Source organism: Balaenoptera borealis (assembly GCF_965194805.1).
Source record: "Balaenoptera borealis genome assembly, chromosome: 13".
NCBI classification, from domain to species: Eukaryota; Metazoa; Chordata; class Mammalia; order Artiodactyla; family Balaenopteridae; genus Balaenoptera; species Balaenoptera borealis.
Window position 1 is genome coordinate 44158646 of NC_138870.1, and position 69129 is coordinate 44227774.

At 51.0% G+C, this 69129-nt stretch overlaps 2 protein-coding genes and 1 long non-coding RNA gene across 8 annotated transcripts in view; all 3 read left to right on the plus strand.

Annotated features, from left to right (window-relative positions):
- Positions 1–4951: 4951 nt before the first annotated feature.
- Positions 4952–39246, plus strand: ACVR1B (activin A receptor type 1B). Of its 4 annotated transcripts, XM_082350546.1 has the most exons (10): positions 4952–5145; positions 21912–22151; positions 22982–23230; positions 25933–26163; positions 27418–27540; positions 28739–28906; positions 29902–30058; positions 31389–31513; positions 34528–34658; positions 36143–39246. In XM_082350546.1, exons 1-10 carry the CDS (start codon positions 5055–5057, stop codon positions 36266–36268), a joined length of 1641 nt encoding a protein of 546 aa, XP_082206672.1. In that variant the 5' UTR covers positions 4952–5054; the 3' UTR covers positions 36269–39246. The 4 variants fall into 4 exon arrangements, with proteins under 4 accessions (XP_082206672.1, XP_082206669.1, XP_082206670.1 ...); XM_082350543.1 differs by lacking the exon at positions 27418–27540 and having other exon boundaries at positions 4966–5145; XM_082350544.1 differs by lacking the exons at positions 4952–5145; positions 27418–27540 and having other exon boundaries at positions 21912–22192; positions 23110–23230.
- An 8371-nt stretch (positions 39247–47617) lies between these two features.
- On the plus strand, positions 47618–55681 carry TAMALIN (trafficking regulator and scaffold protein tamalin). Of its 3 annotated transcripts, XM_082350557.1 has the most exons (9): positions 47887–47959; positions 50076–50125; positions 50829–50936; positions 51725–51779; positions 51885–51987; positions 53153–53246; positions 53352–53418; positions 53968–54034; positions 54491–55681. In XM_082350557.1, the coding sequence occupies exons 5-9, from the start codon at positions 51924–51926 to the stop codon at positions 54982–54984; spliced, it is 786 nt and encodes a 261-aa protein (XP_082206683.1). In that variant the 5' UTR covers positions 47887–47959; positions 50076–50125; positions 50829–50936; positions 51725–51779; positions 51885–51923; the 3' UTR covers positions 54985–55681. The 3 variants fall into 3 exon arrangements, with proteins under 3 accessions (XP_082206682.1, XP_082206684.1, XP_082206683.1); XM_082350556.1 differs by lacking the exon at positions 50829–50936 and having other exon boundaries at positions 47618–47959; XM_082350558.1 differs by lacking the exons at positions 50829–50936; positions 51725–51779 and having other exon boundaries at positions 47875–47959.
- A 6316-nt stretch (positions 55682–61997) lies between these two features.
- Positions 61998–69129, plus strand: part of LOC309609308 — a 7872-nt gene continuing 740 nt past the window's right edge. Inside the window, exons 1-2 of the long non-coding RNA XR_014233369.1 lie at positions 61998–62344; positions 68790–69129. The exon at positions 68790–69129 is cut by the window's right edge and continues 740 nt beyond it. This is a non-coding gene — a long non-coding RNA (uncharacterized lncRNA). The remainder of the gene's footprint in view (positions 62345–68789) is intronic.

Here is a 69129-nt window from a genome sequence, read left to right on the forward strand (position 1 = left end):
TTTAAAGAACAGATGACACTCGGTCTTTTTTTTTTTAATTCTTTCTTTTTCTTTCTTTCTTTCTTTCTTTCTTTCTTTCTTTCTTTCTTTCTTTCTTTCTCTCTTATTTTTGGCTGTGTTGGGTCTTCGTTGCTGCATGTGGGCTTTCTCTAGTTGTGGCGAGCGGTGGCTACTCTTTTGTTGCGGTTCTCAGGCCTCTCATTGTGGTGGCTTCTCTTGTTGCGAAGCACAGGCTCTAGGCATGCAGGCTTCAGTAGTTGTGGCACGTGGGCTCAGTAGTTGTGGCTCGCGGGCTCTAGAGCACAGGCTCAGTAGTTGTGGCCCACAGGCTTAGTTGCTCTGCGGCATGTGGGATCTTCCTGAACCAGGGCTCGAACCCGTGTCCTCTGCATTGGCAGGTGGATTCTTAACCACTGCGCCACCAGGGAAGTCTGACACTCAGTCTTTCTAAGCTTTCACCTCTCGTTTACTTGTAGTCCCCTGAAGTTAGGCCTCCATTCCACCTTCCACTGAACCTGCTCAAGTAAAAGTCACCACTGGGTTTCAAGTTATCAAATCCTAGACATTCTTTGTTTCCCAACTTAACTTGACTCCTTCTCAACATTAGAAACTACTGATCTCTTGAAACCCTCTCCTGCCTTGGTTTCCATGATTCTGTTTTTTTCCAGGTTCTTTTCCTATTTCTCTGACTGTTTCTTCTCTGTCTCCTCTTTCCTGTCTTTGTTGCTGCGCTTCCAGAACTACTGCACACCCCTGAGCTGTCTGCATAACTATGATATGCTGCTGATTTCCAATCAACAGCTCCATGGCTCCAGGTTCCTACAAGAGGCCCTTCAAACTCAGTATGTCCAATGGGGAGCCCATCATCTTTTTCCCAAACTTGCTCTTGCTAATCTGCTGAATTAGCCACCAAGCAGCCAGTCACCCACATCAGATTATACTGGAAACATAATGGGCTTCTCTGTTTCCTCCTCACTTCTCACATCCAATCAATCTTGTAGTTTCTACCTCTTTAAAATCTCTTGAATCTATTTTTCTTTCCCATCTCCATTGCTGCTGCCTAGGGTCAGGTCCTCCTCCTATTTTGTCTGAGCTACTGGCTCTTTGGTTTCCTTACCACCAAACCATCTGCACAAAGTTCAAGGTCATTTGGTTCAACAAAGTGGTCTTTCTAAAATACAAATATGATCACTTTACCCCCCTGCTTAGAACCCATCCAGGAATACTGGAGAAAAGGACACTTCCATGTGGACTTCCACATCTGTCTCTCTCTCCCACATTACCTTTCAGCTCCACCACCAGCCCCCTTCACCCTGCACCCTCTGCGCGTGCTGCCGTGCCTAAACATCGGGCAATTGCACCTTGGTATCTTGCTCATACTGCTCCCTCTGCCAGGAATAATCTCCCGCCTTCCCCTGCCCCACACAAGCCTGTCTATCTAAGGAACACTCTTAGATCTTCCAGGAGTCAGCTGGAGCATGGTCTCTTCGTGAAACCTTTCCCACCTCCTTAGCCTTCCAGAGTTGCACCATCCATGCCGTTCCTGAGTCTCCCTGCTGACCCTTTACAGGTGTGTTATAGCATATATAATATGTTGTGCTTTTTTTCACTCTCATCTCTATTAGATTGTAAATTTCACGGGGGGCAAGAACCATGACTTATCCACGTTTATAAGTTACGCCTGGTGTACTGCCAGTGCTCAATATGCACTTGCAGAATGGATGAAGATGAGCTATTGTCTTCTTGGAATTAATGACCCTGCTGCTTACCAAGGCAAACTGTGCTGAATCCCCCAGGAGGTGGAGTGTCTTGGTGTGTTGTAAACAAGATGGCAGCTGTAACACTGGGTGGTCTAGTCAGTGGAACTTGGGGAGTAAGACTTTTTCCTGGAGAAGTAAATCCTGGTAGCTCTGGGGAATCCCATGACAAAGGGACAGAGCAAGGCGGATGAGTAGTTCGTAGATGTGATGTGGGTCCAGTCCTAAGATTCAGGAGGCTTACAGAAATGGATGCTTTGCTGAGGTCTTCAGGGATGGGAGGAGAGCCAGGCTGTGGGAGGCAGCACAGGGAGATTGGGCGGTCTGTCTCCGTACTGCCTGGGACCTAAAAGGGAAGGTAGATGCATCATCTGGTAAAACTCTGACTTGAGGAGATGTTGCAAACTCTCAGGAATAGGGTATGAGGAGTATAACGCACCCCTCCCCGACCCCTTCAAGTCTAATTTCCCACCTTCAGCTGGCTCTTGAAAACCAGTCCCTGGAAAAGCATGAGATGCTGTGATGTTGAAGAAGCACAGGACCAGGAGGCTGTGGCTTCAACACTTAATTAGACGTGAGCTTGGGCGAGTGGCTTACCTTCCTTAGGTCTTAGTTGCCTCACCTGTAAATTGAGCACACCCTGACATGCCTCAACCACTTCATAGGATTATAGTAAAGATTAAATCATCATCATCACAATAGCTTTTCTTTTTATATCACTTCCTAGGTGTCAGAGACTGTGCCAAATGCTTTAAAGACAGTATCTTCATCCATCCCCACAATATCTCCGTGAGGTAGAACTAACATCAGTTCCAATTTACAGATGAGGGAATTGAGGTTTAGGGAGGTAAAATATCTTGTCCAAAGTCAAAGGCTATCAAGTGAGCTGGTATTTGGTCTGTGGACCCAGCGTTCTGATTCCCTGGGCTTTACCTTCAGCTATGTGACTGCCCTTGTAATTTAGGAGTAAAGCAACCACAGGTCCCCTCTGCGACTCTTGGTCTTGCAGCCACAGTGGCAGCACTTAGCAAGGTATAAGGAAGGACAGTTCCTCTCCCTTGGTCTCAGTAATGTGCTCCTGAGGGGTCAGCTTTCCCTTCCCAACTGCATGTGTTGGTGAATGTCCTGTGTTGAATAGTGTGCCCCCAGTATTCATGTCTACTCAGAACCTGTGAATGTGATTTTATTTGGAAATAGGATCTTCACAGATGCAATCAAGTTAAAATGATTTTAACTCATACTGGATTAGGGTGGGCTCTAATCCGATGACTGGTTGGGGTCTTTATAAGAAGAGAGAAATTTGGACACAGAGATACAGACACAGAGGGAAGACAGCCATGTGAAGACGGAGGCAGAGATTGAAGTTATGCTTCCACAAGCCAAGGAACACTAAGAATTCTGGGAACCACCAGAAACTAGAGACAAGAAAGTGTTCTTCCCTAGAGCCTTCAGAGAGAGGATGGGGCTTCTGACACCTTAGTTTCAGATTTCTAGCCTCCAGAACTGAGAGAATAAATTTCTGTTCTTTTAAGCCACCCAGTTCGTGGTACTCTGTTAAGGCAGCCCTAGGAAACTAACACAGTAAGCTTACACTGTGCCCACCACAGCTGGGAGCCCTTAAGGGTGGGTGGAACAGAGTTTGGGAGACCAGTTAGATAAAATGGAGGGGGAATGCCCATTTTGGGGGCGTGAGGCAGAGCAGTATAAAAGTAAGGTGTTTGCTCATCCAGCTACTGACCCTTGTGTACATGGTGCCTCTGTAAGACTTTGTACACGTGTGTTTGTGTGTGAGTTGTGTCTGGGGAGTGTCTCTACAGTCCAGTTTTTTTCTTTATATGAGGAGGGGTGTTCTTCAGGTTTGTGACAACTTCAAAGGTGGGGATTCCATTTGAGAAGCTCCCCTCTACCCCGACTCCCACCTTTGGTCATCCTCTCCACCCCTACATCTCGGATGATGAAACTGTGCTTAGAGAGGTTAAAAAGCTTGCCTAAGTTTTCATGTCACTTAGTAAGAAAAGGAGATTTCAGATCCAGAACTCTGGGTCCAAAACCCTGTCCTTTTTGTGATCTCAAGTGCTTTTTCAAGCTAAGGAAAGTGAACTCTTTTCAGAAAGTTATGGGTGATTCAGTTTACCTTTTATAAGCATTTTTTTCTAAATTTGAAAGTAACACTAGCTTATTTGTAAAATATTTAGAAAATACTGAAATGTTTACAGAAAAAGTAAAAAATTATTCTGGTGATAACTACTGATAATATTGGCAATTTCTTTTCAGTCTTTTTTCCATGCAGATATATAGTGTCAACAAAATTAGAACAGTACTGTAAATAGTTTTGTACTTTGCTTTTTCATTTAACATCTCATGGACATTTTCTCACTTCATTATTTTTACAAACATAATTTTTAATTACTAAATAATGCTCCATCATATGGATGGGCCATAATTTGTCTTCTATTATTGAGTACTTGTTTCCAGCTTTTTACAATGATGAACATGCAACAGTTAACATTTCTCACAAATATTTGTCCTCATCTCTGTTATTTCTTGAAGACAGGGGATAGGGGTATGAATATTCTAAGACATTTTATACATAATGCCAAATTGTTTACCAAAAGGGTTCTACCTACAGCAGAGTGGGAGTGCTTCACACGGCACCCTCACCAAGATTGAGTACTGTCATTAAAAAGCCCCGGTGTGTTCTGAAAAGGGGCATCCCATGATTCGATCACACAGGTGGCTGTGCGTCCCGCGGATCGCAGGGGGGCCACTTGGGGCTGGGAGACTAGTTAGGAGACGGTTGCGACGATCGCGATGGGACGTGACGGGAGCCTGAGGCTAAGCAGTAAGGATGAAGGGAACGGGAACACGCACGGCACTCGTAGAACATTCGATGCGGGGGATGGGGGTCGGTGCCGTTAAGATCACGCTGCGCTGCGGGCAGCGCAGGACAAGAGCAGAAGCCGCGTGTCCGGCTCGGCCTCCTCCGCGCCGCGCTCTGCACCCACGGATGAGGTTGGCCGAGGCGCGAACCCCTCCCACCCCTTTAACTGGGACACTCCCCTTTAAGGCGGGCGCCCGCGCGCACCCGGCCCCGCCCTTCGGGGGCGCGCGCGGCGGCCGCGGCGCCGGCTCCGCCGGGAGCGCACGTGCCGGCGCCGGGCGGAGAAGAGGGAGGCGGGAGTCGGGCAGCGGGAGGAGGGGAGGCGCCGGGGGCGCGCGCGCGCGCGCGCTGGGCGCTGCTGGGCTGCGGCGGCGGCGGCGGCGGCGGCGGCGGCGGCGGCGGCGGCGGCGGTTACTATGGCGGAGTCGGCCGGAGCCTCCTCCTTCTTCCCCCTTGTTGTTCTCCTGCTTGCCGGCAGCGGCGGGTCCGGGCCCCGGGGGATCCAGGGTGAGTCCCGGGGCGGGGGCCGGGATGGAGAGGGCCGGGCGAGGGCGAGGCCTCGCGCCGCGGCCCCTGGCTACAGCGCGCCCCCTCCCCACGCACTCAATATGGCCGGGCGGGGGGCGCGGGGGAGTCGCGGTGACCCCCAGTCGGATTTCCCCGACCCCCGAGGCGCGGCCGCCCAGCCGGGACCGAGCTCACGCCGGGCCCCTGGGGACCCGATCCCTCCTCCCGGCGAAACTGGATTCGGGGAGCTCTCGGGGGTCGCGCTCCCAGCACCCCCATGTTCCATAGAGAGGAGTGCGGGCTTCCTTCCCCAGGATTTGGAGGTCCACGTTTCTGCCCCTCAGCATGTCCAGGGGCGGTGGTCTTCATTCCCTCCCTCCAGATGCTCCTGGGGGGCGCCTTTTCTCCCGCCAAGATTGTGAGGCTCGGGCGATGGGGTCTTTGCCTCTCCGAGGTATCCTGATGTTGAGAGTCCTTGCGCACCGCAGATGAAAGGGGAGGGGGTCTCAAACCTTTCCTTGAGCTCCTGCGCTTGGGGTGCCTCTTCCCCTCCCTCTCCTTCCTCTCTAATGTTCTGGGAAAGCGAGTCACATTTCCCCTTCGCGCAGTCCCTTGAGTTCAGTGGGGCCAGCCCCCCCCCCCCCACCTCCAATACACATGCCCCGCGGAAGCTCTGTGGAGGCAATGGGACCAACAGGGCCCTAAACGTTTTGGGAGCTTGGCTTTGGAATCTCTCGAACCCTAGGAAACCTAGTTCCAGAACAGTTAATCTGCATCTAGGTGTATTTGCTTTTCACCTCGCCTCTGCCACCCTACCCCAGGGGGCCCATTCGCTTCGTCACTTTGTGGATGCCTTTCAGGTGACATCCTAGAACCTGCCTCCCACCCCCAAGATCATTTAAAGACCCCAGCACTGGAGCGGCTCCCGGCCCTTGGGCAGGATTTATTTACCTTCCTGCACAATCCCTCTCCCCAGCCCTCTCCCTGCACACTCCCCCACCTCACACACCCCTTACCTTCCAAACCCCACAGGCTTCTGCTCCCTGGGAGCACCCACACCCTTCCCGCTGCAGAGGTAGCCCCTTTCTGTGGGACACTCAGCTGGGTGTCTTGTTTGTGAGGCTTTGGGGGCTTGAGGAGAGCAGATGAAACCCTAAAATATTTAACTTAAGCGATTCGTCTCAAATGCGTGTTGGCATTGGGGTAGCAGATGAAGGTTATATTTGGCAGTTATATTGAAGTGATTATTGACCCACAGATAGATCTGGGAGAGCTGATCAGGTCTGTATTGGCTCCCGATGTACAAAGCCTGCTGCTTTGACTTCTCAGCAGCCCCTAACCTTCCAGCAGTGGGAGATCAAATGTGTGTTCTGGGGCTCTCTTCTCTCCACTAGAAAGAATGGTTCTCAGGTGGGTTCTGGCTTCCTTCGTAAACCAGACAATCAACAAAAGACCTCATCCCACTTTGGAGTCTAAAAAACAAGTTCATTACCTCCAGCCTTGATATTTGTTCCCAGTGGTGCAGCCTGTGCGGTGGGGTCTTTGTTCACAGGCTAATGCTTCTGCTAAGGCGCCTCATGCGTGTTCCTGGGTCTCGCTGCTCTGTGGCGTAGGTAATGCGCCGTGGGGTCTGATAGACATGGTGAAGGTGTATGAACACAGCCTGACATTGGTGGTAAATTAATGGTTTTCATGAATAATGTTTGCTGGGCCTTATTATGGGCCATGTTCTTGGAGTGTGTAACACGATGTTATTTCTCTAGTAGGGTAGTAAGTAAGGAGACTCAGCCTTCAGGTTTGTCATTTTACATGTGATGAATAAATCTTTAAATTCCTTCCATAGGAATTTTTATCCTGTTCCTAATATATCCAAGATTTTTAACAGCCGTGTCCCTGTAGGTTTGGTGTAGTGTCTGGTGGGATATTTCTTGTTGTGAGCCTTGAACGTTTAATTGATAATCCAGCTGGTTCTGAATGGGGCAGAGTTCATTTTCTGTAACCTTCCTGAAATGGATGTTGTTGGCGTGAGGATGGGTGGGCATAATAGGAAGTTGCTTTCTTTTTTTGGTAAATTGGAGATTAGGTTGTGTGTCCAGCAAACATTCTCGAAGGCCTTTAAACTTGGCCAGACACTACAGTTTTTTCCGGGACACATCTAGTTGCCAATAGTGCATGCTACAGAGACCACTGTTGCAAAAGGCTTCAAGTAAGACATCAGTTCTGGGAAAATAGAGGCTGTGGGATAACAAGAAGTTGATTGCTGTCCTCCCCTGCACTTCCTCTGCTGTGCTCCTCTAGGCGGGCTGGAGGAATGGCAGAACCAGCCAGCCCTGATGCCTGGTGCTTGGACAGGACATGAGGGCAGCAAGGGGTCGGTGTCTGCATTAAATAGTGAACTCATGTCGACTTAGTAAAAGGCCAGTGATAAGAAGCATGAGCTCCAGGTTATAAACAGCATCGTTTGATAGGTGGGCCATGTTTTAAGGCCTGCCTTTGGAATTTTCACATTAGTACTTGAAAATGTAAAATTGAATTAGTAGCAGGAGAGCATGATATTTATTTCTTAAGACAAAAGCAGCAAGGGAGACATTTGAGGTTCTGATAGGAATATTTTTAATTTCTGTGAGTAAACTAAAAATTTAATTTCAGGCCAAGTCTTGTAATTGTGTTGAGTGGACATGAATTCGAACTACAGTGAAAGTGAACTCTCATAGAGAAAAAGAGAATCTCAGATTAGTTTTGTTAAGATCATAGAGAAAAAGAGAATCTCAGATTAGTTTTGTTAAGATCATAGAGAAAAAGAGAATCTCAGATTAGTTTTGTTAAGAGCTCCGGGAACAGATGTGATTAAAACAATAAAATGGCTACTCTGGTTAAAGGTTAGAGCCAGATGGAGGGAGGAGGCTGCTTTCCAGTCCCTGAACTTTGCTCCCTTGCAGGTTGTCCTTGAATAAGGCACTTACTTAACCTTTCTGTGACTGCCTCAGTTTTGCCTCTGTAAAGTAAGGAACTAGTCTGTGTCGCTCTTATTGGGACATTTGTGAGACTGACTTACTGATAGCCAGTTGGCTGGGAGGTATTTTTAGACACAGTTTCTGACTTCAGGGACCAGGCAATGTTGGGTTACTTTTTATCTTATGGGGCAGAATAATTCTTGGGATTGATAGAAGCATCACATGTCACAGTGTGGTTAATTTCTTCTTTGTGCATTTTTGTGGACCCGTTTCAGATTTCCTCAAGTTAATTTCTGTCTCTTGACAGGCCCTTACATCTTAGGCCGGGCAGCATACCTTTGCTAATCAAAGGCAGTCTGGAGGGAGTGACCTGCTTTAGGCTTTATTGGTTTGGCAACGTTTTAATTCTTACGCAACTCCGGGTATGTTTATGGCACTATGTAAATGTTACATAAGAACGTGGAGGCTGAGAGGTGGCCAGAATGGTGCCTGTGAACACAGGAAGGTTAGACTGAGGACTTCATCTGAAAGGACCTTGGGAATCTGCAGTCAGTACAGGAAGAAGCTGCACTTCATTTTTGTCTAAAAACCTTTTTAGATGATTGTGTCTTTCAGGTGGACTACTGTGTTATAAATAGGTTTATTCTCCACCGGTGAGCTAATTGTAACCTTGCTACCAAAATATGAATCAGGAGATGATGATGAGGCGTGCTGCTTCTTCCAGCATGGCCTGTTGAGGCTGCTTGTTGCATTTTGGAACACGAGTTGAATTGCGTCGCAGTCTGTTCTCATAATAACTCAGGAGTACGGGGTGTTGAGGTGGAATGGAATTCTCAGTCCACGGTGCTTGAGATCGTCTTTATTTCTGAAGGTTAAATTAGAATACTGAAGTGGCTCTTTTGTTTTAATTTTGAAATCCTTATTGTTTACTGTTCAGTTTTTGCTCAGAGCAGCTGTGAACATTAATTCTGGAATCCCGCCTCTTTGTCTCGAGTTCTTGTGCTATTTGTCTGTTACAGTAGGGTTGATGTAAGAGGGTCTTATCTCATTTTCCTCTCTGTATTCATAAGAAGAAAATCCTGGAGTCCTCTTGCTCCTCAGTTCCCCCCGATGCTGGAAGTGCTGCGGGCCTCCGGAGCCCATCAGTTCCGCCTGGACTAGGAGTGTCCAAACCTTTGAAGGGAATCGGCTCCGGAGCCGCCAGTCCCCGGCCGTCTCGGCTACATTTCTGTCACTCTGCAGGGGCGGCATCACGGCCAGGTTCGAATCCCGCTCTCGGGTTTTGCTCTCCTCAGCTTCTCTCTCTCTCACACGTGGTTCAACCTGCGGCTGGGCCTGGAGGCAGCATCTCTGCTCTTGCCTGTTCTCTCTGCTTGCTGGCTTTTCCGTCGCAGATAAATACCGCTCCAGAGTGTAGCTTTCTTCTTCCTCTGTAGAGTCTCGGGAGCTTGGTGCAGCTGTGCGGCTGCCGTCCCCAGCAGTCTTACCTGCCCACGGGTGTCTGAGCCAGCGCCACTTCAGGCAGCTCTGGTGTTCTTTTTGGTTTTCTTCTCTCTCCACTTAGTCTGAAGCCTGAGTTTGTCTTGCTGAATATTTTGAATTTAACATAATGAAAGTAACTGCCTTTCCTTTTAAAGTATCAATCCCCCTAATATTTACACAATTACATATAGGAGATTTCTTTATTCATTCGGTTGGGTATGTGCCTGGAATGGTTCTTGGCATGAGGAGGTAACAGGGAACAAGATGGACAAAAATCCCTAACCCTCATGGAACTTACTATTGCAGTGGCTCAGACTGAAAATAAATGAGTAAACACAGTTATCAGTCATGAGGGCTGTGAAGGAAGTAAAACAGGATGGTGTGCTGGAGTGCGCTGGGGGCTGCCACTTCACATCCCTGTCCGCTTCATTGTTTCATCTGTAAAATGGGGCTAATCCAGTCAGGTCGTGTTATTTGCCGTAACTGTGTTCTGTGAGGCCCACTTGAACACAGGATTAGCAAATACTGGACCACTGCTCCCGGGGGAGCAGCTACAGGGTTAGGTCCCTGCAGCTGCTGGTCACACGTTTTCATCAGCTGATCGGTACATAACCTTGTGCTGTTCGTGTTTCGGTTTAAAGACACCTCATTTAATTTATATTGTTGATTCATTAACATTGAACTCAGGGCCAACAGCACTATAATGCATGCCTGAATGAAGCTTATTCAGTATATGTATTTTCTTTCTCGTAAGGCACGTCACTGTCTTCTCGAGCTTCAGAACACTAAGCTACTGCTCTTGGGGGCTGTTTTAAAACAGTGAAATCACCAAGAAAAAACACGAAAAGACAAAAAGCCTGGCACTGAACATACCATGAGAAGGACACGTATTAACAGTATGAGCTGAAACAAGAAGCCAGAGAGAGCATTGCCTTGTTCGACCTCAGTGGGAACATGTGCATTGGGTGACTCAAAGTTTCACCACTCTGCGCATGTCTGCAAATGACCATGAAAGCACTGAGAGTATTGATTTTGGGGTTATAAATAAATTTTAGCAAGTGGGCAGATTCACAAATACGAATCCATGAATAACGAGAATCAACTGTATTTTGTTAAAAGCCATACAATGATTGTGGCAGAGAGAAAATTATATCATGTGGAATTCCCAGGATTCCTGAATGGTTTCACTGAACCAAAAGTTTAATGTATACAGTTAGAAGTCCCGTTTCCAGCCTGTGAATAAACTAAACAGGTATATATACGTATATCGAGTACTGCTATGGTGATCTAAAGGTTCCTTTAACCCTTGAGCACCTACCATATACCTGGCACTGTTGTAGGTGCGGGGATACAACAGTAAACACAAGGAGACAAATGCTTTCCTTGGTGAAGTGTACCTTCTGGCTGGTGAAATAGACAATAAAGAAATAAAATACAAGGTGATTCTGTCTACCACAGCCCCCCCTCTGCTCTCCTCTCCCCAAGTTTCCTAGCCTTAGGTATATACACACCTTTTCCCAGTTACTCAGTCACACATGAATGCAGGTAGTACAGTTGACCCTTGAGCGACATGGGTATGAACTGCACGGGTCCACTTATACTTGGATTTCTTTCAGTAAATACAGACTAGAGTACCGTACGGTCCAAGGTTGGTTGAATCCGTGGATGCAGAACCACAGATCCAGAGGGATGATTGTTATGTTATACTTGGGTTTTTGACTCCATGGTGGTCAGTGCCCCTAACCCCTGAGTTGTTCAAGGGTCAACTGTATTGTGAAGAGGTTAAATCAGTGCACCTCCAGATAGGCAGGCTATCATGGTGGGCCTGACCTAATCAAGCTAGCCCTTTGAAAGCAGAGCATTTTCTCAGCTGATTGCAGAAGAGGAAGGCAGAGATGCTCCAACTGGCTTGGAAGAAAGTAAACATCCATGTATGAACTGCCCATGGGAGCCACATGAGCAGGAACTGCAGGCTGACTTCAGGAGCTGAGTGGTCCCTGGCCATCAGCGAGGAGGGAAATGGGGGCCTTAATCCTTCTTCCACAGGGCATTAGAGTTTGGCAGCAATGAGTGAGTTTGAGAGAGGTCCCAGCCCTAGATGAGAAAGCAGCCCCAGCTGACATCAGTCATGCTGTGCCTGGACTTCTGACCTATAGAAACTGTGAAATAGTAAATAGGTGTTGTTTTTAAAAATGTGTGTGTGGTGAGTCAGATGGTGATGTGAGGAGAAGGAAAACAGGAGAGGGAAATAAGAGCTCTCTCCCAAGATGGGCTTGAGGCTCCTTGAGACCTGGTACCCTGTCATCCCATGGATGGACCTTGCATGTAGAAAGAAGTCCTTTGACCACATGTGGCTTTCACCTACTGCCTGTTACCATTTCCTAGACATTTGTGAGTGTTTGGAGGAGAGAGGAGATTGTGGATGCTTTGGAGATAAGTCTTTTAGATGGTTTTGATGTTTTGAGTTGAGGAATCTGTGAATTGAAGGATATTTTTTTAAATAAGTATTTGTGTTGAACCTGCCTTACCCCAAATCTTTGCGTATTGTCTTGGTGTATGTTTGTATACATTACATTCTACACTTGTAGTAGATAAGCTTGAATCAAATTCAGTCAGTGTTCATTCCTAATACGCAGGGCCAAGCTTAATGTTGAGAGGGATACTGAGGAACGAATCTGTCCTTGCCATTGAGACGTTTACACACAAATTGATTTCTGCTTGTTAGAAGAACCATAAAACCACAAAGAGCTCTGACCCTTCTCATTCACTAGGATGACAGTAGTGATAAAAGCATCTGATTTACTGAATGTGTACTATCTACTCAAGTGTTACACTGAGCGATTGTGCTACATTGCTTACTCTGTACAACTATTCTCTGAGGCACTCTCATCCCCATTTTACAGATGAGAAAACTGGGACATAGAGAGGTTAAGCAGTGGGCCTAAAGTCTGTCTGACTCCAAAGCACATGCTCTAAATCCTGTACTCTACTATGTACTGTAATGACTATTAAAGTAGCTTTCTAACCAGTCCCTGCCTCCTGTCTCTCCCTTGTCATCCTTCCTACCACTGGATTTAACTTTGGAAAGTGCACCTTCTGTGTCACTTTTATGTGGCCTCCAGGATCAACTCCAGACCCCTTAGCCTGGCATCACAATCCATGCAGTCTGGCCTAGTCTCCCTTACTGCCCTTGTCTGTGACTGGAACCATGGCATTGTTGTCACATCTATTTACTTTGGACCTAACATGCCTTGTGCTTTTCTTGGTCTTGGCCTTCTCTTCTTAGCCAAATCCAAATCCAGCCATCCTCCAGTGTGGGACCCACTTTGTCTTCCTCCTATCCCCCAGCCAGTGACTCCATCCTCTCTGCTTTTCTCTTTGGTCCATATCAGTGGTATAGAGGTTCACACTGGTTTATAGTTTTCTGCTTCTCCCACTCTCCCTTCTCTACCCCCTAAAAATTGATGCTAGGAACTACCTTATTTTTCTTTATATGTCTTTGTCCTATCACAGAGCCTTGCGTATTTTAAGTACTTAATAATTTAATTGAATTCACTCATTTCTTTTCCATCCTCTCAGCAAAATCCTAGGTAAATAATTCTAGTTCTGTCCTGCTGTAATTTTATTATCTCCTGTATATACAGTTTTTATCCCAGTCTCTCAAAATGCTGCAAACATTTGTGAGTTACTTGGAACATCCTAATTACACTTCCTACCTCACCTCTTGCATCTCTGTTTATTCTACTCTGTTTATTCTACCACCTACCCATTTTATTCCAGCCAGATGAACTTGATCTCAACCTCATTAGTTTTATTCTCCGTCCTGGCTGATTTTGTTTTCTCCTTCATTGTCCCAGTTGCCTGAAACAACCATTCCTATCCCTCTTCTCCCTCAAAACTGTGATGTACACTGTGGCCTCTCCACACATCCATAGTATAGTAAGTAGGTCAGGAAGCAAATAGGACTACCACTGATAAATACCCTCCCCTGCTCTAATGAGCCACAAGTGTGTCTGCTTAAGTACAACAAAGAAAGAAAACAGAATGGTTGTACATGTCAATATAAACTTGTCAGTAAAGGAGAAATACCAAGTTACTACTAGGCAGTCTGAATGTGACGGCTGAGTCTGTACATTTAGGTCCCAGGAACACTGCACATGCTCTGTCATAGTGACGCCACTCCTTCCAGCTTTACCTTGACATTCTCCTGGGCAGCAGGTGGGCCCTTGCTAGATGTTCAGGCATTTACAGTCAGCCATAAATTAAGTCACAATGACAGGTCTCCTTAGCATAAACATCAAACGTCTTTTTTGAGTGAGAACAAAGCTTTTATTCTCTAGACCTGAGGCTTAAGGGTGAACTTGTTTAAACAGCTCTCTGGGGTTGGGTTTGTCTCCAAGTAGAATGTCAGAAAGGCAGTTTGTAGAATAGATATAGTGTGGAGCTGGCTTTTCAGACACCTTTCTCTTATGCAAAACCCACTCCGAGACCTTTTCCCAGATTGAAATTAAATACCAAGCTTATCAAATGTCTTATTGTTAAATCTGTGTGTTTTTTCCCCTCGTCATACAAATAGCTTCCTTTATTAAGTCAGTTACATTTTTTTCATAAGTGCTTTTTACCAGTATACTTTTTGGATGTTTTAGATACCACCAACTACACATGTAAAATTTGACTTTATTATGGCTCTTGGGTACTTAAGAGTTTTTGTTTTGTTTTATTTTAGTGTAGTTTTACAATCTAATTTTGATGATTGTGAAAGCTGGAAATGCAACTTGAGTCTTTGTTAGCAATAGCATCTGATTGCTGTGTTTTAATGCAGCAGGACTTTTCTGCCTGGTACTGTGTCAGTTCCGCAGCCTCACTGGCTGTCTTCCACCCCCACCCCGGAGAAACAAACATTACCTCTACTTTGTGATAGTTTAGTGCCAGACACCTCCATTTTTAAACCCAATTCAAGATTTTCATAAACATTTTGGCAGTTGTCTAAATCAGTAGTTACTGAACAACTTTTTTCTTTCTTTTTTTAGAAAAATTTATTTTATATTTAGCCGCGTTGGGTCTTCGTTGCTGCACGCGGGCTTTCTCTAGTTGCAACGAACGAGGGCTACTCTTCGTTGTGGTGCACGGGCTTCTCATCGCGGTGGCTTCTCTTGTTGCGGAGCACGGGCTCTAGGCACGCGGGCTTCAGTAGCTGTGGCTCGCGGGCTCTAGAGCGCAGGCTCAGTAGTTGTGGAGCATGGGCTTCGTTGCTCCGTGGCATGTGGGATCTTCCCGGACCAGGGCTTGAACCCGTGTCCCCTGCATTGGCAGGCGGATTCTTAACCACTGCGCCACCAGGGAAGCCCTTTCTTTTTTTCTTTCTGTCTTCTTAAAGCAGTAAAACTCTTTCAAAAATGAAAATGTAGACAGGTATATAAAACGGATAAAAGCATGTCAACTCTGGCAGAGCCCCTTCCCTCTCACATTGCTAGGCTGAGATCTACTGAATGAGATTTATTAAGCGTGGTGCTATTTGCTGATCACTGTGCTGGATACCAGTGAGAAAATGAAAAAGAGAAGGACACTGGTTCCCTCCTTTAGAAGTTTATAGGTTCCTGGGACATCTGAGAGCCTAGGGACTTGGGAAGGACACTGTACCTCCATTTTTTTTGGTATGCTCGTGTTAGGTTTTTGTTGTTACTGTTTTGTAATTGAGATTATATTATGCATACTATTTTACAGAGATTTATGGTATTTTAAAAATTGTGGTAAAACACATATAACCGTTTTTAACCATTTTAAAGTGTATAATTCAGTGGTGTTAAGTACCTTCATAATGTTACACAAACCACCACCACTCTCTAGTTCCAGAACTTTTTCTTTACCCTGAAGGAAACCCAGTAACCCATTAAGCCAGCATTCCCCATCTTCTCCCCCAAGCCCCTAACAACCACTAATAATGCTTTCTGGATATTTAATATAAATGGACTCATACAGTATGTGGCTTCTTTCAGTTAACATAATGTTTCAGAGTTCATCCACAGTGTAGTGAATATCAGTAGTTTATTCCTTTTTATAGCTGAATAATACTCCATCATATGAATATACCACATTTTGTTTATCCTTTCTATGTTTGGTGGACATTTGGGTTTCCACCTTTTGACGGTTGTGAATAGTGCTGTTATGAACATTCGAGTACAAGTTTTTGTTTAAACACTTGTTTTCAATCTTCTGGATATACACCTAGGAGTGGAATTGCTGGTTATATGGTAATTCAATGTTTAACTTACCGAGGAACCATCAAACTGTTTTCTGTAGTGGCTGCACCGGTTTATGATCCTACTGTCAGTGTGTAGGGTCCCAGTTTCCTCTGAGTCTGCACCAACACTTTCTTATGGCCTTCCTAGTGGGTGTGAAGTGGTTTTGATTTACATTTGAATTTGAAATTCATTTGCATTTGAGATGATGTTGAACATCTTTTCATGTACTTTTTGGTCATTTGTATATCTTTGGAGAAATGTCTGTTCAGGTCCTTTGCCCATTTTAAAATTATTTTTTGTCGTTGTTGAGTTTTTTTTTAATATAAATTTATTTATTTATTTATTTATTTTTGGCTGCATTGGGTCTTTGTTGCTGCACGTGGGCTTTCTCTAGTTGTGGCAAGTGGGGGCTACTCTTCCTTTCAGTGCACGGGCTTCTCATTGTGGTGGCTTCTCTTGTTGCGGAGCACAGGCTCTAGGTGTGCGGGCTTCAGTAGTTGTGGCACGAGGGCTCAGTAGTTGTGGCTCGCCAGCTCTAGAGTGCAGGCTCAGTAGTTGTGGCACACAGGCTTAGTTGCTCTGCCGCATGTGGGATCTTCCTGGACCAGGGCTCAAGCCCATGTCCCCTGCATTGGCAGGCGGATTCTTAACCACTGCGCCACCAGGGAAGCCCTGTTGTTGTTTAGTTTTAAGAGTTCTTTACATATTCTGGGTGCAAGACCATTACTAGATACGTGATTTGCAAATATTTTCTCCCATTCTGTAGGTTCTCTTTTCACTCTTTTGATATTGTCCTTTGAGACACAAACATTTTTTAATTTGGTGAAGGCCAATTCATCTGTTTTTCTTTTGTTGCTTGTGTTTTGGGTGTGGTATCTAGGAGACTGTTGCCAAATCCAAGGTCATGAAGATTTACCCCTATTTTCATTTTAAAAGTTTTAGAAGTTTTCGAATATAAATTTTAGCTCTTATATTTAGGTCTTTGACTTACTTTGAGTTAATTTTTGTATATGGTGTGAAGTAAGGGTCCAACTTTGTTCTTTTGCATGTGGATTTCTGGTTGTCCAGCACCGTTTGTTGAAGACTAGTCTTCCCACCCCCAAAATGTTGTAGACACTTTTGTGGAAAATCAGTTAATGATAGATGTATAGATTTGTTTCTGGACTCTCAATTCTATTCCATTGATTTATAGTCTGTACTTCGGGGAGTACCATACTGTTTTGATAACTGTAGCTTTGTAGTAAGTTTTAAATCAGGATGTGTGAGCCCTCCAACTTTGTTCTCTTTCTCTTTTTTTTTTCCTCCCAAGATCATCTTGGCTATTCAGGATCACAGAGTTGTGTAGAATTGTAGTCTTTGTTTTATCCCAAGTAAGCTATAGGGAGTTTGGATAGGGTCCACGGAAGAATAATTAAAATAATCATGGGTTGTAATAGGCTGTTCTTATCAGTTTGGCCTGCGTGATGGATGCTGTCATCTGGTAAGATGAGGGCTCAGAGGCAGCTTGTGATCAAGTTGTAAAATCATGAAGAGGAAGGGTGGCATGGGCTATTTGGGCACCACATTTTAGCTCCTGTAGAACTAGAAGGTTGCCCAGTGAAGCTTGGAAGAGGCAGGTTTAGTGTCCCTAAATGGGACACCGTTCCACGCTAAATTGATGAAACTTACCATCCCCAAGGAGCATATACATAAGCTAAAAATCATAGATACTGTAGCTTTAAAACGTTCGTGGACCTTCATCTCCCAGGACAAAGGTGGGTGTTTTGCAGCATGCCTCTTACCGTTTGAGGTCGGTGCCCCCACCCTGCTCCTCCCACGTCCTGTTCCCCGGTGATGTGGATTGAGTGGCTGTGAGTTTAGTCCTGGATGGTGGTTCTTGGGAATTTCCAGTGAGCAACAGCCTCACTGTATCCTCCTAGAGTATGCCGTGGGCAGGAGAGAGGGGCCTGCGGTGGGGTTGCCTTTGCTCAGGCCCAGTGTGTTAGTGCTTCCATAACATGCAGTGAGACAGAGTCTGCCCAGGTTGGGACTTGTCAGCCTTCCTCCAAACACAGCCTGTCTCACAAACCAAATTTGCTTTGACATCCTACCACAGACCGCCTTCTAATCATACTTTGGAACCACGTTCAAATCCTGCCAAAATGTCTTTAGTTCAGGTTTGACTAGCTTGTTAGTAACAAAATGCTGTGCTAGTGAGAATTTCACTCTTGACCACTTTTTAACTTGCTTTTCTGTAGATTGATTTTGTTACTCTTCTGCCATTGGCTTTCCTAATTGTGTTGTTTCTACTACGTAACTCTTTGGTGATGGAACACTGAGAGTTTTAGGTATGTGTTGTTTATGTACACATGTGTAGTAGGCGGATTTCACCTGATGAGTCACTGTGAAACAGATTATAAAGGGCTGTTATCATTAGTCCAGATTTAACTTTTCAAAGAAATCAAAATTAAGTTTGTGATTTAGTGTACTAGTAAAGTTTTAGTAAATTCAGATGTTTTTATAATTTTATTGTCACTTACTTTGTTTCAATGAAAAATGAATATCAACAGAAGACAATTTAAAGACTAGTCTGTCTTTAAAGTTCAGGAAAAGGTGTATGGAATTAAAGCAGAACTTCCCAGTGTTGAATCAGTGATCCAAACAATGTGAATTTAAAAACAAACTAGATTCAGATTTCAACTGGAGGATTTTAGAGGTCATCTGGTTCAGCCCCTTCTTTCTGGTTAATGGTGAGGAAAATGAGGTTCAGGAAGGTTAAATGAATTGCCCAAAACCACGCGACCAGTTACTGGCAGAGCTGAGACTCAAACAGAAGTTCCTTGCTGTGGTCTTGCTGTCACTTGGCACTTCCTAATTAGTGGTTAGAGAGACACATTGTACATGGATGTGTTTACTTGAGTTTTACATTGAAGTGAGGGATTAAAATTCATTGAGCATCCATTTGCTAAGCACTTTTTAAATCTCTTATTTCACGTAATTCTTACATAGTCCTGTGAAGTGATTAACAGTCCCACTTTACAGATTAGGCAGCTGGGGTGCAGGAAGGTTACTAACTTGCTCAAGGCCATGTGACTAACACTAGAGCTGGTATTTGAGCCCTGGGTCTGTGTGGCCTGTTCCTGCCGTGATGCTCTGCTGTGGCTCTAGTGAGAGTAACTGAAACCTCTGCAGGGGTGTGGGCAGTAGTGATGGTTATTGCAAAAATAGCTTTTTCAGACTTCTCACTCTGTAAAAGCAGAGGTGTACACAGATGTGAGCAGTCTTCTCAGAGTACCCACGGCACTTAGCAGATGTGGGCTGATCTTCATACCATCTCTGTAACATGAATGGTATTTTCTGGTTGGGCGGCCGAGGCCCAGATAGAGTCAGGGACTTGCCCAATCCCTTATCACGAAGCCGCATGGCCCCGCTCCCAGTTCCGTTCTTCGTCCCGTCTAGCATAGATTTCACCACTTTTGTTCTTTCCTGTCTTACACCAAGATTGTTTAAGTACTTCCCAAAAATAATGAGCCACGTGTGGGTGTGCTCGTTCTCCAGAATGAATCACTGTGAAAGAGGCCATGAACCAAGGAGAGGAGAGTGCGTGTCTGGGAGCAGAGGCTCTGCTTCCCTGCCTGCTAATTGACGGACTCTGAAGTGAGCTGCTTTTCCAAAGGCGGCTGCGGGTCTGGCCCGCGTGTCCCACTGTGCTCAGAATAGCCCTCTGGGAGTTGTTCGCTTTCCCTTCTTGCTTCCCAAAATAGACCTGAGGCTGTTCTCATCGCCGGACGTCGGGGCGCGTGTATTGAGAGGTGTGCGCGCCACGGGGACCCCTTTTGTGCCTGAATGTCCCCATTGACACAAAGAGGGATGGGCGTTTGCACTCGTGGATGAGTAGTCAGGACTCCAGGGTGAGTCAAAGAGGTTTGGGCTGAGTGTTCTGAGAGTCGCAGAAGTAAATTTCAGTTAGCAAGAAGAAGGAAATTCAGGAGGAATTTACTTTTAAAACTCCTTTTATGTTTGGGATCCTAGTCTAAAGAGTACCTGCTTTAAACTTCCTGCCTTTAAAATATAACACTACCCGAGCCCTTCAGCAGGTAGCTGCGTGTTTTGGAATTTCTCCCAGAAGAAAGGGTTCTGATCAGACACTGTGAGAAAAATCCCACAGGCCGTGCAGTGAAGATCCACACTGTCCTTTTACCTGTCTGTGCTCCCCCTCCTTTGTTTCCTTGGTGGGGATGGCAAGGATCGTGTCGCTTGCAGAAAGCCTGGGGAAGGAGGGGGTTGGACCCTGAGATATTTAGAATCTGTCTTTGGACTTGAAAAGCCAGGAGATGCCTTCCATTGTTTTAGAGGAAGAGACAAAGATAGACTGTTTACAGCCGAAAGGGGTGAGTTACGACAGGCTAGTTTTTCACGGGACTGGTCATAAATGTCTCTTCTCCAGGGGCCATAGTTTGAATATGTTCCCTCTTGGGATCCAGATAGTATTCGCTTAGTGTCCAGTCGGGGCCTCGGGTGGGCCCTGCCACCCGCATCCCCGCTGGGCGGATGCTTTGTTCAGCACTGTGAGTCCCAACCTCAGTATCCTAGTGGCTCAAGCCACCCTCCTGCCCATCCCAAGGGGTCAGGGCTGGGTTAGGCTCATGGGAGACAGTGCTGGGGAGAACCAGCGGCTGCTGTCTGTGCTATTCTTGTTAGACGGATAAATAAAGGATTTCAGATTCCAGGGCTGCCGAACTGGCTTTCAGAGGCACCAAATTCATTTACAGTAATTTCCTGTCAACAGTGCACACTTAGGGATAATACACACCCAGCCAAACTCATTAGTTCCAGAGATGATTGTGTGCACTACCTACTTGAAAGAAAAAAAAAAGAAAAATTACGTATGTATATATATATACATATATATATATATAGTACTTTTTAAAGTGCTATCTAGGGCTTCCCTGGTGGTGCAGTGGTTAAGAATCCGCCTGCCAATGCAGGGGACACGGGTTCAAGCCCTGGTGTGGGAAGATCCCACATACTGCAGGGCAACTAAACCCGTGCACCACAACTACTGAGCCTGTGCTCTAGAGCCCGTGAGCCACAACTACTGAGCCTGTGTGCCACAACTACTGAGCCTGCGCTCTAGAGCCCGTGCTCCTCAACAAGAGAAGCCACCGCAATGGTAAGCCTGCACACCGCAACGAAGAGTAGCCCCCGCTTGCTGCAACTAGAGAAAGCCCGCACACAGCAATGAAGACCCAATGCAGCCAAAAATAAATAAATAAGATAAATAAATTTTTTAAAAAATAATAAATAAAAAAATAAAGTGATATCCAGGGGCCTTTCAGAATGGGTTAGATTTATTGAGCACTTTCTATGCATTAGCTCATTTAATCCTCACAATGACTGTATGAGGTAGGCACTAATATTATCTTCTTTGGAGGGTGTTCTTTTTGCCCCCTCTTGAGAGGGGCACCTGCTGAGGACTAAAGGAAGGAGGAGGTTGTTGGACTAGTCGGGAAGCTTTTCAAAGGAAGTGACGTTTAAGCTGAATTTTAAAGAACTTGTAAGAATTAGCTAGGAAAAAAAGCATTGCAGCAAAAGCATGTGCGAGAGCACGCACACTGCATTCAGGAAACTGTGGGCGTTCCTGGTGCAGAGAAAGGAGATGGGGTTGATGATGGCTCCAGGGAATCTGGGTGGTGTCAGATGGAGTATGTGGGGAGAGGGGTCCTCTAGTCTCCGAAGGGAAGGTGCCTTCCTCCCACCCTCAGGCTTCTAAATTTAAAGGAAGACCTCTTTCCTAGCCACAAAACAATTTTTTTAAATAAGTTTAAGTCTAAAGCAAAGTTAAAAAGGCAGTTTCTCTGTTTCTTGTAGGCATAAACTAGAGCACTTAGAGGACAATGGTGGGACCCAGAAAGCCTTGTTGTGAGCAGAATAAACAGGTGAAAAGGTTGGGCCCCCACTGACGATGTCATCTTTCTGGCCCCATCTCTATAAAAGCGCCTTATTTTGGAACATCAAGTATGCTAGGGGATTGTATTCTAAGTCTGGAAAAGGACCTAGGATACGATCTCACCATTGATGTCAGTGTCCACTCCCGAATCTCCCGCAGCTCTGCTCTGTGCGTGCACCAGCTGCTTACAGGCCAACTACACGTGTGAGACAGATGGGGCCTGCATGGTTTCCATTTTCAACCTGGACGGGATGGAGCACCATGTGCGCACCTGCATCCCCAAAGTGGAGCTGGTCCCCGCTGGGAAGCCCTTCTACTGCCTGAGCTCCGAGGATCTGCGCAACACGCACTGCTGCTACACCGACTTCTGCAACAAGATCGACCTGAGGGTGCCCAGCGGTGAGTGGACACCCTTGTTGGACTATTGGCTCATCGTGGAGGTAGGGCACCCCTGTCATTTCATCCTTCTCTACTCTGCCCCCATCCCTTTGTTGGAGGATAGGTAAAGGTGCCTCTTTGATGCTCCCGGAGGTGACATGGGATGGCATTCCTCCCAAGTCCGGTCTGTAGATTCGAGGATGGGGGAAACAGATTGTCGAGTGAGCCGCAGAGGTGGAAGCTGCGATTTGGGTCGTGGCTGAGCAGCCATTGGCAGCTGGTGAGGTGCGGAAGAGCCAGGCAGGGATCCCCACGGGAGGGCCTGGAGCTGATCCCGAAGGAGGCAGCCCCTAAGCCATCTGAAGGGAGCTTCTGGCGTGATGGTGATGGCAAAATGGGAAGAGGACCTAGAGCTGGAAAGGACGGCCATCAAGGCTGAGGAGTATTAGACACCACCCTTCGCAGGTCCGCCATTTAGGAGGTATGACTGGGGAGATCAGAGGAGGAAGAGAGAGACCGGGCCGAGCTTCAAGGGACCGTCACAAGTGGAGGAGCAGAACATGGCACATGCCTGGGGCGTGGACGTGGGAAGAGCACCATGAAATGCTGTGAAATTACAGAGCGGGGTGTGGGTTTGGCTGTTGCAAAGGGTACCTTAACTAGAGAGGTTTGCATTTGAGAGCATCCAGGCAGATGCAAAGCCCAGTAAGACCAGAGAGATCAAGGGCACCTTGATCACAGGGAGAGGAAAAGGGCGTTTCCACCTGGAGGGAGGAGCCGGGGAAAAATGAGGCCGTGGCGTTCCCTCATTTTTACTCTGTTCTTTCCCTCTCCTCTCTCACCTGACCCAGGTCACCTCAAGGAGCCTGAGCACCCGTCCATGTGGGGCCCTGTGGAGCTGGTGGGCATTATTGCCGGCCCAGTGTTCCTCCTGTTTCTCATCATCATCATTGTTTTCCTTGTCATTAACTATCATCAGCGCGTCTATCACAACCGCCAGAGGCTGGACATGGAGGACCCCTCGTGTGAGATGTGTCTCTCCAAGGACAAGACGCTCCAGGATCTCGTCTACGACCTCTCCACGTCGGGGTCTGGCTCAGGTACCGCTTCTTCAGGCCTCGTGTCTGCTGTTGGCCTTCATCACTGCCTCCCAGCAGGATGGAGTGTTCAGGAAGAAGGCTGGCCATTTGCTTTCATAATTCCCCTTCTTTTGGAGTCTGACACGTAATAAGATAAGATAATGGGGTTCACAGAAAATCTTTCAATCTCTGGAATTCCAAAGGTCAGGTGCAAAACTCTCCATTCCAGAATCCCTGCCTCTCCAAGTCTCGTAACCGTACGGCTATTAAAGTTCACCTGGTTCCACCTGAGCAGTGGAGTACTCAGTTTCAGGGCCCCTTTTGAGAAACAGGAGTGTGCCGGGTTCCTGTGAGGCGGTGGCAGCTAATCATTGATCTGCGAGCAACCGCAAGGGGAGTTTACGGACACCGAGTAAAGCCGAGAGCCAGGGTTGGGTGAATCATTGACTTGTGCCAGTTGCCCAAGGGTTTTTGGTGGCGGTTGAACTAAAGGCAGCTGGGGCCTCCAGCATGGCGTCAGCATCACTTCCAGAGCTGCCTGTTAGTGACCAAGCCTTTCTTAGGTGGACCTTGACTTGAGACTAGAATTTAGGATAAAGGGAGTTGGGTTGTCTCAGTCTCAGGGTAGAGCTCAGCTAGCTAGTAGATGTGGCTATGACTGCAAAAGAGTCTTTTTATGAAGATAAACAGTTATTTTAGTGACGGTGGTATTCTGTTCCTATAGAAAAAAATCATCCACAAAGGTCACTGTTGCCATTCTAACTAAGACAGGCAGGATTGTATTTGTGAGAGTTTTGTGCGTGTTTATGTATGTTTTCTCGCCATGTGACAAGACTCTTCTGTAGGGAAATTATACCATCAGTCATGGCCAGACAGCCCTTCTTGAGCACAGGAATACTTTGAGCTCTGACATCTCCTGAGTTTCTGTGGTTTTGCCTTTATTAAGCTCTGCAGTAGAGAGTGCCAAGATGATGGATATATTTAAAAGCTGCATATTTTTAGGAAGAGGGAAAATATATGGCTTGTTCTTTGCTGAAAGAGGGTAGGGCAGTGGTTAGAACTGACTGACTCTGTGACTTGACTTGCTGCTGGAGGAGGGTTGCTCGGGTTTTTTGGAGTCTTTTTTAAGATCAGGATTAGCTGATGTTAGGGCAGGTCCAGGGCAGTTACCCAGTCATCTGGAGTAAAATGATTAATAACTGTTCCTCTCTGGATGGGTTAGTCCATTCTTAATTCAGAATATGCAAAGCTTCCAAGGTGCTGGGGTTTTAATTCTGTGGACTTAAAGTAATAAGTCCTTGCTGCTTGTGTGACTTGCAGTTCACACTAACAAGTATGTGTTGAATACCCTCTGGGTGATACAGGGTGAACAAAATGAGAAAGAGGCCGAGCCAGGACTGGAGAGAAGAGATTGTGGAGAAGGGTCTCACAGAGGAGGTCGTGTCTAAAGGGGTCATGAGTCGGACGTTTTGAGAGTGGTAAGAGGGCAGGGAACATTCCAGGCCAAGGGAAAACCCTTGAGCAAAAGAAGGACAGAAAGGCATGAACGCTCACTGGGTGTTCAGGGAATGATCAAGAGGCCAGCATGCTGTCCCCAGGCCAGGATGGGAAAGCCTTGGGCTGCTGTGCTTTATGCCCCCTGTTAGGGAGGGCAGGGCAAGGCGGGTGAGCTGGGAGGCACAGAGGCCCACTGGAAGTCTTCCGAAGGAGGGCCGGGACGAGGGCCGGCGAGGGGGGACCTGGAGAGGAGGGGGCTAAACTGAGAAGCATTTGGTGGCTCTGTACTGCGGGAGTTGAAAGCACACACCTTGGAGTCAGTCTAGATGCTTTGCCATTTACAGCTTGTAGGAATTCGAATGAGTTACTTAACCTTCCCTTTTGATGCTTAGTTTTCTCATTTGTAAAATGGGCATAAAAACAACACCTACCGTATAGGTGGCTGTGAGGAAATGAGATCATTTATGCAAGTGCCTCCTGCATAGTATTAAACATACAGTAAACAACTTAGGGGTTGATGACACGTTTGTTTGTTTGGTCAGGGAGAGGGGGAGAGTTAAGGGTCACGATGGTGGGGGTGATTGGAGAGACAGGGAGACACTTACTGCATGGGTCAAATGAGGCGATAAACGAGTCCTATAGAGACAGTAAAGGTAATCTTAGAATGAGCCTGGGTAGTCCCCCGTCCTGCATCTGGAGCTCCCAGTGAGCAGAACTTTGATCTCTCTGGAGAGAGGTGGGAGCCTGGTGGGCCCTGACCACACGTCGGCTTTCATGGGCCACGCAGCACTGCCCTCCAGTGGCCAATGAGCGGAGCAGCCAGAGGCGGCTCCCAGCCCTCAAACCCCCGCTTTCCTCTTCCACATAAAGCAGCTGTAGGTGGATTGGCCCCCGGGAGGCTGGCTGAAGAGTTAGTAAATCCGGTCAGACATTTATATTCAGATCTGTCGTCCATACTAACTGGGAGGAGAAATCGCTTAGATGAGGAAGAGCTAATCGTCTACATTTCCCTGTCCTCACTCACTCACTCTCAGTGCTGCACAGCTTAGACCTCCGGAGGATTACCTGGGCGTGATGCAGGGGCAGCCGAGCTCTCCGTGGTCAGTGGACCAGTGTAGAGCGGAGGCACTGTGATAAGGGCTTTTCCAGTGTGGCAGTGAGAGTGGGCATTGCAAAGTTCAGCGAGTACACAAATGTCTGCTTTCTTTCCATTCTTTGGTCCGTAGGGTTACCCCTTTTTGTCCAACGCACAGTGGCCCGAACCATCGTTTTACAGGAGATTATTGGCAAGGGCCGGTTCGGAGAAGTGTGGCGCGGCCGCTGGAGGGGTGGTGATGTGGCTGTGAAAATATTCTCTTCTCGTGAAGAGCGGTCTTGGTTCCGGGAAGCAGAGATATACCAGACAGTCATGCTGCGCCATGAAAACATCCTTGGGTTTATTGCTGCTGACAATAAAGGTAAAGGGCTGGGTTTGGATACAGGGTGTCCCAAAGCCAACGGTAGTCCCAGATGGAGGAGTGACTGCGGAAACTGAACGGTTGTGCGACAGCACAGTTTTATTTGCCTTTATAGTTATTACCCATAGCAAGAGGATCTGAGTAAGGCGATGGTTTTCAAACTTCTCTTCTATGAAAAGCTTGTGCAGAAATCCAGGTTATTAAGCAAGTAAATAAGCAGTTATTAAGCAGATAAATAACCCCTCATCCTACCTGCTCACTTTCCCTTCTGTGATACTCCCAAACCCACCCCGAGGGTAGTGCCTGCAGGGGCTCCAGTAAATTTACCTTCATTCCGGTTGGAACGAAGAAGGGTGGCTTCAACCCCTGCCAGGAAAGGATGGCCCTGGAAAAGCATGTGATCCACACTGTGTGACAGACCAGCATCATACACACTATTGCAGTGGAGCGGGCGCAGCAGAGACACGGCCTGCCTCCCCCCAGGTGCTCCCCCGTGGCCTTCAAGCTCAGCTTTTGGTCCGCTTGTACCTGAGGTTCCTTATTTCCTCCTCCCTCTCTCTGCTGATTTTGCTGAAGTTTTTGAGTCTCTCTCGTGTGCCCAGGCATGTGCTCATTCTTAAGGACCTCACTGACTAGCAAAGAGACAAACTAATGATTGATTATAGGAAGTAATCAAACAACAGCTGTTCTGGTGAGCACAAATTGGGGGTGAGATGGGGACCACGGATATCATAGCCGAGCTTGATTGAGACGAAGGTGGCAGGGAGTTGGTCAGAAAGAAAAACGAATGAAAAGAACACTCCAGACGCATGTGCCAAGGGGAAGTGTCTTTGGGAACCTGCAGGTAGCTGGGGACGTTCCAGCCAAAGACATGGGTGGAGAGGTGGCAGAGGCCAGATTAGGAAGGGCCTTTTTGAGAAGATTGTATTTTATTATAGAGAGTGGGTAGTAATCGAAATTTCATTCATTTATTCAGTAACATTCACTGGCTACTGTCTGGTCCTGGAATCATCACACATAAGAACAAGACACAGTCCCTGACCTTACAGCGCCCAGGAGGAGGGGACAGCCGACACCTGGGCAGGTAGCGCACTTGAAGTCAGAAAGACCGTGGGTGAAGGCATTTACATTTTAGAAGAGTGTCTCCGACGGTCAGGACACAGTTTGCTCCATGGTCCAGCAGTTTTTAGAAGTTGGTGCTGGCAAAGGCTATGGAAGATGCTAAGTGTTTGTTTTTCCTTCCTAAAACAACAGCAGGCTGCTCATTCCTCACATTGCCATGGCGGTTTGTAGTGGCCTCAGCTGCCCCCAGGCTGAAGAGACTTGACCTCTCACGCAAGGGAGGAAGGGGAAGAGAGAATTCCTTACTCCCTCTGAGTAAGCTGTGCCTTTTTAAAACAGCATTACCTTTTGATTATTCATTTAAATCTGACATATATTTTAAAGGGTCAGAAGATGCCTTCCCTTCTAACTTATGGGCAGGGTCCTCAAGATGTCAGGGCTAGTTGAGTGTAAAGGGGTGTGTTCGGTGGACCCCTCGTTCATAATCAGGGAAACAGAGGCTGGTGCTTTTCCAGGAGCCACTCCCTGTATTGATTCTGGCAGCTTGTGTGAGTAGGATCTGGCTGTTGAAACCCACACGAGGGCCAGGGGAGGAGGAAGATCGGACTCCTTTGTTCTTGTCTTTTGAACATGACGTGGATAGTATAGTGTCCTGGAGCTAGGGCCAGCTTGGAATTTGGGAGATCTCAATCCAATTTCCAGTCTTCTTACTGACAACAGCGCAAGCTAATTAGATTACCAGCTTTTGGTTTTTCTTTTTCTCCCTCCCTTCTTCCCACTCCTCCTTCCCGCTTTACGCTGCATCCCCCTCTCCGCTAGTACGAAAGTGTGTGCTCGCCACCTCCCATTGCTCTTCTGAGGATAAGATGATAAGATTCCTCTCTGGAATACTTGTAAGTGTGCTCTTCATGCGTTGAAAAGCATTTTTGGCCTGGAACACAATAATGCACAAAGGAGCTCTTTCCTCCTCTCACAGAGAGCTCATAGCCTGGTAAGAGTAATGGACTTCAAGGACCCGCTACAAATGAGCCTGGTGCTCAGGTTGGGCTGTGCTCGAAGGGTCTCGGAGCACAGAGGAGGGCCTGCGAAGCCTCCTTGGCAGGGGTGGGTGCAGCCAGTCATGGTGTTGACGAGCGGGTCTTGTCAGGATCAGAAGCAGTGTTGCAAAAGAAACAGATGATCCTGTCACTTTGCCTAAGCATGTGCTTCCTCTTCGGGGTGCCTCGCATTTCAAATTTGGGTGTAATCAGGGAGCGCGGCTCAGAATCCTACCTACGGGAAGTAAGGGAGCAGGTCTAAGAAAGAAAGCCTGTCCTGTCCTTCCTGGAGCCTAAAGCCGTGGACGGTGGTGGATGAGACGGGCACAGAGGGGCCTCAGGAGGCGTAGGGGCGGGGAGCGGGGAGTACAGGGGTCTAACTGGGGTTTGTGTCGCACACATACTCTTCCTTTCCTACCTTGACCTTTTTGCTGGTAGTTGTGCCTTTTCTGGAACTCCTCTGTGGTTCTCTGCAGATAACGGCACCTGGACACAGCTGTGGCTTGTCTCGGACTATCATGAGCACGGCTCCCTGTTTGACTATCTAAACCGGTACACGGTGACCATCGAGGGGATGATTAAGCTGGCCTTGTCTGCTGCGAGCGGTCTGGCGCACCTGCACATGGAGATTGTGGGCACCCAAGGTGAGTGGACCTGTCCCATCCCCACCGAGCTCCCAGAACTCCTTCTCACTGAGGATGCTGGATCTGGGCCTCAGGCACCGGGGTCTGGTCTAAGCGAGAGGAGCTTGGGCCTCACTCCAGCGAGAACAAGAGGTGCCTCTGCCTTCAGAGCTCCTCGGGGGAACTCCTGACGGAAATGTTGGTTGTTTGTCCCCGATGGACTGGCATGGTTGTTGGTTGGGGAGCTGGCGTTAACTGAGTGGTCATCTCAGACGCCCACGGTTCGCTGGTAAAGGAAGGGACTGAGAAAATCGCATGACCTACTGTGCCGAGCATCAGTTCAGTGAGTTCACACGCTCATCGTTGGGTCAGCTTGATGGGTCAGACACTGGGCCCTACTAATCTAGGAGGGCCCTCCTGGAGGAAGACGACCTCGGGCACCCCTGCTTGTTGACTGACATCAGCTCTTTGGGAGCTCCTGGGGCTTGGCAGGTGGCACATTGCTCCCTGGTGGCTGGTCGACCAGGCAGCAGCTCTTGCTGGCCGTGACAGAAAACCAGACACGAAAGTTTGACCCTGTTGCTAGGCTCTCCAGGGAAAGTAGCAGTCCTTACCTCCCCCGTTTGGTTCTGAGAACCTAGCTAGCGCAGCAGCTTCTCTCTGAACTCCTCAGCAATTCTATACGGGAGCTTATTAGTTCAGCGAAGGTGGGCAGGAGTAGTGTAAATATAGTAATATTAACTCATACGCATGCCCTTCTAAGCTCTTGACTTACCTAAGTTAATACAATACATTTAATCCTTACAACATTCCCATGACGTAAGTACTGGTGTTTAGTCTCATTTTATGGATGAGAAGACCAATGCATAGACAGGTTAAGTTGCATTTCCAGGGTTACTGGGTTAGTGGGGAGCAAAACGAGGACTCGAACCCATATGTCTGGCTGCAGAGACTATGCTTTTAACACTTGTACTGTCTTTCTTCAAAGATCCCTGGTTTTTTTTTTTCTCTGCTAGGGAAGCCTGGAATTGCTCATCGAGACTTAAAGTCAAAGAACATCTTGGTGAAGAAAAATGGCATGTGTGCCATCGCAGACCTGGGCCTGGCTGTCCGTCACGATGCAGTCACGGACACCATTGACATTGCCCCCAACCAGAGGGTGGGAACCAAACGGTAGGAAGGCCCTGGGCCTTCGCGCTTGCCCGACACTTGTACTGAGTAGCCCTTGCCCATCTGCCCGGCAGAAGGCGGTGTGGTCCTTATTCTGACAGCTGGCAGTTGAATTGAACACCTGCTCCCCACACTGGAAAGCCACACAGGTTGCATCGCGCAGATACAGGTGCCAGCGGCACAGCTCCAGAGGACCCTGTACCCATAAGTGCTGGTGCATTGGGCAGGGGAGGCCATGGAGAAGGAGAGCCTGGAGCAAGATTTAGAAGGGAGACAGGCACCAGGCTTGGCTGGGGGAGAGGGAAAATGTTGCAGTCTGAAGGGGTGGCCTGTGCAGGACCCCAGAGGAGGCAGGGAGCGTGTTTTGCTTAGGGTGTAGAGAGCAGGTTTGCCAAGCTAGAGCAGAGGTCGTCCAGGGTGGAGATGAGGGACCCCCGTAAGGATTATGGGCCTCCTTCCCGCGTCGTAGAGAAGTGAAGTAAGAAATAAGGAACATGGCATACCCTGGTCTAATGGTTAAGACTCCGAGCACTCACTGCCGAGGGCCTGGGTTCAATCCCTGGTCGGGGAACTAAGATCCCACAGGCCACATGGCATGGCCGAAAAAAAAAAGGAAATAAGGAACAGATTGACTGTGACTCCAGATCGACTTCACGAGCTGGAAGTGCAACTTTTCATAGGATGGAAGAGGAGGGCTGTTTCTCTGCTGAGTCTCAGTGAATTTCACTAATTGTGCTGCTGCTTTTTTTCCCCTTCCTTTTGACCTGAATGATTGCAGCCACCCAGGCCCCAAAGTGTGAGGCCTGAGGTGAGCTGATTTGCCTTCTGTGGGGAGTGGGGAGTGGCTCAAGCAGTACTCATGAACTAACTGAGTGGGACTCTGATGACTACCTAGAATTAATTCTCATTTATGTGCACGGGTAAGATAACAGAAGAAGTTCAGACTGAAATTTAAGCTCAACCCATTATTGGCTGCATTGAATAAAGTCCAAGCCCCCAGTAGCAACCAGATATTATGTACTGTTCCTGCTCTGTGGCCTACAGTACACATACCTCTGCCAAGAAATCAAAACATGCTTAAAATAAATCTTGGCAGTTAAAAAATAGAGGTAGAAATAAGAGTAGGCTAGTATTACCAAACCTTGCTAAGGTGTTTAGATTCGAATCCAAAGCATGGGAGTTCGCAATAATAAGAATCCATCACTTCCTCCTCCCCAAGGGGCTGTCTTGGGGTGATGCTGTCCCACATTCAGGGGGCCCTTGAATCAGTACTTTGAGTCCAGAAAGAAGTCATCGTTTTCTATGCGTGATCACATTTCCTTTGCTGTTGCAGATACATGGCCCCCGAAGTACTTGATGAAACCATCAACATGAAGCACTTCGACTCCTTTAAGTGTGCTGATATCTATGCCCTTGGGCTCGTGTACTGGGAGATTGCTCGAAGATGCAACTCTGGAGGTACCTTTCTTCCTGCCTTCTCTGGCTCCTACCTCGCAGTCCAGAGTGCCGGACCACCTGAGGGGCTAGTGTTTTCCTGCCTTCTTTCTCCTAACAGCCTGTCGATGCCTAGCGCCAGAACCCGTCACACTTAGGGTTCTCATCCAAGAGGAGGGAGGGGACCGGGGAGCAGCAGGGCTAAGAGTGTGTTTACTCTTTGGACCAGCTTGTTGAATAGTGTTTTATGTTGTGGTGACCGTTCCGGGGACTCATTTGGGCTTTTTTGGGGTTTTTTTGGTATCACATTGTCTTTATTGGTCTGTCGAGCTTGGGAAAGCCCTGAGCAGGAATAGCACAGGACTAATGCAGGGGTCTCTTTTACACAGGAGGCAGGGTATTCTAACACACTGGCTCTCAAGCCACGTTCCTGGGGAACGTGGGGTTTCATTGATAAAATAATAGTGGTGATTTCTCAATTTGTGGGAGAAAGCTTACTAATGCATAGAATTTTCTCACAATGAGTTTTTTCTTATGCAATTTTGTCTTAAGTCTTTGGCATTTGCAAGTGTTCAACCACGTCAGAACTCAATGAAAGGTAGTATCAGATTTAGCAGAAAACATTTTTTATCATCAGCTTAGTATATCAGAATTTTATGGTGACTTCCAAGTATTCTGCCACATGATCAAGTTCAAGAACCACTAGAAGCCTGCCCTCAGCCATTTATCTTTGATGTAAGAGATTCCAGGTCAGTGGAAGTGAATTAAATTAAATTAATTAAAAAGAACTGATGAGTGTTCCAGCAGAGCCCTTTTCTGTATTTTACTGCCTTTTTCCATCTATGATACATTTGGTAAGATCCAAATTATGGAGGAGGCACCCAGGTATTGTACATCTTAAATTTTGATCATGATATACAGATAAAACAGATGAAGATAAATCTGGTCACACAGGTCTGTGTGGGTACTGTTATTGTCACCGTTTTGCAGATGAAGAAGATGAGTCACAGATTAGGTGATTTGTCCAAGGTCACACCACTAATAAACTAGGATTCAGACTCTGGCAGACTGAGGCCAGAGTTCAAGCTAATTGCTCCTTAGATAATTAACCAAGTCAGACTCTATTTAAAAATCTGTCCCAGGACTTCCCTGGTGGTGCAGTTGGTAAGACTCCGTGCTCCCAATGCAGGGGGGCCCAGGTTCGATCCCTGGTCAGGGAACTAGATCCCACGTGCATGCCACAACTAAGAGTTCGCATGCCACAACTAAGGAACCCACGTGCCACAACTAAGGAGCCCACGTGCCACAACTAAGGAGCCAGCGAGCTGCAACTAAGGAGCCCACCGGCCGCAACTAAGACCCAGCGCAACCAAATAAATGAATAAATATTTTTTAGAAATAATAAAATAAATGCTAATCTCAATAAATAAATAAATAAATAAAAATAAAAATCTGTCCCATCAGCTCAGAACAGCAGAATTTTTTCTGGAAAAAGGCATAAGAAAGTTACATTGGATTTTTTTAAATTAACTTTTTATTACGGAAAATATTTCGGTTTGTAGCTCTAGAAGATAAGGACTTCAAAAATATAGTACTATTACCACACTTTAAAAAATGGACAGTAATTCTTAATATCATGTAACATTAGCCAGTGTTGAGATTTCCCCAATTGTCTGCGAATTTTTTTAAAAAAACAGCTTGTTAAATCAGGGTTTAAATAATGTCCATCCACTGCAGTTGATTGATACAACTCTCAAGTCTCATAATCTACAGGTTACCCCTCAACTTTTTTCTTCTAAAGATTTAGTTATTATTTATTTATTTATTTTTATTTAATTTTGGCTGCGTCAGGTCTTAGTTGCAGCATGCGGGATCTTCGTTGAGGCACACGGGATCTTTTTGTTGCGGCGCGCAGGCTTCTGTCTGGTTGCGGCGTGCAGGTTTTCTCTCTCTAGTTGTGGCGTGCGGGTTTTTTCTCTCTCTAGTTGTGGCACGCAGGCGCCAGGGCGCGTGGGCTCTGTAGTTTGCGGCACGTGGGCTCTCTAGTTGAGGCACGAGAGCTCAGTAGTTGTGGCGCATGGGCTTAGTTGCCCCACGACATGTGCGATCTTAGTTCCCCGACCAGGAATCGAACCCTCATCCCCTGCATTGTAAGGTAGATTCTTTACCACTGGAACACCAGGTAAGTCCCCTCTCCTGCAATCTTCAAAGCTGGAGAATCCAGGTCCTTTGTCCTGTAGGGTTTTCCTGTCTAGATTTTCCAGGTAGCCTCTTACGGAGTTCACACGTTCTACTGTTTCTGTGAACTTCCTATGAGAGTTCCATCTAAAGACTAGAATCATTTGTTTCCCCCAAAATCCTTCTGTTAAAAGACACACATAACGGTGGTTATCTCTCTTCTTGTGATGTTAACAGCTATTGTTGATCATTGTCCAAATCCAAATTGATTAGAGGTTGAAAAATGCCAGTATTCCAATCCTGTCAAACTTCATGTATTAGCTAGATTTTTTCTTTATAGAGAAACTTCCCCTATTATCTATTTGGTTACCAAGATGTTTAATTTGAAGAGGAAAGGCAGGAAAAATACTTGATTCTTTCCATTTATTTGCCATTTTTCAAAATAATGAGTTTATTCCCTATCATCCTACAAAGGCGACTGAGGTTTTGGTTTATTTGTTTGTTTTTAGTGTCATCACGAATTGGTGATTTAAAATATTTGTTTCCATTGAAGTCATAGGTCTTACTATTGCTTAAATGTTCTCATCTTTGGCTAGTTGGGAGCTTTTCAGGTCGGTACCTTTTGACATGGCCTCAGTAGTCCTTGATAGTTTCCTTGCTTTTTGTTACGAAAAAGATATTCCTGGCTAATCCTGTGTGTCTCTTGTCCCATACCTAGCATTGGCCAGGCTCTCCAAGGAGCCCTAGTTCCTTTTAGTGGGAAGTGGTATTTACAGATCACAACATGGGTGTTGTCATTGGCTTTTGAGTAATCTCTTCCTTCTTTTGATAACTCCGGTGGACGTTTTCTTTTCTCCCAGGAGTCCATGAGGAATATCAGCTGCCATATTATGACCTAGTGCCCTCTGACCCTTCCATTGAGGAGATGCGGAAGGTCGTATGCGACCAGAAGCTCCGCCCCAACATCCCCAACTGGTGGCAGAGTTATGAGGTGGGAAGCTCCCCTCTCTCCCGTGGCCTTTCTATCTGCCCGATCTCTCTCCCTTAGAAAAGCGTTTCCCGAAAATGGGGCCAACCCCAGGGCTACCCGCTGAGCGTGTCGGTTATTACAGACTATTAATGTGCTGTTGTATTATATACTGAGCCCTTGTCCTGGGCACTGTAGGGTCCCCTTTGGAATTGACAGCCTAGAAGAAGAAAAAGGCTTGGTCCCAGGACACAGATAAGAGAGAAAACAAAGACTGAGTGGGAGCTGTTAGACCTGTCCAACTAGAAAAATGGCTCTGGAGCCACAGGGGTGAGCTGAGCTTCTGTGGAAGAGTTAAGAAGAGGCGTCCACGAAGGGTGTAGAAGAATGAGGGGGTGGGACTCAGTGAGAAGACATGTCTGCGAGGGAAGTGGCCTTTCTAAAAACTCAGAAGCGAGGAGGGTGTAGAGAATTTGGATTGGGGAGTGATGGCGGATGAAGCGGGGAGGGGATGACATTCGATGGAAATAATAGAAATGAGGACAAATTTATGATCTAGATTCCTAATAAACATGGAGTTGTGGGGTCTTAGAGTCTTTGGCGGCACAGGGTTTGCTTAGCTAGTGCTCTTGGGCCTCCTTTCCACTCGTGGCTCTGCTTTAAGGAGTGTAGCCACTGGAGGGCAGGCCTGCATTGAAGAACAGAATGACTGAGCTCACATTTTGGTGACGCCTCCTCTTTGCCTGACAGAGCAGCCTTTTCCAAACTGTTCCTTGGAACCCTCAGGGTTTATTCACTTCAGAGGGTGAGGGAAGCAGAAAGAGCCGGTCTTCAGCTGCCCGCACCCCAGTCCCTCTTCAGTCGGGGCTGTTTATGTGTTGGGACTCCGCTGGGGAAAACGGGGTCCCACTGCTAAAAGGAATCTGGAAAATGCCTGAGGCAGCAGTCTGGGGACTCCGTAGCCCTCCACAGGTGACCTTCCAGGTCCGCCCCTTGGCTGCCCCTGGCCTGTGTCATCCGGGCCCTGGCCGTGAGCTTCTGCCTCTGACGAGACTGCCTCTCAGGGGCTGCTGCCGCCTCCTCCTCCGCCACCCTGTCTCTGCGCGTGAACGTGGGGTCACAGCCGCGTGCGCGCTCATGCTGGGGGATGTCCCTGCTGTGCCTGGCTCGTGCGCTACTTTTAAAAAAAGTCAGTAAACAGTCATAAACATGGATACTCAAACTTTCCAGAAATGATTTTCAGATCACAGGCTGTTGCAGGTATTTCTCTCAGGATCACCCAGACGCCGGGGAGTGGCTGACCAACCATGCTTGCCGAGAAGGTCCCCCTCCCCAGGCTGTCCCTTAAGGAAGGGAGAGCGGGGGCGGGGGCGGGGGGGTGGGCGGAGCTCGCGGGCATTTCCCTGGGGTCCGGAGGAGGAGGACGGGTGGGGGAGACGGCCGCCTGGGGACCAGGAAGGCTTCAGTGGGGCAGGGGCAGGCTCGAGTGACGCCGGGTCTCTGTGCAGGCGCTGCGGGTGATGGGGAAGATGATGCGGGAGTGCTGGTACGCCAACGGCGCAGCCCGCCTGACCGCGCTGCGCATCAAGAAGACCCTCTCCCAGCTCAGCGTGCAGGAGGACGTGAAGATCTAGCTGCCCCTCCCGACACGCTGCCGGGCAGCGGGACCTGCAGCCGAGCTGCCGTGTTGAGCGTCCGATGGAGGCCTACCTCTCGTTTCTGCCCAGCCCTCTGTGGCCAGGAGCCTGGCCCGCAAGAGGGACAGAGCCCGGGAGACTCGCTCACTCCCACATTGGGTTTGAGACACAGACACCTTTTATATTTACCTCCTAGTGGCACGGAGCCTCTGAGAGCAAACGGTGTGGAGAACTCAGTGCCACAGCCTGGACCGGCTGTAGTGGGAAGTTCTGCAAAGCCCGGTGCACCTGGCGAGAAGCCTGGCGTGGTGACGGGCGGCCTGGGAGGGCCCGGGAGGAGCGAGCGTGGCCCCTGCTGAGCGGCACCGAGGGCTTTCCTCTGGGACCAACCCCAGCACAGCGAGGCAGCCCGGGGAACCAGAAGGATGGCCCCTCTCGGCAGCGCCGGGCCTCGTGCTCCCCTCCGCCCCGTCGGGACACCTGGAGGGACTGCCAGTGCCCGTCTGTCCAGCCGTGTATGCATGTGCCGAGGTGCGTCCCCTGTTGTGCCTGGTCTGTGCCACGCCCTTACACGTGTGTGTGTGCGTGCGCGTGTGTGTGTGTCTGTAGGTGCGCACTTACCTGCCTGAGCTTTCTGTGCATGTGCAGGTCAGGGGTGTGGGCGTCATGCCGGCTCTGCGTGCTGGGGCCTCTGTTCAGTAGTGAGCAGCGTCTGGTTTCCCTGGGGCCCCTCCCGGAGGTCTCCCTCCCCTCCCTTCCAGAAGCCCCACTCCACGGTGGGTCTCCCTCCCCTGTGTCGCCTGGCCCTCCTTCTCCATTTCAGACTGTGGAACCAAAGCTGGCCCGGTTGTCTGTGGCAGGCAAGGCTTTTGGGTCCAAATGTGAGGGAGGCGGGGTGGGATGGGCAGGGGGAGAATCTTGGTGGAAGTCTGGGGTGTTGTGGTCAGCGGCCACCGTGGGAAATGAGCCAGCCTAAGGGCATCGTCCTCGGCAGCGTCAAGGAAGGGCCGAGGAATTTGAAGCCCAGATCTTGGGACTCAGATCGGAATGTCACATCTGTCTTTCATATCCCAGATTCTGGAAACAGCAGTGTATATCTTTGGTGGTAGTGGATTTAGGGTGGGGAAGGGCGGGGGGGGCAAGGAGTGGGGAGGGAGTCTGGGGCGGGAGGGAGGCATCTGCATGGGTCTTTTACTGGATTATCTGATCATGGTGGAGGGAAGATGTGAGACTTGCATCCACTTCAGGGGCTTTACTAAAGGGAACAGCCAGAGCTGAACCTGTTGTTTAACCTGAGTGTAGTATTTAACGACGTCTGGAAGCACGGTTGTGGGTGGTGATTCCGTCAGCATATCTTAGGTATATATTAACTTTGAAGCCATAACTTAACTGGAGTGGTTTGGTTTTCTTTTCTTTCTTTCTTTTTTTTTTTTTTTTTTAATTTAATTGGGAGGGTCTGGATTTTAACTTTTTTTTAAATATTGTTAAGTTTTTATAAAAGGAGAACCATCTCTATGTGGTGATTACCTCTCAATCTATTTGTTTTTAAGGAAATCCCTATAAAAACAACCACAAAAAAAATGCTTCAATCAAACGCACACTGCTCAATCACACTGGAAATGTCTGTCCTTGTACCTGAGCCTGCTCCCCCCACTCAGCAGCAAGAGTTCCTCTGCCCTGGGGGTTGGTCTCGCTTGCGTCCTGCCTCCCCTCCCAGTTCCACAAGTGGGTTTTGCACTGGGGCCCTAGCCTTCTGTGCGTCGTGCAGCAGGTTGCAGCTTCTCCTGCAGGCATTCACGCTACAGACATCGCTGAGTGCCTGCTGGATGCCAGGCAGTACGCCGGGCGCTGGGAAATACAGCTGTGAACAAGACAGGCTTGGGTCCTACTCTTGGAGCACCGACCGTGGGACCCATTCAAGTTAGTGGGTGACTGTTTTGAGACCAGAAGTTTTTGTGTTTGCTTCTGAGCCTTTTGAGCCCGGAGTGATTGCTCTTATATAAGACCACTAAGGAGTGAGGATGCCCACCTGTCCCCCACCAAAGAGGCCGGTGGTGGGCAGTGAGACCCCCCCAGTCGCTGCGTTCATCCGGAGCCCCCTTCCTGCCCCCAGGGGAGGCACAGACTGTGTGCAGCCTCAGAGCATCCCTGCCTCCAGCCCAGCAATTCTCTGCCAAAGCTTGTGGAGGAGCGGAGAGCCCTCCCGCCACTTCCACTGGTCTCCCCAGTGCCCTGGCCTTCCTATTTATTTTCCTGCTATATCGCTTCTTTCCTTGCATTAAAGGAGATCTTCCCCTAACCCTCTGAGCCAATTTACTGGCTACTGACTAATTTCCCTCGAATACCAATTGTGTCATTAGGGGGACCTTTCCCCACCCCTGCCGACGCCCCATCTGTCCGCCCTGCGGCGGAACTTGGCGGTTTAGAGGAGATGATGGAACTCAGACTCCTCTCCCCCCCGCCGCAGCCAGCCTCTGGGATCTGCCAACACTCCTTGACCCAGGGACTCCCAAGCCACTAGCCCACTCCCCCAGTGGCCCTGCTGTCCTCACCACACACTCCTTCTCCACCTCCGGGGAAGACTGAGCAGTTTTGGGGGGAAGCTCCCAACCCCACCACCACCACTCTTAACCCAAGAGTTAGGAGTGAGAGAGTTGGGAAGAAACTAAAGCCGTGGTTTTGGCCCCCTGAGGCTAACCCTGATCCACAGGGCTACCTGCGCCTCTGGATTCTGGATTCACAGACCAAGTCCAAGCCCGTTCTTAGGTCGCCGTCAAGGCCCCCGAACGGCATTCTCGGTACTTCTGTTTGTTTTTGTACATTTTATTAGAATGGACTGTAAAATAGCCACTTAGACACTTTACCTCTTCAGTATGCAAATGTAAATAAGTTGTAATATAGGAAATCTTTTGTTTTAATATAAGAATGAGCCTGTCCAATTTCTGCTGTACATTATTAAAGTTTTATTCACAGAGCTTTTCTGGTGCCATCTGTTTCACATCTGTTGACTGGCTGCCCAGCCTTTATCAGGGGAGTTGGGCAGGTGCTTCAGGTAGCGTCCCTCCCGCCACTTGCTGGGATACGACGTTAACACCAGCTGCAGCAGGTCATGTCAGAAGAGGACCCCGTCGGAACATCCGGGGTCTTCCTGAGGCTGTTTGTTCCTCTGTGTTTCATAGAGGGAGGGCCTGGCGTGTGAGGGGGAGCGGAGGACAAACTCAGCACCTTTTCTTGGGCTTTATCTGTGTTTGTCTTTGTCTTTTAGCATTTTTCTCTTTATATAAAAGAGAGTCTTGATCCTGGTAAGTCACAAACCACCCAGTCTCGAAGGCAACCTGGGCCCTCCTCAGTTTTAGCTTTCCCCCTCCTGACTTGGAGTATACATGTGAATTTGGGGTTGGCTAAGTGACTTGGAGATGGGAGTCTTCAGTGGTGACTACGGGGTTTTCAGTGTGTGGGTGGCTGTGAGGAAGAGCCCTAACCCAACATCTCTAGGCTGAGGAACCAAGAGAGCAAGTCCTAGAATCATAGACTCTCAGGTTTAGATGGGACTCCAGAGGTCCAGCACCCATCAGGCACTTGACCCCTGCCACGGCATCCCTGCCGAGTGGCGTGGGCCTCGTGCTGTAACACTCAGGACCACAACCTCCACCTGCCGGCCATCTGCTCAGTGAGCAGCTCTTCCTTACACAGAACTGGGAAACCTCCCTGTGACTTATCTCCAAGGTGGTTCAGAGCACTTATTCTCTCTTCCATATAAGGTCCCTTAAAATACTTGAAGGCAGCTGTTACGTTACTATGAATCTGGCAAGGCTTAGGATTTCTTCAGTTAATATTAGCAGATACTTATTAAAAAGTTACTGTGTGGGACTTTCCTGGCGGTCCAGTTGTTAAGACTCCGCGCTTTCACTGCAGGGGGCGTGGGTTTGATCCCTGGTTGGGGAACTAAGATTCCGCATGCTGTGCAGCGGCAAAAAAAAAAAAAAAGTTATTCTGTGCTACACAGTGTGCCAAAATTGGCTTTACGTACATGAACTGCTTTCATCCTCAAAACAATGTATGAGATTGGATTAGGAAACTGAGGGTTAGAGAAAACAAATAAATTGCCCACATAGCTCACAAGGGTGGAGAAGACCTTGGGTCCAGGGTGTCTGGCCAGAGACTGCAGCCCCTCAGCCTCTGCACATCCTGCCTCCATGGCGCCATGCCCTTCCCCCACGCTGGCTGCTCTCCGAGAACCTGGCTCAAGCCTGGGGCCGTGGAGAGCACATGACACCCCACCCAGGCATTCACTGGCAGCACAGACTAGAACGAGAATCCCAGACTATGCTTGACACCTTCAGGTCACATCCCAGGACTGCATCTTATGTTTGGGTTGAGTAAAATCCAGCCCCCCTCCTCTTTCCTGTATATGAGAAGTTGGTATTTTGAACTCAAGTGCAGGACCTTATATGCCTTATATGTTTACCCTGTTAAATTTTACCACAGAACCTGTCCATTGCTGCAGCCTGTCAATATTTTAGAATTCTGATTGTTGCCCAGAGTTTTCCATTGTCCTCCCATCGGAGACTGTTGGGCCGGAGAAAATCAAGTAACTTACCTGTAGAAGTTGGCTCTAAGTTTGGCATACATCCTAGTAACCCAGAGTGGCTGCTAATTAAATTGTCCTTGCACCCTGGCCATAATTCTTTTTGGACAAAGATAACAGCAGAAGCCCAAGTACCTTGTTGAAGTGGCAAGGTATTCTTGTGGCTGCTGCATCTCTTTGATCTGTCTGTCGGAAGGAAAGGTGAAGTGGATCTCAACCTAGTTCAAAAGCCAATCAATGATCAGTCATCTTGCCAAGCATGGACCTAAAGTTCATTAGGCTATGAATTGCAGGTTCAACCTTACCGTTTTGAAAATCAGAAAGGCAGCAATTCTGGGACCTCTTCATGTGCCCTTGAAGGTTACTAACGTTTCACCTTTGTAAGGCCCACGAGACGCAGGAGACCTGCGTTCATTTAATGGTGTATCACTAGGGGTTTTGTTTCACACATTTTAAATTTCTGTCCCCACCCCCTACCCCAGGCCATGTCTTCTGATCTATAGTCTGGAGAACATGCTTGCTAAATACAACCAAAACAAAATGAGAGGTAGAGTAGTAAAGTTCAAGAGACATGCAGGAACATGTGAGGGATGCATAATGAAGGTGAGGGAAAGGGAGGGAAAGCTGTGGATCAAGACAGGAATGGTTTATTAGGATTCACCAGAGAAAAGAAAACTAATAGGAGGGCTGGATGGATTAGATAGATGATAGATAGATAGATTATTTAAAGGAATTGACTCACACAATTGTGGGGCTGTTAAGTCTGAAAGCTACTGGGCAGGCTGACAGGCTAGAGACCCAGGGAAGAATTGATGTTGCAGTCTTGAGTCTGAAGGCAGTCTGGAGGCAAAATTTCTTCTTCCTCAGGGGACCTCAGTCTTTTAAGCCCTTCAACTGATTGGATGAGGCCCGTCCACACTGTGGAGGGTAACCTAACCTGCTTTACTCCAAGTCTACTGATTTAAATGTTGATCACATCTAAATCATACCTTCACAGTAACATCCAGACTGGTCTTTGACCAAACCCCTGGCACCACACCCTGAAAGGTGTTAGGCATCCCATGGCCAGACAGGGTGGGATTTAAGGAATATGGCAGATAGCTCTGGATCCACCTGGGAATGCTCCTTGGAGGCCAAGGATGGAGGATAATGGGATAGGAAGGTTTAAGGAACAATAGGATGGTCTGGGCTCAAAATACATTCTTATTCAATAACAAGCATGTGTTCAGCAACCTTAGTGTGTAAAGCAGTAGGCAGAATACAAGGACGAACGATCTGTGGCCACTGCCCTTCGAGGTGGAGAGGATTTGTATAGAGAATAGAGAGTAGAGCAGGTTTTAGCAAGTCCCACCCATTACAGAGCTGTATGTAATGCGTCATGGAAGCTCAGGTGAGGTGCCTAGGGAAAGCCAGCCCTCCAGGGGCTCCCTACCTGGTGGAATGGACTAGTTAATAGGTAATTACAATGGAGTGAGGTAAGTGCTATGGTGGGGTAGACACACAATCCTCTGGAAACACAGAACAGACAGGAAGATGGGGTCAAGAGAGGTGACATCTATTTAAGGATAGGCACTGGCCTGCTGACTGGGGGAGGAGGGAGATTTGGTCCAAAAGAGTGTGTTGGGACTTCCCTGGAGGCGCGGTGGTTAAGAATCTGCCTGCCAATGCAGGGGACATAGGTTCAAGCCCTGGTCCTGGAAGATCCCACAGGCCGCAGGTCAAACAAACCCGTGCGCCACGACTACTGAGCCTGCATTCTAGAGCCCGTGTGCCACAACTACTGAAGCCCACTCGCCTAGAGCCCGTGCTCCGCAACAAAGAGAAGCCACCGCAATGAGAAGCCCACGCACCGCAACGAAGAGCAGCCCCCGCTCACCGCAACTAGAGAAAGCCCACGCACAGCAACGAAGACCCAACGCAGCCAGAAATTAATTAATTAATTAATTATTTCTAAAAAGTGCGTTGTTCGAGAACCACAGGTTCAGTATGGCTAGAGCAAGAGAGCCAAGGGTGCACACAGGAAATCTCTTAGAGCCATCCTGTGCTAAGCCGTCAAGACTGTATCCCGAGAGCCACCAGTGCTATCACTTCCCCTGTGACAACTGCCTCAGACTGCTAATCTCAGTAATTTTTCCTCCTGAGTCTCGACCTGGTCTCCAAATTCTTCTCAACAGCAGGCTTATGTGGAGTTGTCCCATGAATGAACACCTCTTTTTTCATTCCTGATGTAGGAATGACAGGCCGTTGATGGGTTTTGAGCAGGGGAGTGATGTGATCTTACTTGTACTGGGGGAAGAACACAGTGCTGACTTGAGAAGGTAATTGCCGAGGCGGTAGAGCAGGAAAAGCTGGGGGACAGGGAGAGACGGTGGAAAGGATGCAGAGGTTGGGGGTGTGATCACATGGGGACAGGGAGGAGCAGCCGACTTCAGTGTGGAATCCATGGGAGAATCTCAGCCTCGTGTACCATGCTGTCCCTGGGGAGAAGGAACCAGGGCTGGACCACCAGAGCAGCTGTGTTTGCCAAGAGAGAGGAGATCTGGGGAGTCTGGGGCCCTAAAAGCTGTCATTTTCTGTTCTAGCTATCTGTACCTGTCTGAAATGAGGTGGGGTAAAATAATACATGCCCTCTGTCCTAGAAGTGGTATGTGGATACTGTAAGGAAAACTAGAGAGATGACCCTTTCTCCCTTCTACCAGTCTAACCTGTTCAAGCCCGAGATACCTTGCCATCCCACCTAGGAGGCAAGATGGTCCCTGGCCTCTGGCTGCAACTAGACTCAGAAGCCACAGTATCCAAGACAAATAAACTGCCATATCCGCCTTGCTCCTGCTCCCAGACCCCCTAGAATTAGCTCTTTGGACTGTGATGGATCCACCCCCCCTCCGCCCCCGCCTCTGCTGCTGGGCTCCCCTGGACCCCAGTGCCACACACAGACACTAGCCCGTGGAAACAGTTGGGGCAATAGAAGCCATTAAGGAAAACAACCACTCCCTGCCCAGTCAGCTGCCTACCAGCTGCCCAGGCCTCCCTCAGCATCCTACAGCCAGGGCCCAGCCCCTCATTCCTGCCCACACAGCCAGCTCCCTCCCAGGCCCTCACCCTCCCACCTTCCACTCAGAAGCAGTGGCAATACCCAGAGAGGAGCCCCAGCGGACCGGTCAGCCCACCAGTCCTGGGATGAAATGACTGTGCGAGAGCCCTGACATTAACTCAGACGCCAGAGGAGCCTGGGCTTCTGGAGCTCTTGCCCTGAGTGCCCTGACCTCCTGATGGGAGCCTAGAGCTTGAGCAGGTGGGCAAGGACGGGACTCAGGGGACCGTTGACTGTTAGGTACCTGGGCAAGGGCTTGTCCCAAAGAGAAGGGATCTCACCTAGGCCTTGTCCATTAGCCAAGCCCCCGCTCTCTGTGCCCCTACCACAGGCCAAGCCCTGCCTACCCTGAGAGCCAGGGGCCAGGACAGCTGGAGCCAAAGGAAGCAAAGCCTGGAGAGTTCACTCTGAAAGCCTGGGACTTGCTCAGGAATAAGGTACAGATTGAGTGCAGATGTCTGCGGGAGCCAGAGCGATGGGGCTTTTGCAAGGAGGCTTCCGGGGGGAGGAGAACAGAGGGGGAGCTGTCCTAATATGAGGCTGCAGGTGGCGTGCAGAATGCTTTCCTCCCTCCCCCCACCACCAGCCTTAAGAGAACTGCAGAAGATGGGATGAGGAGAGCAGATGCTAGACCAGAGACTCAGGCTCAGGAGGAAGTCGTGGAGGATCGGAAAAAGCAAAGTTTTAGGCCTGGTGTACTGTCTGACGTGTGCAGGTTCCTGCACGGAGGAAGCCCACCAGCTGTCTGCCCTCTCCCTGAGCAGCGTCACCTGCTGCCGGGTGACAAACACACAACTTCCTAACAGGTGTGAAGCTCCAGAACTCAGTGACCGAAGTGGGGCTTGGTGTCTCAGCTGAACACAGACCCTCTCAGGCCAGAGAGGAGCTCTGGGGGCTCCTTAAACCTGAATGGGATTCCAGGAGGGGGTCTAGCACCAGCCAGACAGCCCTTCGGAGTCTGATTGGAAGATTTTCCGAGACTCATGGCCACCAGAGGGCACCACCACCCCACAGTGTGGCATCCTGGGCTCCCCATCACCTCCCTGGAGAAACTGGGAAGATTGGGAGGCGGAAGCAGGCACGGGTCTCTGAGCTCTCAGCGGGAGCTACCAGCAGCTGAGTTAAATAGTCTCCAGGGTCAGGAGACCTGGGCTCTAGTGGGTTCTAGTGCCTGTTCTGCCACCATCTTTCTCTCCCTGGTTGGCTTCAGTTCATCTCCTCCGTTGAATAAGGGCTTGGACCACTTGGTGTCCTTTCCGGACCACGGGGCCCTTCCTGGCTCTGAAGTTCTAAGGTTTGAGGAAATCATGCAATGAACGTGACAGAAATTGCATCTCCTGGGCCCACCTTTATTCTGGGGTCCTCCAGGGCACCCTGCCTGGCGGGAGGCGGAAACTGGTGTGAGCTTCACTTCTCTGGTGCTGTTCTCTGACTTGGAGGTGGAGAGGCAGACTGGCCTGGATACTGACGGGCAGTCTCTGTCTCCACGTCAGTCTGAAGGAGGAATGTCTCTACAGGGCTGGCAGACACAGGTGCTGTGACACCCATGGTGTCTGCTCCTCCAGGTTTCAGGCGAGGAGGTGTCCCTTAGGCAACCCTCTGGGATGGGTGGGGTGGCGGTACAGAAGAGCTTACAAGATGCCCTTTGGAGGGTCCCTTCAGGAATAAGCACGGAGTGGGGAGGATAGAAACCATTGCCTCTGCTGCCTTTGCCCGCCTCCCTGTCCCCACCCCCGCTGCAGATGCCGTCTGTCAGGAGCAGGCAGCAGACGGTCCAGGGGTCCATCTGTGCTAATGCTTCACAATAGAGTCCCGTGTTTCCCCACCAACGCCCCCTCAGCCCCTCAGCTGATGGCCACTTGGTGATGCCAAGGGGGAAGGTGGGAGGAGGGAGAGGAAGGCACTAAGGGAGCTAGCACTTGGCTCGTGGCAGTCCCCAATCCACACCCTGCCCCCCACCCAACAAGCATCCTGCCATCTGGACTTGTGTAATCACTGCGGGGTGGAGAAGCACCCCCTCCCCCCCACACCTCCTGTAGGGGCTGGGGCCCCAGGGGCCTGGGGGTGGGGAAGAGACAGACAGAGTCAAGGAGACTAGGAAGCTAGAAGACGGAGACAGACCCATGGACTGAGAGAGACAGGAGACAGAAAGCCTTTCCTGGCCTCCGCGGGCTGATGGGCCACTAGCCCCTCTGTACTCCGCAGGCCATGCATCTAACACAGCACTGGTGCATGTATCACTCCCTACCTGACCAAGAGCCTTTGTAACCTGGCCCGGAGCAGGGCTTCAACATAGGGTGAATGAAGAACAGCGGAAGACAGCATCACATAGTGGTTAGATTGCAAGCTCTGCAACCAGGCTGCCTAGGTTCAAATCAGCTCTGCCACTGAGTGACCGAAAGCAAGTTACTTAACCTCTCTGGGCCTCAGTTTTCTCCTCTGTAAGGGATGATAATGGTATCTATTTCATAGAGTTGTTATGAAGACCAAATGAATTCATTCATGGATGTAAAAGATGTAAAAGAATACACAGAACAGTGTGCACAGCACAATAAATGTCAGCTATAAAGGCAACAGATTTGGGAACACTGGAGGAGGGGACAATGTGGACATTCCTGGCTTCTGTTCAGTGGCAGACGTAGGGATGTGGAGCCCCCAGCTTGTGATGCTGACGCCCTGTGGTGGCTGGCCACTCTTCAGATGCCAGACCTGGCCTTCCACTTCCTCCTCTCACTTCTTATTCGGGTACCACTGACGACAGAGACTTCAGCTGGGCCATTCCCACCTCTCCCATGGCCTGGCAGCCACCCCACCGGCAACACAGCTGGGGGTGGGGGGAAGACGGTCCCCAAAAAAGGTCAGATAATGGCTGAGCACCATCCCCCAACCCTGAGCACCCACTCAGCGCGGTCACATCCCCTGCCATGAGTCAACCCCATAGGAAGGATCTATTGGCTGGGAAAAGGATACCTGAGCTCCAACATCAGGAGGTGAGGAAAGGTTTATCCAGGAGGAACAACTCCTGATCTTCTGAGGGGACAGGCCAGAATTAAGTCTACTACTTTTTGGGTTTCCCCCTCTTCCCTTTCCCCATGTCATGGGAAGGAGAGGCAGCCTCTTTGAACTCTTCTGGGACAGACCCTTTCACTCCCTAGCGGCTTCTGCACAGTTAGTTCAGGGTCATCTCTTCCCTCCCATCAGGGACCTCACCCCTCCCCCTGCCTCCCTCTCCTTGCCTAAAGTCTCCTGCAGCCTCCTGGGTCTCCTAGAATCTTACTCTGGGCAGCCTCCAAACCTCCTCCTAAGGACTCCTTACGGTCGCTCCACGGCCAGACTCCTTGAATCTCCAGAGATATCCATCCCTAAATTTTCAAATCTCGTGCACAAGCCCCTTCACAGGCTCCCCGTCCCTCAGGTATCACGGAGACCCATGCTCCGCCCCGGGATGCCCTGGACCCCCCTCCCCTCCGCGTCTAGCTTTTTCCCCTATTGAGCGCTCCGATCCCGAAGAGTTTCCCCACCCTGGCATGCCTCGGGAGCTGTGGGCGGGGCTCCGGGACGGGGGGGGGGGGGTGGCCCCCGGGGGGGCGGAGCCGGCCGTGCGGGGGGCGAGGCCCCGCGAGGCCGCTCCCCGCTCGCCCCGCTCCCCGAGCCTATAAAGGGAGGCGACACACCACCCTCCTGGCTGGCATCCCCGAGCCGCCGCCTGGCCTGCCGCGCGGAGCGAGCGCCGCCTCAGAGGAGCGCCGGAGCCATGACCCTCCGCCGACTCAGGAAGCTGCAGCAGAAAGAGGAGGCGGCGGCCGCCCCAGACCCCGCTGCCCCGGCCCCCGACTCGGAAGCTGCTCCCGCCCCTCCGACCCCGACCCCGGCCTCGGGCCCCCCTGCCGCAGCAGCCAGCCCTGGGACCCCCGGGGACGAGCTGTACGCGGCGCTGGAGGACTATCACCCGGCCGAGCTGTATCGCGCGCTCGCCGTGTCCGGAGGTACCCTGCCCCGCCGAAAGGTGCGTATCCCCCCCAACTCCCGCGGCCCCCCTTCGGCTCTCGGTACCCTCCGGGGTCCCTTCCTCAGGACCCGCGCCACCCGCAGCAGCCCCCATTCGCGCTTGCCGAACCCCCACCATTCTCCTGGGGTCCCCGAGTCCCCCCATTCCTCCCCAGCCCGCTGATCCCCCACGGACACGTTCAGATCCTGCTGGGTCCCCTCGACCCTCTGCTCAGAAGGAGCAATCCCCCCTACCCGCGACCCCGGCTCCACGCCGCCCCCGACCTGGCGGCTCTCCACTCCCCATGCGCCCCCGCCCCGTCTCGCTGCTCTCCTTCCTGCCGCCTCCCCAGGTCCCCTTCCCCTCGCCCCAGCTGGTCTTCGGCCACCCCCGAGCCCCGCCTCCCCGCGTCCAGGCGTCTCGAGGTCCCCAGGACGCCTCGCCCGGGCTTCTCCCGTGGGAGCGGGGAGGCCTTGGGCTGGGGTCCCGCCGCTCGCCCAGTCAAGTTGAGAGTCCGCGGGTTCCGGGTGGGGAGGAGGGCGGCGGACGCGCCGCGTGCCTTCTAGCGGGGGAAGTGCGTGCGGCGCCGCCGACCCTTCCGAGGGGACGCCCGGATTCCTGGACTCGGGGCCTGCCGCCTTGCCCTGCGTCTGAGGTGCGGGGCTCGAGGCCACCGCTCCCTGGAAGTCAGCCGCGACCGGACGCGGTGGGAGGGGTCGCAGGGCGCCCGCGGGGCAGGAAGGATGCGGGCCGCGCCCGCCCTTTGAGTCTCCCCCTGCGCAGGGCTCTTCCTCTGGCCTCAGGGGGACCCGAGCGCTCAGAAAGGGGAACTCAAGACCCAGGTTAAGGAGAGGGGGCTGGTGGCCTTTCCCAGCTCAGCCCCCCTCCTCTCCCCCTGGCCCCTGGCTCCCCCCAACACAATGAACAGCTTGTTGAGAATTTGCATTTTATGAAAATCGGGTGGAAAGACAAAGGGGTCTCTCTATGCGGCCCAGTCCTTCCTCCCTGGTCCATTTGGGAACTGTCCCCACCCCTGAGGCCAATCTTTGGTTCTGGAGAAGGAGGGCTTCCTTCTCTTCCTGGCCTTGGGGCAGCCTGGGGGGAGGGTTAACAAGGGCACCGACCAGGAAGGCCCTGGGCTGTTTGGGGCACACAGGACGAGGGCTGGTCTGGGACTGGGCTTCTTCCAAGGATCAATAATTTAGGGAGGGAGAGAGACTGCTTTAGTTTCTCAAGGACCCAAAAGAGGTAGGGACCCTCAGCTCTGTCATCCGCCATGCCAAAAAAAAAAAAAAAAAAGAACTCCCAATGTCTCTCCTTAAGTATAGTGAGACTTAAGAACAAGTTTGAGATCCAAGGTTTTGTTTTTTTGTTTGTTTTTTTGTTTTTGTCCCAGAAAGCTACAAAATATATGGCAATGTTGAGAGACCCAGGTGGAGCTGGGCACAGTTGGCCACCTGCAGCTGGAATCCATAGTTGGTCCCTGAAACAGTCTACTTTGAGGGAGGAGGCTGGGCCCCTCTGTCACCTGCCTTTCCATGCTCAGGCTGATAGTCCAGCCCTCCAGACCTGGGTCTCTGACCCCGGCTCCCCCGAGCCACTCGGTGTGAATGAGAAATTAGGAGAGACCTGACCGGCCCAGGGGCCTCTGGAGTGTTTTGATAGGCAAGCCCAGGGGCCCCCTGCCCTTCCCTGAATAACATCTGGGAGGAGCCCCTGCTTCAGCTTGTGGGGTCTAGGGGGCCTGAGCCGCCACAGACGTGCACCCTGGGGGTGGAGACTGTTCTATCTAGAGTAATGAAACCCCTTACCCTCCGGGTTGGGAACCAGCACAGGGCTTAGAGGTTCATGCATCTGGGACCCAGGCGACTGTTGTGTCCCCACAGTCCACCCAGCTGTGGGGATAGAGCTTAGGGAGAAAGCTGTGGAATGGTGCTGATGGTGGCACTCTGCAGATAGCTACCCCGGCACCAGAGTAGGTGTGGAGCTGGGGCCGGACACACAGGCAACAGGGAGTGGGGTGCTGGGTCTAGGGCCGGAGCCCAGGTGAGAAACCCCCAAAGGAGGGCTCTCACCATCTGCTCCAGGACAGCTCCCTCTCACCTGCTCCTTCCTGACTCTCCTTCCCACCCAGGGCTCAGGACTGCGCTGGAAGAATCTCAGCCAGAGTCCTGAACAGCAGCGGTGAGTCATCATTACCCCAGCCCCTGCCCTGGTCCAAAAGGGTGAGGCGCTGGGTTGGGGGCAGCACGACACAGCATCTCAGCCCAGCCAGGGGGGAGTCATTCTCCCACCCTTTCAGCACAGCACCCTGGCTAGGAATGAGGGGCAGGTGGAGGTGTGGGCTGTGTGAAGGGGGTGGCAGAGGAAGGAGATAGGGACTTCTGAGTCATCAGGTGCTCCTCAACCCACCCCCAGTCCCTGCCAGTTACCCCTCCCCGGAGAGAGCTGGATCTGGGAGGAGGGAAGCAGGAGAAGTCTTCGGGGCTACCCTGAGCCCTCCCAGCCCAGCAAACTCCAAGGGCCCAAACCATGGCCAAGCTATGTCCAGCTGCTCCACTCTGTCTGCCCCATGCATCCAAAATCTCAGTCCTCTGCTGGTCCCATCCTGTGGTGGCCTCTTAGGAAGGGTCTGAGGTGAGGGCAGAAGTAGGTGCTGACTCAGGCCCCACTCTGCCCATGTCCCATCCTGATTTGGGCCTGGCTTCTTCCAAAATGGATCAGCAGACTGTGGCCCGCCGGCCAGACTGGCCTGGAGCTAAGAGCTGTTTTTATATTTCGAAAGGGTCGTACAAATAAAAACAAAGAACAATATAGGACGGAGGCTGTCAAATAATTTAGGTCTCGAAAAGAAAGGCTAAAATATTTACTGTCTGACCCTTTGCAGAAAAAGTTTGCCAACCCTTCCAGAAAACCAGAGAGCACTGGAGTAGACACAGAAGTCACCCTGCTCCCCGCCCCAATACACGTAGAGGGGGAAAGGCCTGCGTTCAAAGTAGGGAGGAGCTCAGGCTGGGGCTGGGTGTTGCCACTCAGCATTTGGGGGGTATGTGGGTCAGCTTGGGCACTGAGAGGCTTGGGTCTCCAGGGCCTTTCTGAGGCCGTGAGGCTTGAAAGGGGCCTTTGCAGGCTGCTTTAACTCTGCCTCTGGCTGGGCGGGAAGGAAGGGGGTGTGGGGGTGGGCAGAGGAAACTCTGGGCTCCCCCAGCAGACGAGAATCTGGAGCTACTCCAGACCATTGTGTCCAGTGGGCAGGCCTGCAGTGCGGGAAGGGGCGGCCTCGAGGCTCCCCTCCCCCCAGCCCTCACATCTGGTGGGCTGGCCTCACCGCAGCTGGGAGGAGCAGCTGTGGTCTGGGCTCAGCCTCGTGACTGGCCTCTGGGGGTGGGGCCAGCCCTCTCCCCAGGGCTCTGGAGCGGACGGTGCTCCAGGCTGTGGCCGAATTTGGGGCCTCAGCTAGTCAGTATTCTGGGGCTCACTAGAAAGCTGGGCGTGTGGCTGAAAAACTCAGCTAGTCCACCGGCTCTGGGGGTCAGCCGTTCCAGTGCCTCCCCCACCAGGGGCTGGATTGATGCTGTGTGGCTCAGTGAAGCTGATTCCAGCTGCGAATGGGAAAAGGACATTCTCACAACCTGTGATGAGTGTGACTTGTCGCTGGAGGCAGAGCCCTGCGTGGATGTTCCAGAGCAGACTCCCAGCATTAGCGGAGGGCCATGCTATGGGGCTGCCAAGCTCCTTTTAGTCCTGACAGTCTTGATGGGATGGCCCCTGTGTCTCCTGCAGGAAAGTGCTGACTTTGGAGAAGGAGGAGAACCAGACCTTCGGCTTTGAGATCCAGGTGGGAGAAGCTGAGTGCAGAGGGAGGGAGGGCTTGGGAGGCTGGTCAGAGGGATGGATGGATCTCACCCCACCCCTGGGCTGAGGGTCCCCTTGTTTATTACAGACTTATGGCCTTCACCACCAGGAGGAGCAGCGCGTGGAGATGGTGACCTTTGTCTGCCGGGTTCATGAGTCCAGCCCTGCCCAGCTGGCTGGGCTCACACCAGGTGGGGCATGAACCCAGGACACAGGGCTCTGGGAAAAGGGGTATGACCTTACTCCCAAGCAGAGGGGGTAAGAAATCTCTTCTGAAAACAATTTCCCTTCCTCCTCCTATTTTGGGAAGGCCAGAAAGAAGAATGGATTGGACTTAGGCAAATTTGCCATTTACTGTGTGACGCTGAGCAGTCCCATCTGCAAATTGGGGGCAATAACATGTCCTCACGTCAGTGTGGTGAGGGAATTCCCTGGGCACAGAGCCAGGGCCTGGTAAATGGCAGGTGTTGCTGCTGCTGTTTTTCCTCCCCCTGGCGATCTGGCAATCCAGCATGGGCAGGAGTTGGGGTGGAACAACTCCATTAGATCTGCTTGATATTGAGGATCAGGGCCTATCTTGCTCCCAACCTGGCCCAAAACTGGGGTACCTGTGATACTTCCTCTAACAAGGAAATGGTGCCACCAGTAGGAGACCCTTCGGATTGGCCAAATCTAGAGTCCCAAGTCCTAGGAAGGCACAGCCTGCGACTGCACAAACTGACCCCCACCCAGTCCTGTCACCATTTCCTTCCCTAAGCCCTTACCTCCCTGCCTATTTACCAGCAGCCCCTGGTAGCTAAGTGGTATACTGCAACTTTGCAAAGTAGTTTCACATCCACCCTCCTTCCTAATCCCCATGGTAGCCACAGCAGGGGTCCACACCCCCTTTTCCAGATGGGAAATGGGCCCTCGGAGATGGTGCCTTGCTCTGCCTGAGGTCAGGGGGCTCTGCAGTGGCCCAGGGTATCAGAAGCTGAGGCCTCTTATGCCTGGGGCCAGTGTTAGTTCCCAGCTTGGTGCTACTCACCCTGCCCCCTTCCTGTCTCGGCTGGGTCTCATGACAGCCTGTGGGCTGGACCAAAATAACCAGCTCTGGGGGCAGCCCAGGCTTGCCAGGAGGGCTCAGCCTTTGAGGACAGAGCTTCCTGAGAGTGAGGTGAGGATGTGGGTGTCTGAGGGCCTTGGCCCCTATGCTGGGGTGCCGGGCCTGGACAAGATCTCCCCAGAACGATGACTGGGGGTAGGGAGTTCAGGAGAATTTTGTGGGGTTATTACCCCTACCCTTTCTGGCGAAGGTGGCTGGAATTCTTCCACACTACCCGTGGAGCAGATTCTGATCCCCTCTCTGCCTGGCAGGGGACACCATCGCTAGTGTCAACGGCCTGAATGTGGAAGGCATCCGGCATCGGGAAATTGTTGACATCATTAAGGCGTCTGGCAACGTTCTCAGGTACGTCCAAGTGCCGCGGTCCCTGAGGGATTCCTGAGCTCAGCTTCTCTCAGTGTTTCCCCACCCTGTGGGCCCACTCAGCCTTTGATTCCCCAACCTCCTCAGACTGGAAACTCTGTATGGGACGTCAATTCGGAAGGCGGAACTGGAGGCTCGTCTGCAGTACCTGAAGGTAAAGCAGCCCAGATAATGTCCAGTCGCCACCCTCCTCTTCCCAAGCCCCTGCCCCTACCGGCCCCACTCCTTTTTAGGGGTCGTTTATCTGCTTGAACCTCCTTTTATTTTATTTTATTTATTTATTTATTTGGCTGCGTTGGGTCTTCGTTGCTGCGCGCGGGCTTTCTCTAGTCGCGGTGAGCGGGGGCTACTTTTCATTGCCCTGCGCGGGCTTCTCATTGCGTTGGCTTCTCTTGTTGCGGGGCACGGGCTCTAGGCGTGCAGGCTTCAGTAGTTGTGGCTCGCAGGCTCTAGAGCGCAGGCTCAGTAGTTGTGGCGCACGGGCTTAGCTGCTCGGCGGCATGTGGGATCTTCATGGACCAGGGCTGGAATCCACGTCCCCTGCATTGGCAGGCGGATTCTTAACCACTGCACCACCAGGGGTCCTGAACCTCCTTTTAACCTTAAGGTTTCTTCTGTGTACTCCCTGATCCCTCAGTCTGTACCCACCTCCTGCTAGTTTCTTGCTAGCTCCTGACAGTGAGGCGGGGGGTGTCTCTTACAGCAAACCCTGTATGAGAAGTGGGGAGAATACAGGTCTCTAATGGTGCAGGAGCAGCGGCTGGTGCACGGTGAGTAGATTAGGGGTGTGAAGGGCCACTTGCACCCCTACCGATACCCCCATTCCTGCTTCCCCCTCAGAACTAGTGGGTTACTTCCCCCTCCAAAGTGAAGAAAGGTTTGTTGAGCTACTACTTTGGGTACAATGCTGCCACAGGCTGATGCGCACACATTTTTAGTTTATTCTCACAATTGTCCCCTGAAGGAAAGTACAAGATAGTACCATCTCCATTTTACAGGTGGGAACAGGAAGGCTCCAAGAGTTTGTTTCAGACCCCTTCCGTGGCTCTTGTGTCATAAGTGATCCTCATAAGGATCTGAGTGTATAATTCCTGTTTTACAGACAAGAGAAGTGAGGTTCAAGGTTGTGACTTGCCCAAGGGCCACACAGATGGTCAACAGGAAGGAGCTGAGGTCTCCTACCCGTGCCCTCTGACGGCCCTCCCTCGTGTCTTCTGCCCCGGCAGGCCTCGTGGTGAAGGACCCGAGCATCTATGACACGCTGGAGTCCGTGCGCTCCAGCCTGTACGGTGCGGGCCTGCTCCCGGGCTCACTGCCCTTCGGGCCTCTGCTGTCCGCCCCCGGGGGCTCCCGCGGCGGCGCGCGGCGGGCCGGGGGCGACGCGGACGACGCTGTCTACCACACGTGCTTCTTCGGGGGCGCTGAACCGCCTGAGCCCCCACCGCCCCCGCCCCCCGCGCGCGCGCCCGGCCCGGGCCCCGCCGACGCTTCGGCCCCGGGGCCCCGGGCGGTGCTGAGCCGCAGCGCCAGCGTGCGGTGCGCGGGTCCCGGGGGCGGCGGCGGCGTGGGCGCGCCGAGCGCTCTCTGGACTGAGGCCCGCGAGCAGGCCCTGTGCGGCCCCGGCCTGCGCAAAACCAAGTACCGCAGCTTCCGCCGGCGGCTGCTCAAGTTCATCCCCGGACTCAACCGCTCCCTGGAGGAGGAGGAGAGCCAGCTGTAGGGGCGGGGGCGGGCGGGGGAAGGTATTTATTTATTTATTCTTTCCAGCCAGTGCAAAAAGGGGGCGGGGGCGGGCGCCCGGCCGCGGAGACTCTGGGAGCCCAAGGCGGCGGGAGAAGGTCCTCGCCAGCCCCAGCTGGCCTGCCTGGTTCCTGGCTTGTGCAGAGTGGTGAATGAACCCGAGCCCCAGGCCCCTTTACTCCTCCCCAAAACCACAGTGGGAGGTGGGCACGGGAGAACTAGGCGAGCTCGGGGTTGGGAGAGGTTCGGGGGCCAAAGATGGGGCGTGCCATCCTACATCTGGGTCAGTAGTGCCTTGTGGGGTGTCCAAGAAAACCCCTTCTCCGGGTGAGAGGACCCTGTCCCACGAAGCCCTCTCCTCAGCTTTACTTGCTCCCCACCCTTGGTCTTGGGGAGAGATGGCCTATGCCCAGTCGTTTCCCCATCCCCCCACAGACATAGTTCCAGTTAACCAGCGCTGGTCCCCCTCCCTCCCAGCCTTGACCCCTAAGGGCTTGGCCCCTCCCAGGAGCCTGTAACTAAGTGGGGTCTTGCCCGGCAGGGGTCCTGGGTCCTCTGCCCCTTGGGGGACAGGAATGGGCATGTCTGGGGGGGATGGAGGCAGCACAGACTGTTCCACCGTTTTGCATATTGTTGCTTCTGAACCACAGACTGTATAAAATCGACGATTTTTTGCATCTGTGTCAGTGTGGTGACTGCCTGAAGGGGAGGATTGGGCCCGGGCAAGCTCTGACTCCACCACCCCGCCCCCCAGCGCGTGCGAGCACACACACACACACACACACACACACACACGCTATATTTTACATCTTATTTGCTCGGAGCCTACAGCCAGGGAAACAGACTGTGTGAGTTTAACTTACATGTATGGGCCTGAACTAGAGGCCCCACACCCCTTCAGAACTCGGGCCTCATGTTTAATGTATCTAGAACTTCCCTCCCCAAATACCACAACTGGTGGGGTCAAGGCTCCTCTATAGTTGTTAACTATCCTTGTGTAAACAACCGCTTGGCACCCTTTCTCCCAGGGGTCTGGGGTCTCCTGCTTAGGAGACGTTAGCCATCACCCACCCAACCTGTGACAGGCCCAATCACTGGTCACTCATTGCTCTAGAACTCCTCAAAGTCTTCCCATCACTCCTAGAATAAGATTCCAACTCTTATGCAGGGATATCTGACTCCTGCCTGCCTCATTTTCTTGCCTCCCCTCTCGCTCCCTGCTCTGGCCACTTTGCCCATGGTACACTTCAGATGCCCTGCCCTTAGGGTCTCTGCACTTGCTCTGTCCATAGCTGGCTCCTTTGGTACTCAGCTTGGCCTCCCCAACGCCGTCCCATCTGGTCTAAAATACTGTCGCAACCTCTGCTTTGATAGAGCCTTGTTTTATTTCCATCATACTACTCATCCCCATCTGAAACTGTCTTGACCCGGATGGGTTTTGGTTTTTGCCTGGCTCCCTTCCCCATTAGGATGTACACTCCATACAGCAGGACTCAGGGACCTCTCCTGTCTTACTCACTGCTTTATTTCTTGCCCAATGCTAGCACATAATAGAGCCTCGATAAATACAGTGTGTGCTCAAAGCATCTGCAAGAGGTGGTCACCACCTTCTTTGAGGTGACCCGGGGCAAGTGACCTGTCCAGGGTCACACAGAAAGTAAGTGGCAGAGTTGGGCCTGAGTTTTGAGCCTCTTGAGCCAGTGCTCCACCCTGGCAGTAATCAGCCTACAAGGGGTGGTTTTGAGAGGTCTAAGTGGCACCAGGCAGGCTACCTCCCGTACTCTCACTCCTGCACCACTGCACTTGCCTCCTGAATGGCTCCCTGCTTCCTCTCTCACCCCTGGACCATCCCTTCACACAGCAGTTAGGGTGATCTTTCCAAAAAGGAAATTGGGTCACAACCCTCCTCGGCTTAAAACCCATTATGGCTTCCCCTGGAATAAAAAAATAAAATCCAAACTCTTTATCATGGCCTAGCCATGATGTGTTGTCCCTCTGGGCAGACAAATTACAAAAACGCATCCCTTCCTGTGGGTTGACGGCAGCCACATGGGCCCAACAATTTGGCAACTGCGAGCCTCTGTGCAGTGCGCAACCTCTGCGACTATACTGGGACGCCCTGCACGAGGCTCTCCAGGATCTGGGCCCTGCCGTTCTCTTCAAGCTCAAATCGTTTCTCTTTCTATGTCACTCATCATATTTAAGCCACACTATTCTTTCTAGTCCTATTCTCAAATACGCCAAGCTCTTTCCTGCCTCTGGCCTTTGCCCATACTGTTCCCTCTGCCTGGAATAGTCTTCTTTGCAAGACTGATTCCTCCATCCTCAGATCTCATCTTAAACATCACCTCCTTAAAGAGATGTTCCTGATCTGATCAGAAGAAGTTCCCTGTCCCCATTATTCTTTATCTTGAGCCCTCTAATTTTCTTTCCTTATAACACTCCCAATTGGTAATTTTACTGACTTCTTTTGTATCTGCCTTTTGCCTTTCTAAGGCAGGAAACTCAGCTGTGTTACACTGTACCTCCAGGGACTAACACAGCCTAGCACATGGCAGGTGCTCAATATACGGGATTGCCTCCTTGGGGCCAGCCCTGCACAGGGGTGACCACAACCTACCCACCTCTCAGCCCTGGAGGGTGGGGTGGGGAGGCCCCTGCCCTGCTCCATCTGTAGCTGGCATCTGTGGGCCCTTCTCACCAAATCCCTTCGGGGCTGGGTGTCGGCTCCAGCCAGGGCACCTGCACCTGGCTGCCCTGCCCTCCTTGGTCCTGGGGAGGGAGGACATTTGATTAAGAAAATGGAGCTTCCCCGAGCTCCCTGTTTGAACAGCTGCTCTGTAGTGATGACAAACAGCAGCTCCCACGGGCTCAGGTCTAGGGGAGGGGCCCTCTCGCACCTTTGTTCCCAGAGCCCCCAGCTGCCAGGAGACCAGCTGCCTGGGCATAGCCTAGCCCCTTCCTGGGGTTGGGGGGCTGCCAGGGCCTCCCTGGCTTTCCCCTCCCAGAATAGATTCCCAGCCCCTCTCTTACCAGCCTGTTCCTCCCCTCCCCCACCAAGCAGCTAGTGTTGGCAGTGATGTCAGCACCGCTTACCCAGGCTGAAGGGGGGCTCCTGGCTGGCCGTGTGCACCCCGAGGAGAGTGAGGGGGTGCCCAGGGTGGGGCTGGATCCCACCTCTCAGCTGACGGAATGACGGCACCAGCACAGCAGCCTCCTGCCGTGTAGGTGGGTGACAGGGAGTGACTAATGTGAGAGCTGTGATGCTAAAAATTAACCCAGGGATCGTGTTTGGTGGAGGGGTGGGGGTGGATGGGAAGGGAGCAGGGACTCGGAATATTGTGTGGTCGGTATTCCCCCTGCCCTTCCTCCCCTCCTCCCCCTCCCACCAGCCTTCTGGTCCTCTCAAAGCCTCAGGGGACTCTGTGGGAGCCCTTCCCCCTCCCCAGGCCATAAGGGGCCCCTAATAATTCCAGGAAGGAGGAGAGTGGATGCCACCCCATGTCTCACGTGTGGTAGACTGAGGACACAGCCCTGCAGATGGAGTTCAGATATGAGGTCCCCACAGAGCCCTGCATCTGCCCCATCCCCTCAGCATGGTGGCTGCATAGCCCTGAGTCCCCTGGTTTGTCCCCCTCTGCCCAGGCCAGAGCTCTGCCCAGGGGCGGTGGGGGGAGCGGAAGCAGCCAGTGCACAGAGACAAGGGCAGGTTCCTGACAGCAGGCTGGAGTTGGGGGACAGTGGGGGTGGCAGCTGTCCTGAAGGAAAGGACAGGAGACTGGCTCCCAGAGCATCACCTAGGTACCAGCACTGTGCTAAGCACATCCACATCTATCACCTCACTTAGGCTTCACAGCATATCTGACAACCCATTCTACAGATGAAGAAACTGAGGATTAGAGAGGATAAGGTAGCACAGCTGGTACCTGCTTGAGCCAGCATTCTCTCAGATCTGTCTGTCTCTAGAGCCTAGACTGTGGAGAGGGAAGTCTTCCTGGAGGAAGGAGTGTGAGGACAGGGTCAAGGTGGTAAGGAACCATTTCGAGGAACTGAACCTCCAAAGCTGTAAGACTCATTCGTGGGGAGCAAGGTGGGAGCACGGAGGGTAAATGAAAGGTGGGACCTGAGGGAGCAGGGTCTGAGGTGTACCAGACAGCAAAAGGAGGAGGAGATCAGGTCCACAGGGATCAAGGCTCCTGGATGTGGGTGCTGTCCTGGAGTAAGGTGGGGAGGGGCTCTTGGCACTGGGTTCTGGGGGTGTCACAGAAGAACTTGGGTTTAGAGAAGTGCTTTGTGGACACACATAAGAAAACCTGTTAGAAGGAGGGAACCTATAAACACTCCTGTTTTGCCTGGAAACAAAACCAGAGAACGTGAGCTGAACGGCAGCAGGAGGGGAAAAGGTGAGACAGTAGAAGACACTTTCTGCTCACCAGTCCGTCACTCATGAAGCTGGGGAAGTGAGAAGGGCTGTGGGACTCTCCAAGTATCGGGAGAAACGTCAGGCTGTCGAGTTGGGAGCCTCCCTGGTCCTGCACTGATGGCTGGATGGGATGACCTAAAGGAGGGAGTGATAGGCTGAGAGAAGTGAGAGAGAAAGGGCAAGGGATCAAGGAAGATTCCTCAGAGAATAAGATAGCCAAGAGACGAGACAGACGCTGGAGAACAGAGCAGGTGCGCCTGACCCCTGGTGGTGACCTCAGAACACTGCACCTCTCAGCCCTGAGCTCAGGAAACAGGGTGGGGCAGAAGTAGGGTTCTCCCCTCAGCCAACATGCTGTGAAGGTAGCTCCCCGCCTTCGAGCCAACCTCTTCAGCCATGCTCCCACGCCCTTACAAGGCGGGGCCTCTTCGGAACCACACAACCCATTTGAAGCTCTCGGACACCATTCCTGGGCCTGGTAATGAGTGGGCATTCAAAAAACACTGAAGGCAGGTATGCCTGAAGGGAGTGAACAATGAATTCAGAACTTTTAAGTCATCCAACTCCAATGATTTCAACCAGCTTACCTTCTCTGCAGGGAACTCCGCATGGTCTGGAGGCTCTGGGACTGGGGTGGGAGGGGGGAGAGGGGAGGAAGCACAGCTGCTAAACTGCAACACAAAGAATTGCTGCTATAAGGGACACCTCCTAAATGGCAGCGAATTTTCTGTTCCTGGAGTTTAGCCTTTCAGTAGAGAACACATCAATCTATGCAAAAAGTAAAAATTATGCAGACACTGTCCCTCTTTCCCCACTGCTTCCCTAAAGAGTCACTAACAGGGCCCCCTCCAACACACACAGCTGGCCAGTCCATTCAGCAACTCCCTTCCCCCACCAGAGTGACTGGCCACCCAGGTCCCACTTTCAGCTTTCTCCAAATTTCACCCTGATTGAAGGCCCAGATCAAGCCCCACTAGTTCTGAGGAACATGGTCTCTGGTTAAGTGAATGCAAGACCAGTGGTTACCAACTACAGCAACAAATCTCCTGGGGTACATTTAACCAAAGATAGGACCCTACTCCTCCCAATAAGATTCTTTTTTCTCTTTTTTTTTTGGCTGCATTGGATCTTCGTTGCTGCACGGGGGCTTTCTCTAGTTGCGGAGAGCGGGGGCTACTCTTCGCTGCGGTGTGCGGCCTTCTCATTGCGGTGGCTTCTCTTGTTGCGGAGCACGGGCTCTAGGCGCAGGGGCTTAAGTAGCTGTGGCTCACGGGCTCTAGAGCGCAGGCTCAGTAGTTATGGCCCATGGGCTTAGTTGCTCCGCGGCATGTGGGATCTTCCCTGACCAGGGATCGAACCCGTGTCCCCTGCATTGGCAGGCAGATTCTTAACCACTGTGCCACCAGGGAAGACCCCCCCCATAAGATTCTGATTCGGGAGTTCTGGGTCGGGGCTGGAGCATCAGGATTTTTAAAAACACCCCAGACCCTCAATAAGGGTTTATTGACTGGATGTTGAATGAAGATGATTCCGGAGGCCTCTGAGCTCCCTCCCACCTAGAACCTTGGCACTCCAAATACTGACTGAACTCAGGCCCCCCCTGAGGTCCTGTCATCCGTGTCATCCTGCGGGAGCTGAGGACCTGAGCCTCCCACTGGCACAGAAACACTTTCTGCTTCACGGTGTAAGTTTTGGGATGTGTGGTGGCCACTCCCCTGCCTCCGCCCCCTGCCCCCCAAACTGGGAGCTCTTGGGGAGCAAGGAGAGCCCACTGCACACATCTGTGTCCCCGCCTTGGTTGGAGTGGGGCATAGGGACACGACACAGGTATCCAGGACCTGCTGGCTGACTGGGTGTAGCCAATGGTGGTGGCGGGGGAAGGGGAGAGGAATCTGGGGCTGAGCCGGGGTTCATGTCTAGACCAGCAATTAGGGTCAGCAGGGGGAGATCAGACTGGTGGTGGTGCTGGGGGGAGCAGCCCCATGAGCTGCCGAGGGGCTTCAGGATTGACCTTCAAGTTCTGCGCTTGGTTGAAATGGGGTGGGGGTGGGAGTGCCACTTGGGTGCACAAACTGGAGTCAGCTGGGCAGCACCCACCTTCGCCCACCCTGAGGCCGAGCGGCTGAGGGCTGAGTTTCGGAGGCAGGTCCCAGCCAAGGGGTGCAGCCGCCATTGGCTGGGTTGGGGGTGGAGAAGGGGACTCCGGGTTTCGTTTCGCTGGGAGGGAAGCAGGTGGCAAAGCCTGAGCGAGTAACCGCCTCCCCGGAGCAGCAAGTCTTGCCGCCTCAGGAAGTCCCACAGACACGCCGCACCCCCTCCCCCCGCCCACGCCGCGACCTTCTCGCTCCACAGCGGCGCGCGGTGCCCCAGCACCCTTGACCCCACTGCGGACGCCCACACCGTCCCGTCCCACCACCCCCGCCCCGCGCCCGGAAGCCTCTCCTGCGGGCCCGCCCTTCATCCCTTGCCCCAAGGCCCGCAGACCCTTCAGAATCCGGGGAAAGCGGCCCCTGCGCTCCGCCCGGCTCCCTGGGTCTCGGGGAGGGGCTGTCCCTGCCGGGGGGGGGGAGTGGCCCGGGCAGTTTGCAGAGCTTGGGGTGGTGTCGCCCTCTGCTGGGCAGACCCGGGAATTGCTTCACCTCCGTCGCCGCGTCCTTTCATTGCCCCCTGGGCCACTTATTATCGGACCTTCCTTGACTTCTCGGCCTTCTCTGTCCTTTCCTTGACCTGACCCTTGCAGGACTTCGACTATGTATATGTCGGTCGTGGGTCCAACTCTGTTACAGGCTGTCTGCGGCAGAGTCGCGGTCTCCCTGAGCCTTGGCTTCCTTCCCGGTGAAATAGCAGTCGTGAAGTCCAAATGCGGGACAGTGAAAGAAGACACTTCGTAAACTGAAAGGGAGCATCTGAGGATGAGGTATGGTCGTTGTTAAAGCTAAGGGCGTTCTCTCCCGCCTTCTGGAAGGAGAGGCTTAATTCATCCCTTGGGATCACCACATTTTGATGCATTGCTTTTCAGTCTTTTCTTAAAAAAAAAAAATACATGTAATATATATGGTCACATTTGCATTAAATATATTTATTATATAATACAAATATAATTATATAACAAACATATATATCACATATGTGGCCATACTCTGCATGCTGTTTTATGTCCTGTCTTTTATTTTTCCAAGGGCACAAATCATCGTAAAAGCCTGGCTTCTGGAAGTCAGACAAACCCGGATTCAAGTCCTTGCTCTATGACTTTATATTTCCGTCCTTGGGCAAACCACATAACGTTTACTTTTCTCAGCCTCAGTTTCCTCCTCAGCAAAATGGTGATAATATCAGGAGTACCCACCTCACAGGCTTGCGGTAAAGCCCTGGGCATAGCCAGCTCAGAACCTGTTAGCCGGTGTTATCGTGCCGCCTGCGGTTTGCGCAGTACTCTTCTCCAGCCGCCTGATTCTCAGAGCACTTATGATGTTGTCCCTTCTCCATGTGCTATAACGGTAAGAAAGGGAGAAATCTCCATCTCCGAGCTTGCCCCACCCTGACACCATTCTTGGCCACGTGGGTCTCATTATTCCTCCAGCCCACCCAGAAATTCCCCTTCTGGGGCCCTCCAACTCATCCTCCGCCTCCTTAGCTTTTTCTCCAGAAAAGGTCTCCGCCTCCCCTCACTTCCCTGGGGTCCCTGCTACCTTGTTGCCGCCTCAGAGAAGTCTCTTTGACTGTTCTTTCACCATTAGCAGCCTCCAGTCATTCTCTAGACCTGCTCTGTTTTTCTTCATAGCGCTTCTCATTACATGGCATTATGTTACATATTTTTTTGGGTCGCATCTCGGGGCATGCGGGATCCTATTTCCTCCACCAGGGATCGAACTCGTGCCCCCTGCAGTAGAAGCGGAGTCAACCACTGGACTGACAGGGAAGTCCTACGTATGTGTTTTAAATTTATTTTATTTAAGTGTAGTTGATTTACAGTGTTTTGTTAATTTCTGCTGTACAGCAAAGTAATTCAGTTATACATATATATACATTCTTTTTCATATTCTTTTCCATTATGGTTTATCACAGAATATTGAATATCATTTCCTGTGCTATATAGTAGGATCTTGTTGTGTATCCATTCTATATATAATAGTTTGCATCTGCTAATTCCAAACTCCCACTCCATCCCTCCCCCACACCCCCATCCCCACCTGGCCAACCACAAGTCTGTTCTCTATGTCTGTGAGTCTGTTTTGCAGATAAGTTCATTTGTGTCATATTTAGATTCCACATATAAGTGATATCATATGGTATTTGTCTTTCTGTTTCTAACTTACTTCACTTAGTATGATAATCTCTAGGTCCATCCATGTTACTGCAGATGGCATTATTTCATTCTTTTTTATGGCTGAATAGTATTGCATTGTATATATGTACCACATCTTCTTTATCCATTCATCTGTCAATGGACATTTAGGTTGTTTCCATGTCTTGGCTATTGTGAATGGTGCTGCTATGAACATAGGAGTACATGTATCTTTTTGAATTATAGTTTTGTCTGGATATATGCCCAGGAGTGGGATTGCTGGATCATATGGCAACTCTATTTTTAGTTTTTTGAGAAACCTCCATACTATTCTCCATAGTGGCTGCACCAACTTACATTCCCACCAACAGTGTAGGAGGGTTCCCTTTTCTCCACACCCTCTCCAGCATTTGTTATTTGTAGACTTTTTAATGACGGCCATTCTGACTGGTGTGAGGTGGTATGTCATTGTAATTTTGATTAGCATTTCTCTAATAATTAGTGATGTTGAGCATCTTTTCATATGCCTGTTGGCCATCTGTATGTCTTCTTTGGAGAAATGTCTATTTAGGTCTTCTGCCCATTTTTCGATTGGGTTGTTTGCTTTTTTGTTATTGAGTTGTATGAACTGTTTGTATTTTTTGGAACTTAACCCCTTGTTGGTTGCATCATTTGCAAATATTTTCTCCCATTCTGTAGGTTGTCTTTTTGTTTTGTTTATGGTTTCCTTTGCTGTACAAAAGCTTATAAGTTTGCATATGTTTTTATCTGTATCTCCCCACCAAATGTATCTCCCTGGAAGGTAGGGACTTTTTGAGTTTTTTCTCCACCTCTGTGGCTCCTAGGAGACTGCCTGGCACATAGGCCCTGGACAGATTTTTGTGCGAATATGAATAAATCTACCACTTGCCTTTCTTCCTTCAAAGAGGCAGCAGCCCAGTAGAAGCCACTTCTGTCCAGTAGAGGGCACCACCACACAGCATTTTGGGGTCTCCCAGGGCTGGTACTAGGATGGAGGTATTTATAAAGCCCACAGGCCTCTCTCCTCCCCCTCTGTGGGCGCTCAGTCAGGCTGGGACCGGAAGCAGGAGAGACCCCTGTGCTAATCTGCCCTGGCAGCGGGGTGCTGGCATGGGCTGGCCGCCTCATCGGGTGTGCTCCGGTGCCCAAGGTCGGAATACCCTGACTGCTGTCCTGGACACACCCCTTAGCAGCTGAGTCTTCTGGACAGATCACACCCTATCCTGAGCTCTGCAAAATGAGGGCAATGACAGGAGTTGCATGGCTGGCTCCTGGGTTTGCTGTGAAGCCCAAACAGGAATGTGTGTGAAATGTTTTCTGAATGTAAACACCTGGGAATATAATTTACACATGCCTTTATTGGTAGTGGCAGCAGATTAGCAACAAAAGAGGAGAGATTAGAGGGCACTTGCAAGGCTAAGTGAAGGTGGGTTTATGAAGGGGATTAAAATAGTGAAGGAGAAAGAAGTTAAAAATAACTACCTTTCACCAAGAGCTTATTAGGAGCCAAGGCTGAGGAAAGTGATCTCCAAACATTGTCTAATTATAGCCAACACTTAGATGGGGCTGCCCTGTGCCAGGCACTAAGTGCTTTATGTGTAGAAACTCATGGGACCCTTACAATTCAGGGAGATGGGTCGTGTCACTGTCTGCATTCTACACAAGGAAATGGAGGCATGGAGAGCTTAAATAAACTGCCCAAGTCCACACAGATTGGGTGGGATTCAAACATGAATAATCTGCCTCTTGACAGAATGGGTTCCTAAGCCCTCGTGATCACAAGCACATGGAAAAAGAGATATGATTTTTCATTTCCCATACAGGAAACTGAGGCTCAGCAAGCTGACAAAGCCTGCCCAAAGCCATGATGTGAACACGTGTATCTGAAGCCTGCTTAACCTCCAAGGGATACTTCCCAGTCCCCACCGGAGTCAGGAAAGGGGCTTCGGGGATGGGTAGAGGCATTTGTTAGAGGGGCCAGCAGCAAACACACCTGGCTCTTCCTCTGAGCCTCAGGGGAGGGTGAGAGAGCAGAGGCCATGCAGGGCTCAGGGGTGAAGGAGAGGCTGCTTGGTGGCCTCAGGTCCATGGGAGGAAGGAGACTGGTCATCTTCTGGGCCAGGTTGGGAGGGAGGAAGTGAAAGTGTGCTGGGGGCCCCCAGGCTGTCCCCAGCGATTCCACCCAGGCCTGTGAGCTCCCGCCGCACACGTCCACACGTGGAACAGGGGCTCTGAGGGGCTGGCCTGACCGTGGGAGATGGGAGCAGTCCCATCCCTTGCCACAAGTGCCCCCAGCTCAGCCCCTGGCTGCCAGCCTGTTACATAAGCTGCTCCGCACCCTGAGGCTGGAAATAGCCGTGGCAGGGCCGGGCTGGGCTGGGGGCATGATGAATGGTCTTCAGGCACATCAGCTGACCTCTCCTGAAGTGACCTGAGGGCCTGCCGGCAGCTCAGGTTACCCAGCCCTCTCTGGAAGGAGGCCCTGCCTGTCCTCTGTGACTCTGTGTCTGGACATTTATGGTGCGAGCGTCTGAGGGATCGTCCCACTCTCAAGCCCGAGTGGCTGAGGCAGCTCACAGCTACAATGCGCCCACTGCGGCCACCCTGGGTGCTGGGAGCCAGAGCCTCGCCCAGAGAAAGTGTTTTGGAATCTCTGCAGCCAGCACCAGGGAAGGCTGGGATCTCTGCTCCTCGGCATCCTCTGCTCAGGGCCCCAAGAGGAGAGCAAGAGGAGCCAGAGAAATTGGGGGTGGGAAGGGGGAGGCCGGAGGCTGCAGGCTCCATTATTCCAGGGCTACACTCCACTCCCACCCCCATGCCTCTCTGTCACAGCCCGCTCTGTCACCACGCTCATGACCCCTGGACCCAAGCAGGTGCCCACACACTCTGATGCCCACTGGAAAGGACGCAGCCCTCCAGAGGCAAGGCACATACACTCCTACTCCTGAGAGCACCCTGGGCAGACTTTCAAAGACCACCCAGGGTGTGGGAGGGTGTCCTCCCAGTGTAGGGTGATCATACGGTAAGAATTATGAGGATGGCTATTCCAATTCTTAGCCTTTAAGATTCCTACCCCTCAAAAAGAAAAAAAAAAAAAACCCTCCCTAAAAGTATAGAAATGATTTAAATTACCTAACAGTTAAATCGCCTAATTATTCTCCCCCAAATCCTTCAGTGGAATGGGCACTCCCTGGGAGTTAGGACCTCTTTACTCCGTGACTCCAGAACCCTGTGACAGGTAGGAACCCGCCAACTGGAGAAGGGTGGGAAATTTTACAAAGGAGCAATGGAAGGCTGGTGAGTTGCTTCTCCTGCTTGATGAGATTCCCTGCTCAATGATCAGATATAGACACACACACACACACACACACACACACACACACACATGGCTGCTCTTCTTGGTGCTCAGGTGTGGGGACAGGAGCCCCTCCCCAAGCTCCTACAGCAGCTCTCCCTGGAAGGCCCCACCTGTGCCAAGGCGCTGCACATGCTCTGCTACCCTCCTGTGCGCCTGCGCGTCCTGGATTTCTGAGCCCATGGCATGGGGAGACAGGCCCAAAGTTCGCCAGAGAGCTAAAGGATACCCACCCCCCACTGCCAGGTAAACCAGTACACGAAAGGGCTTGGCCTCCCGTGTTCTCCTGCCTGCCTCCCTGTCTCTCCAGGCCCTCCCCTGGGAGTTGTCACTGGTAACCAGAGCTGGATCATCTGGTGAGAGCCGGAGGAGGAGCAGCGTCGCTTGGCAACCTGAATAGCACATAAGATTCGGCTAATCTGGGCTGATCTGGCGGGCCAGTCCCCTTAGAGTCTCCAGGGCAGCCGTCTGCTGGCTAGCAGCAGACCCCCCAGAGGAAGACGCTTAAAAACTTCTACCTATTTCTGGACTTCTCTGGTGGCGCAGTGGTTAAGAATCCGCCTGCCAATGCTGGGGACACGGGTTTGAGCCCTGGTCCGGGAAGATCCCACATGCCGCGGAGCAACTAAGCCCGTGGGCCACAACTACTGAGCCTGCGAGCCACAACTACTGAGCTCATATGCCACAACTACTGAAGCCCACACACCACAACAAGAGAAGCCACCGCAGTGAGAAGCCCGCGCACCGCAACGGAGACCCAGTGCAGCCAAAAATAAATAAAATTAAAAACAACTTCTACCTATTTTCACTTCAGTAAACCCCAAGTTCTAGGCCAAGGTCTGGGCAGGGAGGACCCTTTGTCTCCCCATCCTCCCTCCCCTCCCTCCCTGTCCTGCTCCTCATTCTTGAGCCCCACCTTCCTTCACAACACAGTGAAAAAGCTGCAGACCTCTCTGGAGGTCCTAGCTCTGTTGCAGTCATGAGATTCGAGGCAAATCACTTCACCTCTCTGAACTTCAGACTCTAATCCGGGAGGCAATAACTAGTGGTTCAGTGCATAGACCTGAGGCCACATCAGCCTGGATGCAAATCCACCCTTTACATTTCCCAGCTGTATGACATTAGGCATGTTATTTAGCCTCTTGGAGCCTCAATTCTCTCAGTACTAAATCGTACCCACCTGAGAGGGCTGTTGAACGAAGGAAGAAGAAACAAAGCAAGGAAAGTGCTCAGCACAGTGTCAGGCACACGGCCCTCCACGATGCTTTTTCCCACCCCTGGGCTTTCCCACATACTGCCTCTCCCTGGAACACTTGGCCCTTCCCCCCACTCTGCACCTCATCAATATTCCTCAGTTGAAAACTTACTTCCTGAGGAAGGAGAAAAATTACTTCCCTTATCCACCACCCCACTTGTAAATTACAGCTCCACATTAAATATCGCATTGGCACCCTGCAACTCGTTTTCTCTTTACATCGCTTAGTACTTATTTGCAAGATGGTTTAACAGCAGTCTCCCCCACTGGGCTGTAAGTAGGGGCGGAGACAGGAGCTGTGTCTGTTTTGTTCTTTGCTGTGTCCCCAGCGAGAGGGTTGGCCTAGATGTTCTCCAAAGTACGATCCAGCTTTCTGTATCTCTGTATTTCTTATTTCTTCCTTCTTTTCGTTTCCAAGTTGACTTAATTTTTGCATCATTTCTTAGGTTCACTGAATCTCCAAGAAGCAGGGTCTAACTGGAAAGATAGCTCAAGAATTAAGGGCGCTTACCCTTAATTACACTCTATTCCCCATAGGAGTGGCTGGACCAGATTTGGGATGGAAAGTCGCAAACCAGCCCCCCTACGGAATTCGAGACACGCTTCTTCCTCAGCCCAGGGTCTCCCCACCCTGGCAAAGAGATCTGTTTGCATACATCAGATCCAAAGGAAGCAAAAGCCCCATGGCTGATTTGCATACGCTCGTGCTATTGGTTGGAAGGGCGGCCCGGTAGCCAATGGTTTGCAGCGGTGTTTACACGGCCGCGGCTCCGCGCAGCCGGGTGA

What these genes read in the sequence shown, in the direction of transcription:
- ACVR1B (XM_082350546.1), top strand. Translation starts at nt 5,055, where the DNA reads ATGGCGGAGTCGGCCGGAGCCTCCTCCTTCTTCCCCCTTGTTGTTCTC. An exon ending in CGGGCCCCGGGGGATCCAGG is followed by an intron (nt 5,146 to 21,911) that starts GTGAGTCCCGGG and finishes AATCTCCCGCAG; the next exon opens with CTCTGCTCTGTGCGTGCACC. An exon ending in ACTGGTGGCAGAGTTATGAG is followed by an intron (nt 34,659 to 36,142) that starts GTGGGAAGCTCC and finishes GTCTCTGTGCAG; the next exon opens with GCGCTGCGGGTGATGGGGAA.
- TAMALIN (XM_082350556.1), top strand. Translation starts at nt 47,708, where the DNA reads ATGACCCTCCGCCGACTCAGGAAGCTGCAGCAGAAAGAGGAGGCGGCG. An exon ending in CCTTCGGCTTTGAGATCCAG is followed by an intron (nt 51,780 to 51,884) that starts GTGGGAGAAGCT and finishes TGTTTATTACAG; the next exon opens with ACTTATGGCCTTCACCACCA. An exon ending in GGAGCAGCGGCTGGTGCACG is followed by an intron (nt 54,035 to 54,490) that starts GTGAGTAGATTA and finishes CTGCCCCGGCAG; the next exon opens with GCCTCGTGGTGAAGGACCCG.